The following is a 72,089-nucleotide window of genomic DNA, read 5'->3' as shown; positions in this document are numbered from 1 at the left end:
GAAATAATGTGGCCTAAAACTATACCTTGCTCAACCATAAAATGACATTTTTCAAAATTTAGAACAAGGTTAGTTTCAATGCATCTATTCAAAACTTTTTCCAAACTATTCAAACAACCATCAAAAGAGGATCCATATACAGTGAAATCATCCATAAACACCTCTATGCAATTTTCTAAAAAATCACTGAAAATACTAATCATGCACCGCTGGAAGGTACCAGGGGCATTGCATAGGCCGAAAGGCATCCTCCTGTAGGCAAAAGTGCCAAAGGGGAAGGTGAATGTGGTCTTTTCCTGATCCTCAGGAGCAATAGTAATTTGCATATAACCAGAAAAACCATCAAGGAAACAATAGTGGGATTTACCTGCCAGGCGTTCAAGCATCTGGTCAATGAATGGCAGGGGAAAATGGTCCTTTTTGGTAACTTGGTTCAACCTCCTATAGTCAATGCAGACTCTCCAACTGTTCTGCACCCGAGTAGGAATCAGCTCCTCCTTCTCATTTCTGATCACTGTGAGGCCAGTCTTTTTCGGGACTACCTGGACGGGACTCACCCATTGGCTGTCGGAGATAGGATAAATGATTCCAGCTTGCAAAAGCTTGGTTATCTCCTTCTTCACTACATCAAGAATCACCGGGTTGAGTCTTCTCTGTGGCTGTCTTACTGGTTTAGCTCCATCCTCTAAATTTATTCGATGCATACATGTGGATGGGCTAATACCAGGAATGTCCGCCAGGGTCCAGCCTATAGCCTTCTTATGCTTCTTGAGAACTGACAACAACTTCTCCTCTTGCTCATCAGCAAGGGAGGCAGATATAATCACTGGAAAACTCTTGCTATCATCCAAGTAAGCATATTTTAAATTTGATGGCAGAGGCTTCAATTCTGGTGTGGTCGGCTGGACAGTGGTAGAAGGAGATGGTTTCTCAGCCTTTACCTCATAAAGAAAGTCAGAGGTATGTGTACTTCCTGAAACATGGTTAGTCCTATCTGACTCTATAAAATCAATCTCGAGAGGTAAAACACCACCACCAGACATGCAATCAATATCACTCTCAGATTCACTCTCAGCATCAAATTCAGACATATGATCAAGTACAATTTCAGACTCAATGCATAAAGAGTGAGAAGCATGCAGATTAGAATAAAGATCAGTCATGTATTCATCAACAACATGGTCAATTATTTCAGCACGAAATACAGAAAGATCTTCAGATGGGTATTTCATAGCATCCAAAATATTAAAATGAACAGTTATATCACCAAATTCCATGGATAGTGTGCCTGCATATACATCTATCTTAGTTCTAGCAGTTTTCATAAACGGTCTGCCTAGAATGATGGGAACTGATCCTTGAGAAAATCCATCTTCCATATTCAAGATATAAAAATCAACAGGGAAAATCAGTTCACCAACTCTAACTAAGACATCTTCTATGAAACCAACAGGATAGGCAACACTTCTATTAGCTAAATGAATTACCACATCAGTTGACTGCAAGGGACCTAGAGATAAAGAATTAAAAATCGACAGAGGCATAACACTAACAGAGGCTCCTAAATCTAGCATGGCATTGTCAAACTTACTATTCCCTATAATACAAGGTATGCTGAATGTACCTGGATCTTTGCATTTTTTAGGAATTTGAGGAACAGATTTACCAATCAATGCGGAGACATTTCTGCCCATGCTAATTCGTTCACTTCCTTTAAGCTTCCGCTTATTAGTGCACAGCTCCTTCAAGAATTTGGCATATCTTGGAATTTGCTTTATTGCATCCAACAGAGGTATGTTTACCTCTACTTTTCTAAACGTTTCCAAGATCTCTTTCTCTGCCTCTTCCATTTTTTTGTTGGAAACTGCTCTTGGAGGGAATGGAAGAAGGGGAATGTGCTGTTTCTGCAAATCAGAATTACCTGTGGAAGAAGATTCACCTGCACAGAAATTGTTAGGTAAATTTTTGTCATCACCTTTTTCTGGAATAGAGTGAAGTTTGGCAGGTTCATTTGCAGATGAGGAAGGTGCTACGGGTTGAGGTCCTTGACATTGCTTTCCCGACCTCAATGAAATGGCACTGACATTTTTGGGATTTTGGACAGCTTGAGAAGGCAGCTTGTCAGAATTCTGGGACTGTTGTTGATTCAATTGGGTAGCCAATTGTCCCATCTGATTGGTTAAGCTCTGAATGGAGGCTCTGGTCTCTTGCTGAAACTGCATGTTCTGCATAGTCATTTGCCTCACAAGTTCTTCGAGGGAAGGTTGTGGAGGGGCCTCAACTATTGGCTGTTTTTGGGGTTGTTGTTGTTGTTGGATTGGTGGAGGAATGTATGGTCTGCTTGGGCCAGCAGCATTTTGGAAGGAAGGAGCAGGCTGCTGTTGTTGTTGCTGAGGGCTGGACCATCTGAGGTTAGGGTGATTCCTCCATCCAGGGTTGTATATGTTGCTGGAGAGGTCATAATTGCTTTGCTGTGGTTGATTTTGCTGCTGAGGTTGAGGAGGTCTATTGTAAATATTTGCAGCATAAGCTTCAGGTTGCTCAATCGCTCCAGGTTGCTGCATGGAAGGGCAAAGGTCTGTATGGTGGTCAGCAGAGGAGCACAAACCACAAACCCTTGTGACAGGTACAGATTTCTGATTCAAGGCCAGCTGGGTTACCAAGTTGACCAATGCATCTAGTTTGCCTTCAAGCTTCTTAGTTTCAGATGATGCAGATGGGTTTGTAGCTACCTCATGCACTCCTCTAATGACTATGGCATCATTTCTGGCGCTAAACTGCTGGGAGTTGGAGGCCATCTTCTCAATTAAATTTCTGGCTTCAGCAGGAGTCATGTCTCCAAGGGCTCCACCACTGGCAGCATTTATCATACTTCTCTCCATATTACTGAGTCCTTCATAAAAATATTGGAGAAGAAGCTGTTCTGAAATCTGATGGTGGGGGCAACTGGCACATAGTTTCTTAAATTTCTCCCAGTACTCATACAGGCTCTCTCCACTGAGTTGTCTAATACCTGAGATATCCTTCCTGATGGCTGTGGTCCTGGAAGCAGGGAAAATTTTTTCCAAGAATACTCTCTTAAGGTCATCCCAGCTCGTGATGGACCTTGGAGCAAGGTAATACAGCCAGTCCTTTGCCACCCCCTCTAATGAATGAGGAAAAGCCTTCAGAAATATGTGATCCTCTTGGACATCTGGGGGTTTCATGGTGGAGCAGACAATGTGAAATTCTTTCAAATGTTTGTGCGGGTCTTCACTTGCAAGGCCATGAAACTTTGGAAGCAAATGAATCAGTCCAGTTTTAAGAACATATGGGACATCCTCATCAGGTATTGGATGCACAAGCTTTCATAGGTGAAGTCAGGTGCAACCATTTCCCTTAGAGTCCTCTCACGAGGTGGAGGTTGTGCCATGTTCTCAGAATGTGCAAAGTCAGAATGCTCAGAATCAGAATGCTCAAAATTATAATGCTCAAGATCAGGATGTTCAAAATCACCAATAACAGAATGCACAGATTCACCAGTTATGGAATGCTCAGAATGATCAAAAGGTATAAAATGATGCCTAACTAATCTATGAAATGTCCTATCTATCTCAGGATCAAAGGGTTGTAAGTCAGATGGATTGCCTCTAGTCATACACTACATTCAGCATGCACACAACTAGTTGCCTTGTCATGTAAATAAAGGTGTAGGTTTGAACTACAACTACCCTCAAATGATATCCAAATGACTTGAAATTTTGTGAGCAACCTTATAAAATGATGAGAAGATAGCACAAAAAATCACAGCGAAACACCCAAGACTGAAACAGGGGAAACGCTTAATGGGAAAACTGAAACAGAACACACATTAAACAAAATAACAGGACACTAAACAACACTAACACACATACTAACACAATACTAATAATTTAAACATAAAACACGAAAGGATTAAACACACAACACTAGCTAGCTATTATGAACCTTTGGACACTGCTCCCCGGCAACGGCGCCAAATTTGATCGAGGCCGTACCCGAATCAAATAAACATGAAAATGCAGTAACTAGGAAGTGATCCTAGGTCGTTTCCCAACGAGCAGTGACAAACCAAATGTTCATAATATACTTGCAGTAACAGTAGCAGTAACGATTGGGGGGGGGGGTTTGTTTGTTTTGTGATTAAAGAGCAGAACAAGTAAACTAGAATACGAAACTACTAATATTAAAAACGGGTTGTTTCCTCTGATTCAGAAGCCATTCTCTTATCCTGGGTTATGGAGAATTCGTCCCTAACAGTCAACCACTTAATCCAACCCTACTTCAATTTACTAAGCGAAAATCAACTTAGGGTTTTCAATACGTGATTAGGCACCACATACACCAGTTAGCCCTTCGTCCATTAAGCATGAACGCAAGTTAGGCTCAGAGGCAATTAATCGAACACGAAGCGTGCACTGATTAATATTCACGAATTTGGGATACTGGTGAAGGGAGAACTGCCAGGAAACCACATTACAAGCGAAACCTCAAAGAGAGTTGGGCTTCGTCCTCAAAAGGAAACAACACCAGAAAATCTAGCCTTCCATGGATTCAAACAGAAAACGCAATTGAAGCATGAAGCAAAAACGTAAATGAACGGAAACGTAAATGAATAGAAACGTAAACGAACAGAAATGTAAAATGGAACAGAAACGTAAATGAGAGTAGAAGAAGAAGCAAGAACGAAATTGTAATTAGAAGCAGAAAACGTAAAATTGCATTACGAACTCAGAAGCATCAAAACAGAAAAACGAAAACCCTAAAACAAAGCTCTGAATAATGAATAGCATAACAGAATGCCCTGCACGAATCCCAAGGTAGCTATTTAAAAAGAGTCACTCAAAGTCACTGGGCCCTATTACAATACTCTGGCCCAAAACGAAATAAACACTGAACAACATAATAAAATTGCGAAATTTCCTAATTAGAAATTAACAAAGGTAAGCGCTGCTTTATTTGCCCTCTTCAAGTCCATAACCAAAATCCGGATTAAGCCCAATGTTTCATTAATTCCTGAAATTAGATTAAAAATATCAAATTAACTAAATGAGCCCAAATAATAAAACTGCCTGATTAATTGACAATTAAGATCAATCAGTAATTAAAATGGTGCAAAAAGGGTTTAGAAAATAGAAGAAAATGATGGCACATCAAACCCAGAGAGAAACTCTCACCAAATTTTATGAAAATGCCCAAAAGTCTTTTTATTGAAAACAAAAACCAATACTTATAGTGTATCTGAACAAAAAGATAAAAAATAGACATGGGTCTTCTAAACAGTTTGGGCCAAAATTACAATAAATAAAAATTATTAATAAAAATAAAACATATTTGGTATGGGCCTTCAAATTAACCTAGGCCTTCAGCAACGATTAATAGTCTTGGTAGTGTCTTTGCCTCTAGGCCTTCATCCTTCTCCACTCGGGGGCTTTGTCCTTCTCCACTTGGGCCTTTAGCCTGTATTTGACCAGTTTCAGGATTCTCATCATTCCCTCCTTCTTGGAAAGCATTTGCCCTCAAATGTCTAGGATCATCATCGAGTCAAGTGCCACTTTCTTCCTTTTCTTGCTGGCTTGCTTGGCATAGCTTTAATTCTTCTTTGCAATTTTCATCGTCACTTGGTCATACAATCTTTTCACATACTCAACTTTGGCCTGTGCATCCTTATGCTGAGTCTCTTGGGGCTTGCTGTTGTAAGTTGGCTTGTTAGGCAATGAAGCTTCTGGAAGGAGATCAACTTGATGTTCTATGCTTCTTGAAGGTGGTAGTCCATGAGGAATCTCCTTGGGAAAGACATCTTTAAATTCCTGCAATAAGGGTTGAATACTAGGAGAAACATAAATAGTTAACTGATTAGAATTATCACTCTCTCTCTCTTTTGTATCACTCCATCTCTCAAGTGTATCATTATTCCTTTTTCTATTCCTCTATAGTGCCTTACTATTGTCTCTCTCTTGTTCTCTCTTTTCTCTCCTTATGATTTGGTCATCACACACTTCTCTGAGGGATAGAGGTTTAAGAATAATTTTCTAGTCATGGTGCTGGAAAGAAATCTTGTTGGTGAAGCCATCATGCACTGCTTTGGTGTCCTCTTCAATGTTGGCCCTCACTAGTGCCATCTCCATCTCCTTGTCCTCAACAATCAAACTTCCCTGGGATAACCTCTGGATTTTCTGTCGCATGGTTCTACTGTAGCTAGTTGGAACATACCTCTTTCGCATAACCCTTCTCATCTCAGTCCATGTATCTATCTCCCGTCCTTCTTCTTTTTCATCTCTCTTTGATTTTTCTTCCACCAAACAAGGGCATAGTCTAAGAATGTAGCTACTGCTAACTTCACCTTCTGCTCTTCAGGATAATCATTGTAGGAGAATGCATGTTGAATCTTCATCTCCCAGTCAAGGTAGGTGTCTGGGTCACTCCTGCCTTTAAAAGATGATACATTGAGTTTTACTCCCTCAATTCTGTCTTGCCCCTCTATTCGGTTCGATCCATCATTGACCCTTCTGTTGCCACCATAAGGTTTCCCAGCATTTAGATTCATTTGGTGCTCTAGTCCTTCTATTCGCATGTAGAGCTCTTCGTTGTTACAGTTCAACAAACGTTGCATTTGTGTAGTCATCGCGTCCAGTAATAAGCGCTGAGATCCATCCAGTTGATGATATACACCATCATTGTCACCAGCTCCTGCCATGATTAAGGAACAAAGAATTTTGCAGTAATTTAAAAAAAAGATTCAGGACCTCACCACACTCTACTGACGTGTTTCTCTCTTTGATGGTAGTTCACTCGTGTTTGATGCTCTCAATATAGGCTTTTGTGTGATGTTTTCACTCTTGCCTTTTACCACTCACTCCCTCTTAAGTTCATGGATGAATCAAATTAGACACACAAGGTATATAACAGGAAAGACAATTTAATTATCACAGATTGTGTAGCAGATTTAATTTGGATAACAAATCAGATTTGATTTTGGTTAACAGATTAGACTTGATTTGGATTTAGATTTGATTTGGATAACATATTAGACTTGATTTGGATAGCAGATTTGATTTGATTTGGATAACAGATTAGACTTGATTTGGATAGCAGATTGGATTTGATTTGGATAACAGATTAGATTTGATTTGGATAGCAGATTTGATTTGATTTGATTTGGATAACAGATTTGATTTGGATAACAGATCAAATTTGGATAACAAATAAAATAAACAAGGAAGATAACAAATAAGATAATTGATAAGATAACAGATAGAATAAAAAAGATTTGAATAACAGACTTGCCAAACAAAAAAAAACGCCTCTAACCGCCTCAATTTCGTGTTCAAAGATCAAACACCCACTTTTTTTTTTTCAAAATTTCTGCAACTTTTTTTTTTAACTTGAAACAAAAACTCAAACAGATTTTTTTTTACACGAAGCCTGAAAGAAACAAGAAACAAGAACAAGAACAAGAACAAGAACAAAAACGTGATAAGAACAAGAACAAGAACGAAACAAAGACACAAACAAGAACGCAACAAGATGCGAACAAGAAAACAAATAACAGAACAAGGACAAAACACGAACTTGGAAAAATTACAAAGAAAGAAAAAAAGAATTGGATAGGATAGAACCTGTATCAAGAGCCGAAGCTCTGATACCAGATGATGTGATCCTGACTAGGAGCGGATCGCTTGATACAGGCTACGGAGATTTGGATGACGCCATGATGGAAGCTTGCTTGTGGGGCTTCTATGGAGGCTAGATCTTTGAGCTTCAATGAGGTCCTTTAATGGTGATTTTCCACCATGGAGATGCAGCGGAAGACAAAGTAGAAGAGGTGAGAGGAGGCGCCATCCACTAGGGAATAAGCCATGGAAGAAGGAGCTTCACCACCAAGATGAGCCTTGAATAAGAAGCTTGGAAGATGCTTCAATGGACGAAAAGAAAGAGGGAGAGAAAGAGAGAGGGGGGAGCACGAAATTGAAGGAATAAAAGAGGGAGAGAAGTGGAACTTTGAAGTATGTCTCACAAGACTCTCATTCATCAAATTTACAACAAGTGTTGCACATGCTTCTATTTATAGACTAGGTAGCTTCCTTGAGAAGCTTTCTTGAGAAAACTTCCTTGAGAAGCTTCTTTGAGAAAACTTCCTTGAGATGCTAGAGCTTAGCTACACACGCCCCTCTCATAACTAAGCTCACCTCCTTGAGAAGCTTCTTTAAGAAGATTCCTAAAGAAGCTAGAGCTTAGCTACACATACCTCTCTAATAACTAAACTCACCTCCTTGAGATGAGAAGCTAGAGCTTAGCTACACACCCCTATAATAGCTAAGCTCACCCCCATGACAAAATACATGAAAATACAAAAAAAAAATCCCTACTACAAAGACTACTCAAAATGCCTCGAAATACAAGGCTAAAACCCTATACTACTAGAATGGCCAAAATACAAGGCCCAAAAGAAGGAAAAACCTATTCTAATATTTACAAAGATAAGCGGGCTCATACTTAGCCCATGAGCTCGAAATCTACCCTAAGGCTCATGAGAACCCTAGGGCCTTCCCTTGGATCTCTGGCCAAATCTACTTGGAGTCTTCTATCCAATGCCCTTGCGGGGTAGGATTACATCATTCCCTCCACCTTGGAAAGGATTTGACCTTAAATCTTGAGGTTCTTAATACTTTGGGCTCCTTCCCTCAACACCTGTAAAAAGAACAAAAACATATGTATTAGTGGTGTTTGGTATGTTGAAGTAAGGTAAGGTTTGAAAACCCATTTCCTGGGTATCTTCCCATGAAGGAACATGGTTTCTCACCAACTCAATGAGTGGTGCTACAAGTATAGAAAAATATGGGACAAACCTTTTGTAAAAGTTTGTTAAGTCATGGAAGCCCCAAATTTTTCTTACACTTGGTGGAGTGAGCCACTCAGGAATTACCTTTATTCTCTTAGGGTTCATGGGAACCCCTTGATCACTATTAAAAAAATTAAAAAAAGTAATGCAATAGAACATACCTTTTTCTATATTTTCATGTTGATTATTCCTACCAAAAAGTATGACAAACCTAAGGTGTCCCATATGAGTACCTAAGTTTGTATTGAAACTAAAAATAAGAACAAACCTACCTAATGGGTCCCTATGTACAGACACCATGAAGATGTTAGGTGCACGAGTGATTTTACAAAAGAGGGTTGCACCACTCAAAAAATTCATCATACCACCTATTTTAGGGACTTGGTGCCTAGTAATACCTATTTTGGGCACCAACAAAGCACAAGGATTTAAGCTCTTGCGAACCAAACCCTCATCCAACAACTTCTTTACTTGAGGAATAAACTCAAGCCCAAGAGGTGTGGCAATGCTAGCAAGTGTCTTTTTACAAAAGAAAAAATGTGGAGGTTGTCTAAGAGGGAAATTTTCTTTAATGTTTGTCTTTATTGTAAAATTACTTTCCTTCTTAGCTAACCTCTTAGAGGAGACACTTACCTCTTTACGCTTCTCTTTAACCACTAATGGTTGTCCTTCTTCTTGGGGGTAGATTTCTTCACTAGATTCTTCCCCTTTTGCTTTTTCACTTTCACTAGAGGAAGGTGAAGTAGTAGCCTTATCTTGGCAACTATAAATGTCTTGGCCCCTCGTAATCATGGTTTTTGTGGTGGGGCATTGAGAAGTAATGTGTTCTCTTCCAAGACATTTAAAGCACTTTATAGAGCTAGTTTTCTCTTGCATACTATCCTTAGGGGCTTGCTTTTCTATTGTCTTCCCCTTATCATCTTTGGGCTTAGAAGGTGTCACCCGTAAGATGCCTTGACCTTGGTATTTCTTTGGATAAGAGTGAGAGCCATAAGATTTTGACGTAGACTTCTCTTTAAGTTGTTGCTCTACCCTTATTTTCCAAACTAAGTTAGCCTCTACATTGTCATTCCCATGGAAGTATGGGAGGTTAATGTTAGCCTCTTGAGGCTTTCTTTCCTTTTCTCTTCTATGGGAGTGAGGTCAAAGATGTGACCTATGCCTTCCTTCATAATAGTCACGAAGTTCTTCACTTAGGCTCTTGCAAGAGTTATGACTACTATAGGAGGCATGTTTTTCTCTTTTCATTTCTTTCATTATTTTTCTTCTTTCTTCCTCTCTTATTTTCTTTCTTTCATCTTGACTTATTTCTTCCTCTTTTTTTTTTCCTTTTTCTTTTCTCTCTTGTTTTTATTTCCATAACTTGAGGGAACTCAACTCATCTAAGATTCTAGATAAAAGGGTCTTTATGACTAGTACCCTTGCCATTAACACTAGATGAATGATGACTCATGTTGGTTCCTAAGTTGTGGTTCTTTCTTGTTGGAGGTTTGTAAACAAAAGGTAAAAGAAACTATGGTTGAAACTAGCCAAAATAAACACTAAAAGAGGTGAGAAAGATAAGGTAAAAACTAATTGGTAAAAGGAAAGCTATCTAGGCGGTTTGACAATGGAAGGTAAAGGAAATAAGCTATGAAAGTAAGCAAGAAATGTAAACTAGGCGAATCCTAAGAGTGTTTGGATGACCACATTCAAGGTTCCCAACAAAACACTCACTATCCTAAGGAAAAATTGCCTAAAATTGTTACACACAAATGGAAGTTTGGTAACCTATTGGAGGCTCCCAACACACTTCCAATGAAAGGCCTTTTTGTTACAAAACTTGAAAGCAATGAAGGTAAGTAAATTGCAAATTACAAAATTACAAAACGGTCCTCAATTTTGGTGGTTGTTCTCTCTTTGGTGATTCACTCAATTTGGAGTACTTCTTAGTCCAATAGCTCTTAAGGTGGTTGGCCCCTTTCTTCTTGACTCAAATTCTTCAAGGGATGGCATCAATCCTCCTTCCAATTCCCTATATGGCAACCCACAAACAAGGAAACAAAGAGACAAGCAATAACCAAAGACCAAAAAAAATGAAATGAAAGCTAAACCAATGGAGTTTTAACAAGACAATTTTTCAAGGATTACTCAACAATTAAAGCAATGAAAAGGACATAGATGCAAGCTAGGGCTCAAAGAGAAACTTAGAATGGCTCTAGAGTAGAGTAAAAAAACTATAAAAAAAAGACTCAACAAACCTCTAGCTTTGACACCTGTTTTCACAGTAATTTTCAATTGAAATTTCGGAACTAAGATTGGTATAACATAGGAACCAATTATAGAATAAATTTTGAGCCAAAAGAACAAGTACACTTCCATTTCACTTTTATTTTCCTGGATACTGATTTTTCTGCCAACTTGTGTGATTTTTAGTATTTTTCCTTTTATCCAAATCACTTGGTTCTTTTTGTATAACTTTTTTCCAGATGTCTAGAAAATTCATTAAAAATTTCAGCTCAAAATTCGAAGTAACCAATTCTCAGTAATTTTTACAAGTTTGTATGTCCAAGCTGTCAGCACCAGCGAATTTTTTTAAGCATGGTATATTGATTTCCTTGGGCTTACTTTCAACCTTCCTATGTATGTTGAACTCACTAGGATTGTTTACCACAGTTTTAGGAGTTCAATATTCACTTAGGATCAACATTTCAGCCAGCAATTCAATCACCAAAACTCAAATTCACAATAGACACAATCATAAGGAAACCTAAAAGTTCAAGAAAAGGTTCACAATCAAAGACTCTCTAAGAATTTTGCATGAACATGTTAAGGACTAATTAACATGAAAGATTTGACTCAAATAAAATAATAGGCTAAAATAATTTAATACACTCATGAACAAATGAGTTAGACAAAGAAACAAGAAAATAAAATTCAGCACAACATAAGAAATCTTATGTGACAAGTTTCATGACTAGACATGACTTTTATGACAAAACTACAATAGGTGAACAAGTCACTCTAGATTTTTGAGGTTTTCTTCTACTTTAATATTTTTTAAATAATTTTATGGTTTAGGTTTCAGCCACAAAAAATAACAAGACAAAACTCAAAAGAACCTAAACTCAACACAATTTATGGTTCAAGAACAAGAATAAGAAATTTGAACCATAGAAAATCAAATATAGCTTCTATAGAAGGTTTAATCGGTGGAAACTCTAAAGAATCATGTTAAAAACATTTAGCACAAGACCTGTGAGGAGATACATGGAGAAAAATGAAGAAACAACAATAGAAGAGAAGGTAAAGCAAAAAATTAATGGAGGTTTAAGGAGCACTTACTTGAAGCTCTTGTGCTCTGATTACCACTTGATGGAAGCTTGCTTGTGGGGCTTCTATGGAGGATGGATCTTTGAGCTTCAATGAGGTCCTTTAATGGTGATTTTCCACCATGGAGATGCAGCGGAAGACAAAGTAGAAGAGGTGAGAGGAGGCGCCATCCACTAGGGAATAAACCATGGAAGAAGGAGCTTCACCACCAAGATGAGCCTTGGATAAGAAGCTTGGAAGGATGCTTCAATGGAGGAAAAGAAAGAGGGAGAGAAAGAGAGGGGGGAGCACGAAATTGAAGGAATAAAAGAGGGAGAGAAGTGGAACTTTGAAGTATGTCTCACAAGACTCTCATTCATCAAAGTTACAACAAGTATTACACATGCTTCTATTTATAGACTAGGTAGCTTCCTTGAGAAGCTTTCTTGAGAAAACTTCCTTGAGAAGCTTCTTTGAGAAAACTTCCTTGAGATGCTAGAGCTTAGTTACACACACCCCTCTCATAACTAAGCTCACCTCCTTGAGAAGCTTCCTTAAGAAGATTTCTAAAGAAGCTAGAGCTTAGCTACACTTACCTTTCTAATAGCTAAGCTCACCTCCTTGAGATGAGAAGCTAGAACTTAGCTACACACCCCCTATAATAGCTAAGCTCACCCCCATGACAAAATACATGAAAATACAAAAAAAAATCCCTACTACAAAGACTACTCAAAATGCCTTGAAATACAAGGCTAAAACCCTATACTACTAGAATGGCCAAAATACAAGGCCCAAAGGAAGGAAAAACCTATTCTAATATTTACAAAGATAAGCGGGCTCATACTTAGCCCATGGGCTCGAAATCTACCCTAAGGCTCATGAGAACCCTAGGGCCTTCCCTTGGATCTCTGGCCAAATCTACTTGGAGTCTTCTATCCAATGCCCTTGCGGGGTTGGATTGCATCACGCCACTTCCAGTGAAGGAAGATAAGTCAGGGTAGATGCTACAAGGATTACCTTGATAAGTCTGATAATTGGTTCAACAAGGAACCCAGAGAGAAACTCTCACCAAATTTTATGAAAATGCCAAAAGTTTTTTTTTTATTGAAAACAAAAACCAATACTTATAGTGTATCTGAACAAAAAGATAAAAAATAGACATGGACCTTCTAAACAGTTTGGGCCAAAATTACAATAAATAAAAATTATTAATAAAAATAAAACATATTTGGTATGTGCCTTCAAATTAATCTGGGCCTTCAGCAACAATTAATAGTCTTGGTAGTGTCTCTGCCTCTGGGCCTTCATCCTTCTCCACTCGGGGACTTTATCCTTCTCCACTTGGGCCTTCGTCCTTCTCCACTTGGGCCTTTAGCCTGTATTTGGCCAGTTTCAGGAGAAAATTATTTTTAAACCTCTATCCCTCAGAGAAGTGTGTGATGACCAAATCATAAGGAGAGAAAAGAGAGAACAAGAGAGAGACAATAGTGAGGCACCATAGAGGAATAGAAAAAGGAAGAGTGATACACTTGAGAGATGGAGTGATACACAAGAGAGAGAGAGTGATAATTCTAATCAATTAACTATTTATGTTTCTCCGAGTGTTCAACCTTTATTGCAGGAATTTAAAGATGTCTTTCCCAAGGAGATTCCTCATGGACTGCCACCTTCAAGAAGCATAGAACATTAAGTTGATCTCCTTCCAGAAGCTTCATTGCCTAACAGGCCAACTTACAACAGCAAGCCCCAAGAGACTTAGCATAAGGATGCACAAGCCAAAGTTGAGTATGTGAAAAGATTGTATGACCAAGTGACGATGCAAATTGCAAAGAAGAATGAAAGCTATGCCAAGCAAGCCAACAAGAAAAGGAAGGAAGTGGTACTTGAACCCGGTGATGATCCTGGACATTTGAGGGCAAATGCTTTCCAAGAAGGAGGGAATGATGAGAATCTTGAAACTGACCAAATATAGGCTAAAGGCCCAAGTGGAGAAGGACAAAGGCCCCGAGTGGAGAAGGATGAAGGCCCAGAGGTAGAGATACTAGCAAGACTATTAATCGTTGCTGAAGGCCCAGATTAATTTGAAGGCCCATACCAAATATGTTCTATTTTTATTAATAATTTTTATTTATTGTAATTTTTGCCCAAACTGTTTAGAAGGCCCATGTCTATTTTTTATCTTTTTGTTCAGATACATTATAAGTATTGGTTTTTGTTTTCAATAAAGAGACTTTTGGCATTTTCATAAAATTTGGTGAGAGCTTCTCTCTGGGTTCCTTGTTGAACCAATCTCAGACTTATCAAGGTAGTCCTTGTGGCGTCTACCCTGACTTATCTTTCTTCACCGGAAGTGGCATCATCCAATTCTCCGTAGCCTGTATCAAGCAATCCACTCCTAGTCAGGATTACATCACAGTGACCAATGCCTTTTTTGCGTCGCAACTTACGTGACAAGGAATTTTCCTACATTCCTATTTGCCTTCACAACAACACCAACTTGTTGTCTCCTAGATTCCAGAATTGCATCATCCACTTGCCAACTTGAGTAGCAAGGAAGAATGCTCCTATAAGACAACAATCCTATAGAAAGTGAAGAGAATTGAGTGGGAGAAAAAAAGAGTGTTTGAGGGAAGAGAGTTTAATACCAAAGAGAAGAGAGAGAAGGAAATTAGAATGCTATTGAGAGTAAAAGGGTTACCCAATTAGAGGATTTGAAAAGGAATAGCTCTAGGATTAAAGTAAAAAGATCAACAAATAAGAGGCAAACACTTCATTAGGTATATTCTTTTGGCCTCAATCCATGTATGATGTTAGCAATGTAAATTCTTTATTCTTCCTCCCCTCCTGATGTACTTATGTTTTCATTGCATCTTCCTTTCTTGCAATACTTGTGTTGTAATATTTGCTCACTTTTTGTTGTAACAACCCATTTCTTTTCTTCTTCGTTTTTTCAAAAAATAATAAATAAATAATAAAAATAAGAATTAAGTCATCATATTTCTCACTATATAAAGAAAATTTTAATCCAGAGCAGTTTTACAGAACATTTGATGTTCCTTTTTCTCTTACGCTCAAGAACCCTAACAGAGCAACCAGAGGACAAGCTCTAGAGAGCACCAGAAACGTCATCATTGCTAACGAAGAATGCTTGAGTGACTACATCAAGGTAAGGGATGAGTTACTCACACTTAAGGATTAGAATGAATATGTGTAGGGATCCCTAGAGGATCAATTTTTGGGTTATTTTGGGTTGTTTTATAAAATTCAATTTTGTTCTTATGTTTTTAATCATGGATGGATTGTGTTTGACAAATCAATTAGTGTCCTAATGCGAAATTATTGTGAAATTGATATGTTCTTGTGTTGAGTGTGAACCCTAGAAATTGGGTTTTTCTTAATTAGCATAATTTCTAAAATGGCTTAAGTATTTTATTATGTGAGATATTTGAGTGTTGCAACAATTTGTTTCTAATCATTCGTAAATTCACGAGACTGCATATTTGTTTTCCTTGTGAGTAAATCAGATATGCCAAAGGTAGACATTGATTGGATATTGTTTCGTTAATTTTATAGATATTAATAAGGAAAATGAATGAGTCATGGATTAGTTGTCTATATGCTATATAATATCTAAATGTGGGTGCGTGTATATATTTTCCCACGTGTATGATGTGAGTGAACATTCACCAGCCTTCATTGGTAGTGGATGGTCACTTAATTAGAAAAAAATGTAAGAGATGAGTTCATGAATTGATCAAGCTGCTTGTTAAAAACCAGTAAAGATAAAATAAGAGTTTAAGCATTGTAGTTTGTAAATTAATGAAACAATGGTGAATAAAATCTATGTTCATATGGATACAGGGAATATATGCAGCTAGGATTCCTAATTAGCAAATGTTTAGATGTTAAGTATTATACTAAAACATGTTTTGAGGTCCAAAGGATGGGGAATTCATTTAGTGGTAAGAATGGAATTAAAACTCTTAGATAATTGCTATCAAGTTTTGACAGCATAGGTGTTGTCTTTTAGTTCTAGGATTCCTTTTTCTAACCTCACTAATCTCATAATTTTTAAGGTTCCACAAAATATTTGCGAAATATATTTTTCAGACATGTGAAAATGAATTTTATGCAGAATTGTGTTAAGTTAATGAAGAGAAACATATCCTATAGTCTAAAAGGATGTGGGAGGACTGAACTTCTAATTTACCAAACCTTTATAGTCATTTAAGCATAACAAGAATTAGGTAGTTAAAAAATCATTGTTTGGTTGTCCCTAACTTCACGATAACAACCTAAATGAACCATAGCTTATGCTTTCACAGAATAATAGTTTTAAGTGTACTCTAATAACTAACCAAATTGATCCCTTAATATTTAGAGGTTCATAGAATATTTGACAAATATTTTGATAAAAGATGTAGGGATAGTTTGGGTACAGGACAAATTTAAGTTCAACTACTATTTTTGTTAATTTGAGATGCTCAATGTTAAAGCTATTGATTTGAGACACTTCCCCTAATTTTATAAGTCTTACAGAAGTCCAAATTAATTATTTGGAATTGGTGCATTAAAAGCTTGTTTTGAAATTCATGATCCAGTATGATGTGTGCTAGTTATATATATATATATATATATATATATATATATATATATATATATATATATATTTGATGTTTATAATATTGTAGTGTTGTTATAGTATGATTTCGAAAATTATTCAAGTGTTGGAGTTTGAGAATATTATGGTTAGATTTGAGATATATGTATATTGAGTTGTGAGCTATGTACTGTGCAATCACACAATTGTAAGACCCTTTGTGAAGTGATGTTGTTTATGTAAATTCAGCTCTAAGGATTATATGTTTCGCATGCTCTAGTGTTTTATTATATACGAATGTGATAACTCATTCTTGGTATGTGTTTGTGTTTGGGCTGAATCCCATTTTATTTTAGGTGAGCTAGCATATGATGAGTTCCATGCTGGAGATGGAGAGGCTTAGCCTTTGCCAGGGAAATGCTCTGATAAATGTGACATTGGGGCATGGGTTTTATTTCATATGTTACAATTCCATGAATAGTATAGTTGTTTTATGTTTTTCGCTATTAGTTTGACTTCCTTACATTCATAATGAACAACCTTGTTTTGAGCCGAGATGATTTTATTATTATTTGGAAAAGTTCTATTATGACATTAGAAAAGTGAAAGTGAACGTGTTTTAAAAATTTTAATTCTGTATTTTTATTCCTTTTATTATTAGTACATATATGTGTGGGGTAGAGGGTGTCACATTTAGTGGTATCAGAGTAGGTCGAACCTTTCGCCCATGTGTGTTATAAGTTTTCTATGTTTCCTTGTGTACTTTGATGTGTTGTTGTGTGCCTTGTTTTGTTATGTTCTGAGACTTAATCTTTTGTGTTGGTACATTTCTCAAAGTTTTGCTTCTTGCCTGACACAGAAAGTGATGGCTGCGAGAAATGAATGTGGGCGACTTCTTACCAAGGCTCTGAACAACCTAGCACAAGTCATGGCTAATCAGGGAGGCGGTGGAGGAGCAGCTGCGTACCATGGTTTAGATTGCTTTTAGATGAATGATCAACCTACCTTCATAGGGTGCTGAGGCTTGGCTGAGGGAGATTGAGAAGATATTTCGGGTGATGGAGTGTCAAGACCAACAGAAGGTGTTGTTTGCTATTCACATGTTGGCAGATGAGGCAGAGTACTTGTGGGAGAACACTCGCCCACGTCTGGAGGGAGCAGGTGCTGCTGCTATCCCATGGGGGACTTTTAGATAAACTTTTATGGAGAAGTATTTTCCAAAAGATGTGAAGAACAAGAAGGAGATGGACTTCCTCGACCTGGAACAAGGGAGCATGATGGTTGCAAAGTATGCAACTAGGTTTGAGAACCTAGTAAGGTATTTTCCTCATTATCAGTGGGAAGCTGAGGAGAGGTCCAAATGTGTGAAAATTATCAATGGCCTCCAACCAAAAGTGAAGATGATGGTGAACTGCCACAACATCCACAACTTGGCACATCTGACCAACATGTGTACGATCTTTGACAAGGAACAGCGGGAGAAGGTTGCATTCTACAGGAATGCCAATGCCATTCATGGGAAAGAGAAGAAACCTATGACTCATAACCGTGCTAAGCTATATTATGTCCCTCCTAGGCAATATGGCAACCGTTTTTAGGGATAGAGGACTGGTGGATTCCAACCCACCAGTGGAGGACTTCACCCAGCTGGTGGGAGTTTTCAGCCAGTTAACAGGGTGTCTCAGGCTGTTGGTAGAGGTAGTGGTGCTCCTGCTGCACTTTCTATGTCATCCTGGTGTGCTAAGTGTGGTAAGATTGGTCATTTTTCTCGTGAGTGCCCAGATAGTGATGTGACTTGTTTCAATTGTCGAGGTAAAGGCCACATCAGTACTAGTTGCTCACATTCTAGGAGGGAGAAGAGTAGTGGGAGTCTAAATAACCAAAGCAGACGATCGAGGACTATGGGGAAAGTGTTTGCTCTTAGTGGGGCTGATGCCGCATAGTTTAATGATCTCATCCAAGGTATGTGTTTCGTAAGTCAAGTTCCCTTGGTTGTATTGTATGATTCAGGTGTGACACATTTATTTATTTCTCATGTTTGTGTTGAAAAGCTTGCTTTGCCTGTGTCTTCTTTGAAATTTGACTTAATTGTGGATACACCTGCTAGTGGGTCTGTTTTAACTTCTGATGTGTGCTTGCAATGTTGTATCTTAATTTCTGATAGATAGTTTTTGTTTGATTTGGTTGTTTTACCTTTGAGTCAGATTGATGTTATTCTTGGTATGGACCGGTTATCTTCCAACCACGCCTTATTAAACTATTTTGAGAAATCTGTTGTCTTTTGGTGTGAGTGAAAGTGATATGTTTTTGTCTGCTAACCAGGTTGAGGCATCTTTGAGGGAGGATGCACAAGTATACATGATCTTAGCTAGTATGAGTGTTGAGGCAAAACCCCTCTGAGTGATATACCTTTGGTGAGGGAGTTTCCAAAGGTGTTTAAGGTGTCCGGATTACCACCTGAGAGAGAGGTTGAGTTCTCCCTAGACTTAGTGCCTGGTAATGGACCTATATCTATAGCACCTTATAGGTTGTCCCCTGTATAGCTGAGAAAGCTTAAGAAACAATTAGAGGAGCTCTTAGAGAAACAGTTTGTGAGGCCTAGTGTGTCACCCTGGGGAGCGCCAATGTTGTTAGTTAAGAAGAAGGATGAGACCATGAGGCTATGTGTAGACTATTGTCAGTCGAACAAGGTGACGATTAAGAATAGGTACCCTTTGCCTAGGATAGATGACCTGATGGACCAATTAGTGAGGGCTTGTGTGTTCAATAAGATATATCTCAGGTCAAGTTACCACTAGATTAGAGTGAAGTCTGAGGATATTTTGAAGACTTCTTTTAGGACTCGTTACGACCATTATGAGTACTTGGTTATGCCTTTTGGTATGACCAACGCCCCTGGTGTGTTCATGGACTACATGAATAGGATCTTTCATCCCTATCTAGATAGTTTTGTAGTGGTCTTCATAGATGATATCTTGGTGTATTCCAAGACAAGGGAGGAACATGAGGAGCGTCTGAGGGTTGTGTTGCAAACCCTCAAGGACAACAGACTACATGCTAAGTTGTACGAGTATGAGTTTTGGCTAGAGAAGGTGAGCTTCCTAGGGCATGTTATATCTAGGGGAGGGATAGCAGTAGATCCTTCCAAGGTAGAGGTGGTGATGAGTTGGGAGAGTCATAAGTCAGTGTTTGAGATTAGGAGTTTCCTTGGTTTAGCAGGTTACTGTCGTAGGTTCATAGAGGGTTTTTCTAAGCTAACCTTACCTTTGACCAAGCTTACTCGTAAGGGCCAAGCTTTTGTGTGGGATGCCCAGTGTGAGAGTAGTTTCCTTTAAGGAAAGGTTGACCACTGCACCAGTTTTAGTGTTACCCGACCCGAGTGAACCCTTTGTGGTGTACTGTGATGCGTCTAAGATGGGTTTGAGTGGAGTGCTTATGTAGCGGGGCTAGGTAGTGGTCTATGCTTCCTGAAAGCTCAAGATTCATGAGAGAAATTATCCCACGCACGATCTCGAGTTACCAACCGTAGTATGCCAAAGGCATCTTAGTATATTCCTTGAGAAGCTAAAGGGGGGAAACTACACACCCCTCCAATAGCTAAGCTTACCCTTATGCCAAAATACATGAAAATTCAAAAAAGTCCCTACTACAAAGATTACTCAAAATGTCCTAAAATACAAGGCTAAAACCCTATACTACTAGGGTACCCTTAACTTGTAGGGTAGGGTGTCCTTAATTTAGAGGGTACCCTAAAAACCTAAAATGACCAAAATACAAGTTCCAAAAGAAGGAAAACCTATTCTAATACTTACAAAGAAAAGTGGACCCAACCTTAGCCCATAGGCTCAGAAATCTACCCTGAGGTTCATGAGAATCCTAGGGCCTTCTTCAGTAGCTCTAGCCAATCCTCTTGGAGCCTCTTGCTCATGACTCTAGTGATTGGTCCCTTCCTAAGGAGGATTGAATCATCCCCTCCCCCTTGAAGAGGATTTGACCTCAAATATGTTGGTTCCCCCTCCTCAGTATCAACTCCACTTGCAAAAGGAATTAAATCAGAAACGTTAAAAGTGGTGTTGACTCCATACTCTTATGGGAGGTCCAACCTATAGGCGTTGTTATTGATCCTCTCCAAGACCTTAAAAGGTCCATCACCTCTAGGGCTAAGCTTGGATTTCCTCTTAGTAGGGAATCTATCCTTCCTAAGATGGAGCCAAACCCTGTCCCTCTCATTAAGAACTAGCTCTTTTCTTCATCTATTGCCTTTAGTTGCATACACCTTTGTTTGGTTCTCTATTTGGTTCCTAACCCTCTCATGCAACTTCTTTACAAAATATGACCTAGATTCCCCTTCTTTATCTATAAAAGAAGTGTCAAGTGGGAGGGGAATTAGGTCTAAGGGTGTTAGAGGATTGAACCCATAGACAACCTGAAAAGGGGATTGTTTGGTGGTTCTATAAACTCCCCTGTTGTAGGTAAATTCTTTTGAGCTAAAATTTTTACTGAATTTTCTAGATATTTGGAAAAAAATTAGAAAAAAAGAACCAAGTGATTTGGATAAAAGGAAAAAATACGAAAAATCACACAAGTTGACAAGAAAATCAGTGTCCAGGAAAAAAAAGTGAAAAGGAAGTGTGCTTGTTTTTTTGGCTCGAAATTTGTTCTATAATTGGTGCCTATTTTATACCAATCTTAATTATGAAATTTCAATTGAAAATTAGTGTGAAAATAAGTGCCAAAACTAGAGGTTTCTTGAGTCTTTTTTTTTTGTTTTTTTACTCTACTCTAGAGCCATTCTACGTTTCTCTTTGAGTCCTAGCTTGCTTTTATGTTCTTTTCATTGCTTTAATTGTTGAATAATCCTTGAAAATTTGTCTTGTTAAAACTCTATTGGTTTAGCTTTCATTTCATTTTTTTGTTCTTTGGTTATTGCTTGTCTCTTTGTTTCCTTGTTTGTGAGTTGCCATATAGGGAATTGGAAATGAGGATTGGTGCCATCCCCTGAAGAATTTGAGTCAAGAAGCAAGGGGCCAACCGCCTTAAGAGCTATTGGACTAAGAAGCACTCCAAATTGAGTGAATCACCAAAGAGAGAATAACCACCAAAATTGAGGACCGTTTTGTAATTTTGTAATTTTGTAATTGGCAATTTACTTACCTTCATTGCTTTCAAATTTTGTAACAAAAAGGCCTTTCATTGGAAGTGTGTTGGGAGCCTCCAATAGGTTGCCAAACTTCCATTTGTGTGTAATAAATTTACGCAATTTTCCCTTAGGATAGTGAGTGTTTTGTTGGGAACTTTAAATATGGTCATCCAAACACTCCTAGGATCCGCCTAGTTTATATTTCTTGCACTTTAATTTCTTGCTTACTTTCATAGCTTATTTTCTTTACTAGTCACGCCTAGTTTATCTTGTAATTACATAATACTTTCTTCTTTCTTATCACGCTTTTCTTGATTTCTTTTGAACCCTAGCTTTTACCTTTCACAAACCCCTAACAAGAAAGAACCACAACTTAGAAACCAATATGAGTCATCATTCATCTAGTGTTAGAGGTGATGGTACTAGTCATAAGGATCCTCTATCTAGAATCTTAGATGAGTTGAGTTCCCTCAAGTTATGGAAAGAAAAACTTGAAAGTAAAGAAAAAGGAAAAGAGAGGGTAGAAATAAATCAAGATGAGAGAGAACAAATAAGAGAGGAAGAAAGAAGAAAAATAATGAAAGAAATGAAAAGGGAAAAACATGGCTCCTATAGTAGTCATGACTCTTGCAAGAGTTTAAGTGAAGAAATTAGCGACTATTATAGAGGGCGCCATAGTTCACATACTAAACATCATTCCCAAAGAAGAGAAAAGGATAGAAGGCCTCAAGAGGTTAACATTAGCCTCCCATATTTCCATGAAAAAGATAATGTTGAGGCCTACTTAGATTGGGAAATGAAAGTTGAACAACTATTTGCTTACCATCATATTAGCGAAGAGAGAAAAGTTTCATTGGCCACCCTTAGCTTTCAAGGGTATGCCCTCTATTGGTGGACTTCCCTTGTTAGGGAACGAAGGATTCATGGGGATCCTCCAGTAGAGTATTGGAATGATCTTAAGAGTGCCCTTAGGAAGAGGCACATTCCTTCCTACTATGAAAGGGAGCTTATGGACAAGCTCCAAAGGTTTAGACAAGGGAGTATGAGTGTTGAAGAATATAGACAACAAATGGAACTACTCCTTTTAAGAGCTGGACTTAGGGAGGAGGAAAGAACAAGCATAGCTAGGTTCTTTAGTGGGCTTAATATGGAAGTGAGGGACAAGGTTGAACTCCTTCCATATAGGAACCTAGATGAGCTAGTCCAACTTTGTATAAGAGTGGAGCAACAACTTAAAAGAAAGCCTTCTTCAAAATCTTATGGCTTTCACTATTATACAAGGAAGGACCAAGCCCAAGGAATTTTGGGGGCTGCACCTTTAAAACCCATGGAAGATAAGGGTAAGACCATAGAGAAATCCACCCCTAAGACTAGTTGCCAAGAAAGGACTAGCAACATTAAATGCTTCAAATGTCTTGGGAGAGGTGACATTGCCTCTAAATGCCCCACAAAGAAAACCATGATTATGAGGGGTCAAGACATTTATAGTAGTCAAGAGGAGACTACTTCTTCCCCTTACTCTAGTGGAAGTGAAGAGTCTAGTGAGGAAGTCTACCCCCATGAAGAAGGCGACCTCCTAATGGTTAGAAGGCTCCTTGGAGGTCAATCTCGTGATCTATCTCAATCCCAAAGAGAGAACATTTTTCATACAAGATGCAAAATTTTAGATAAAACTTGCTCTCTCATTGTGGATAGTGGATCTTGTTGCAATTGTTGTAGCACAAGATTAGTTTCCAAGTTGAACCCCACTATCATTACCCACCCAAAATCTTATAAACTTCAATGGCTCGATGAGCAAGGGGAAATGATATTTAACCAACAAGTGAAGGTACCTTTCTCCATTGGGACATATAAAGATGAAGTTAATTGTGACATAGTTCCCATGGAGGCAGGACATATTCTTTTAGGAAGGCCATGGCAATTTGATAGGAAGATCATTTACAATGGTCTAACTAATGAGACTACCCTCACCCATCTTGACACTAAATTTGTGTTGCATCCTCAAAAACCTTCACAGGTGGCCAAAGATCAACTAACTATGAAATATAAGAGGGATAAGGAATAAAAACTAGAATAACAAAAGAAAAAGAAGGATAGTAAGGCCTTGTCTTCAAAGGCCAAGGGGAAGGAAAAAGAGGAAAAGGATTCCTCCAAGAAGATTGTTAAGAAGGAAAATCATTTTGCAACAAAAGGTGATATCAAAAGAGCACTCCTTCTTAAACAATCTTTCTACCTTCTCCTATCAAGGGAAACATCCCTTAGAACTGCCATACCTCTTGAGCTTGAGGTTATTCCTCAAGTAAAGGAGTTGTTGGATGAGGGTTTGGTCTGTAAGAGCTTAACTCCTTGTGCTTTGTTGGGGCCCAAAATAGGTATTAAGAGGCACTGAATCCCTATGATAGGTGGTATGATGAATGTGTTAAGTGGTGCAACCCTCTTTTGTAAAATCACCCTTGCATACAACATCTTCATGATTCATATACATAAGGACTCATTAGATAGGTTTAGAAGTATCAATCGTTGTCGTCGATCATGCGATGTAGAAAGAAGAAATAAAAGAATAGAATGAAAAAGAAAATTGTGTGGGTTCTCAAAAGAGAATTTTCAAGGACGAGAAAAGTTTAAAATATTTTCAATCAGCTAATTAAAATCCAAACGACTCTTCCATTGTCCTCCTAGGGCCAAGGCTAGTCAAGGCCCGAACTACTCCAGATGCTTCACTAGCTCCACCTCCAGTAATCCCTGCTCCAACCACCTCTACAGCCAGCAAGCCTTTTTACTCCTCTTCCCAGCAGGAGCATCTAGTCTAGATGATGAAGAGCCTCCATCATGGACATTGCCTCGTCATCCAGAACCTGCACCAGCTATCCATTCACCTTTCTATGGAGCCTCCACCAATGTTGCCAGAGGCTTTTCTACAGCAGGTTGCCTGGCCAGGAGTCCAACCCTTTTCTGTAGAAGGGGGTGACACCTCTTGCATGGGTAACAATGGAGCTGATGATGATTACATTGTGGGCATCACTGCTACACAGAAGATTGGGATCCAAGACCCACATAGGATTGAGGCCTATTTTGATCAGGATTTTTCTTTAATTCTCTTTATTTGTCTTTATTTATTTTGTTTGGGTTTCATTTTCTTTTATTCTCATTTTAAATTCTTGCATTTAGGATAATTTAATTTCGGTAGTTTAAATTCAGTCATTTAATAGTTTTTTTTTTAATTTAGTTTAATGCATGATAGAGAAGTAGATACTTATTGATTGGTTGCAACATATTTTGAGTGAACCGATTGCATGAGTGAGACTAACTGTGTACTAATGAGTATTTTTGTGAATGGTTGATTCTCGTGATAGCAAGCATCAGTGTAAGTGATGGAGTGTGAACTAACAGTGCAAAAGTGAAAAGGTTAATATTTCTAATAGAAAAGCATGGAATGAGAACCTTCATACTTTAATGAAAACCGGTAAGTTGTGTGAACTTTAAACTGTGAGAGAACGATTGGTTTTAATTTCCTGATTTTGCATGATTCTTGGATTGCTTGAAATGCATGTATGATATAGAGATGATCAAGGCCTTGTTTTTTATTTTATTCATCTACTTTGCCAAAAAGTCATCCCGTGAATGAATGCATCCCTTGCACCTTTTTTTAGCCTAATGTAAAATTTGACATTGGAACCCAAGCCCAAAATGTGATATTTACTAACTACCCTTTCTTAGGTTGTAGGAGAGTACTCATAGATTCAGACAAATTTGTTCCAAATTTGGGGGAACCTTTTTGCGTTATTTTCTATTGTAAGAAAATAAATATACAACACAAGTTAAATTGAGTTACAAAATATGGTATTACTCCAACTTAGTATGAATGTTAAAAAAAAGAGAGAAAAAAAAGAAGAAAAAAAAGAGAGAAGATTTAAAGAATAAAAGGTGGGGTAAACCATCATCAAAGAAAATAATGGTGTTCAAAAGAGTAGCAAAGCAATAAGGTTGGTGTTGTGAAAAATTCTAAGTTGTGGTTTGTAAATTGGGAGAATCAATGCTCTTCTAGATCCTAAGCTTTGATTCCTAGAAAAACCATGATTTCTTTGTTAGCCCAACCCCGTTACAAGCCTAATAAAGTCGTTAGTGATCCACATTATGCATGTATGATAGCATTGACTGAGATGATGTGCAAAGCTAGGAATTTTACTATTCAGTTGTTGTAATTCAAACACTTTTACCGAGACACTTGTGGGACTGAGAGAAACACTAGCCTTGTAAGGGCTGAAGTTGGTGATTATTCCTTGTGATCTATCATTCTTGTTAACCATTTCATTTGAAGTGCATCTTGTTCTGCTCCTTTCATGAACTTATGACAATTGTGAACTTGAGAATTGGCCAATGAAGCTTTTTTGGAATGTATGTAGTTATCTCATGAACTGTGATTGGTAAAGTTTGAACTTTTTCCTTTTGCTTGAGGACAAACAAAGATTTAAATTTAGGGGAGTTTGATAACTGCTAATTATGAGTATAATTTGGTTGTTAAATTATAGAGGAATTTGTAATTTTTCTCTCTTAATTTTTCCCAAGCAGTAAAGTTAAAACGAAAGTCTGAGTGTCGAATTCATAGGGACTTTGTTTGTACTTAGGTAGATGAATATTTAATTAAGAAAAAGATTTGGAAAGGTTGTAGAAAACAATAAATTAAATTGATGAAAATTAAATCAAACAAGAAAAAGAATTTAGCATGAATTTAAATTTATTAATTAAAGACATAAAAGATGAGAAAATCCAATAATATTATAGAAGGAAATTCTGAAGATGAGAATGTTGAGAACTTAGCCTACCAGAGCTACTCCTTGATGTAATGTTAATGATTTTTTTTTCTATTTATAATTATTTCAATTTACACCTGCATCTACTAATATACTCTAACTTTGGTCCCTCACACGAAAAAGCCTAATTTATCTATTTTCTCTCCCAAATCCCTTTGCAGAGCTAAAGTAGTAAATTGCATTAAGAATAGAGATGTATACCAGGATAAACCAATATAAACCTATCCCTAGTGATCACTTTATTTAGATACCCTTTCCCAATTCTATTAGAAAATAAAGTTTTCCAACGCTACCCCTAAAACTTACCATGCAAATGGGTGATCAAGTCATAAGCAATAATATTAAGCACAAGAAAGGATAATGCAAATGTAATATTATAAATAGATAGCAAGATAAATTACATCAAGATTAGTTGGCTGCAAGAGGAGAATATTTAGTAAAGGGGGAAAAGATAAGAAAGGGAATGGAGGGAAGGAATGACTCCCATTGCTTGCTTCTCCTTCTTCTAGCCTTTTCCTTCTATAAAGAATTGTATTCTGTTGGAATTTGTGTGTGTCTTTTCCTTCTTCTCTATTCTTCTTTTATAGGTGCAGATTAGTGGGCTTCTTGCACTAAGCCCGCCTTTACTTTCCTTAATTAATCATGTTTTCCTTAATTATTCTTCTTTTCTTAATTAGTTTGCTTTCCTTAATTAGCTATGTTTTCCTCAATTAGCTTGTTTTTCTTAATTAGCTCTGATTTCCTCAATTAGTCATTCTTTCCTCAATTAGCTTGCTTTCCTTAATTAGCTCTTATTTCCTTAATTATTCCTATTTTTTTGGGTTTTTTTTACTCAATAAGCTTTATAAATCCATCACTTTTAATATTCTCTGCACAAAAATTTAAACGATGTTAATTTAACAATTATTTGCTCAAAAAGGGAAAATTAGGAGAGAAAATTTACAATTTCCTCTATATTTTAACCCTCAAAATATACTCATAATTAGCAGTTATCACTTCACAGAGGAATCTGACATTTCAAGCTCAATTCCAACAAGCTACATTGAAAAAACAATAAAATTATATTCGAAATTGTAATGTTACAAACCATAAAGATATAAATTATATTGACCTCATATGTAGGAAGTCTCTTCAATAATAACATAATTAGATCTTCATCCTTTGATATTTGTGACACAGAATACCAGGTACTGTTCGACATAGTCTTAAATCTAAAAGCTATTTTTTTGTCGAGTATCCTATCAATAGCCTCTGGAATGTCCTTTGGATCAAATTCACCTTCCTGCCAAGGATTAACATCAAGTTCAAATTCAAATATATAAAACCGCAAGCTGACTATGATGATTAACTAAAGCTATTAGATTATAGTTTAGACCTGATCAATCATCTATTCTTTAATCTCACTTGCATTTTCTTTAATGAGTGCATTGCACTCATGATCCCATAAAGTAAAGTTAGTCGTTTCATTTGGTTGGCCAACTCTCACTTCCAACCGAAACCTATATAATATAGCATGATTTAACTTAAGTTATCGTAAATCATTTAATGACACATCAATTGGAAACATATACATAACATATCTAACATAAGAAACACAAGGTTTAAACAGATAACCTGACCACAGTTGTTGCACTTTCATTTCCACAACCTTAACAGGTGTATGGAAATTTCTCACATTCCACTCTCTTATTACATTTTGGACAACTCTCATACATCCAACCATTGCCCACTAAGAACTTGGTTAATGTGACAACAGTCGCACAAACACAACATATAAAACTTTTAGCATCACATTATTCTTAATCGTGAAAGATAATGAGTCTTCAAAATCAATCCTAGCAACCTTTAACATGTACCGTTTTCAACTCACAAAGTTCACTCAATGATTTAACTTGAGCATTATAAAGAAATCTATCCTCTGAAGTAGTTTGGGAAGAATAAGAGATTTGACTCAACCTTTAACTACAAGTCACAAGGCTTAGCTAACTCGAATCGAATCTGCAATAGAAAAAGAAAAATGATATATTAATATTCAACAAAGAAAGAGGAAACATAATCACTACCCATTTTTATAATCTTCAATGTCCTTCAAATCTTCATTGATAAATAGTCTAGAACCATACATTGAGTTTTGAATGGACACTCCATAAGCCTCTACATATGTATTATGAGTATTAAGGCAATCACAACATAATCACAATATTATCTATATAAATCATAAGTGAAATAATGGCCTCGTGCTTCCTTAATTTTTTTCCAAATGAAGCAAAAGTATAATTGGTCCATTTTGATGTTTGTCCAAATAATCTTTCAACAGGAATGCAAAATCCTCCCATAGAGTACAATTGACAATGGTGCCACTATTAAATTAGAAAACAAAACATAACTATAGTCAATTATATGGATAATTATAAATATTTATATTTAAGACTAAAATAACAATGATAGAAAGTACCACTTATCCTTCATAGTGAAGATCACCTTTTTGGGTCCAGGCTCTATTGTAATACATTAACTAACTCCTCAATAACATCTTCCCATAAGCTTAGTTTTATTAACTTTTGAATACATGACAATGGGTGAACTGAATAACAAGTAAGTAATAAACATACCCATTAAGTAGTCAGGATTGACATTGCCAGTAAGAACATCATCAAGTAGTATAAAATCATACACCATTTCTGGTATCATTGGAAAATCCTGCTTTTTTACTTTTGTGAAATTGACAAAGTTCAGTTTAAAGGTGTGCTTTGTTGGGCTGTCCAAATTCTTTTCAACTTCAAAATTTTGTATCATATATGTCTTACCCACTTTAACAACATCATTCCACTTACCAGGATCAACATTTTTAATTGGAGCAAAAATCTTATTAGCCTATGCAAATATTAAAAATTGTGATATCAGATGACAATTATTTGACTATAAACATGAATAATATATATTATACCTTCTCATCCATCAAGATGATTTCAATGTTAATCCTTGCAACCCTTCAAATAACCCACATATTAATCACACGCCCACTAATTTTCCAAGTCTCCTTTTGAGCAATAATGTACATAATGGAGTTAAGCTTACATGCCATGATGAACTACTAACATAGATAACCATTAAAACATCGACTATGCAAATAAAAGGAACTTTTTAAAAGGAACGAAGACATGAAGATGAACACTAAGATAGTGGATAGTCTACTACAAATAAAAAGGTAGCAACACAGAAAAAAGACAGAAACTAAAAAAGAAGGTTGTGCATAGAGCATGAGCAAATATATACAAAGAACCTTACCAAATGAAGTCAGTTTCTTCAACCAACCTAGGTGGACAACCTTTGTACACCAAAGAATGAAAATGTAGGATTTTGGTTAGGTTGCGGAACATGCAACTGAAATGTAGAAATGAGAAAGAACCTTACCAAGTAAAGTTAGTTTCTTCAACCAACACAGGTGGACAACCTCTGTAAACCGGAGAATGAAAATGCAGGATTTTGGTTAGGTTGCGGAACATGCAACTAGAATGCAGAAATGAGAAAGAACCTTACCAAGTGAAGTGAGCTTCTTCAACCAACACAGATGGAAGTGAGATGAAATCAGAAGCTTAGGGTTTATGCAACTGGAATGCAGAAATGAGGTGAAATCGGAAGCTACTCACATTTGTCGAAAATCGGAAGCTATTGCACAATGTTTCATAGGTTGGTGTTTGTGGCAATAGCTCAGCGACATGAATCAATCAACTCAAACTACAGAATCAACTGAAAAAGATACATTATCGTGGTGCTCTATTGTCATGTTTATCTTAACCATCATTTATACAAATTTTTTTAAAAATAATTATATATAAACATAGGATTAAATACATTTTATTTTTTGGGTTTAATTTTGTTTTCTAAATTTAAAAAAAAATACTTTTATTTGTTTTCATGTTTTTATTAAATCATTTATTATATGACATTGCCAAGCTGATGCACCAAATTAGTCTTGCAATTGTTCTTCAATATATTTATCATGAATGCATTTTAATATGTTAGCAGTTTTATATTTTTTCTTCATAGTGTAGTCTTTTCTAAATAATATACTAACAACATATTTAATAACAATAACCTCAATAAAATTAAATATGTATTTCATTGTTTATAAGATTTTAAAACATGAATAACTATACATATCATCGAAGCTAAATAGACCCTGTTAGTTTATAAAATATGTTATATATTTCGATCATATTAGTTTTGATTATCATTTAATAAGTTTTACATATTTATCATTAAATGTATACAATTATACTATACATTTAATTTTATAGTTTACCCATTGGTAATAGTGACTGTTCAAGGGAAAGAAAAAAAAATGCAATTTTAGAAAGAAAGTATAAGCATATCTGACTTACCAACCTATTGGATATGTGTACCATCATTCTGTTTTTTTTCCTACTTTCTATACATGCAATATTTCTATAGTTGCTTTCAACATAATTGGCTTTATTAATGTTTAGGACACATAAAAAGGCATAACAACATACTTTGCATCAATTTCATGTAAAGACAATTATTTTATTTTGAAAATAATTAATCTTGCCTCATTGAGCTGAAAATTCTAATGTTGGTTTATACTATGAAATTGTAATATAAGAGAACCTTATGATTGATAGGGAACCTAAGATTTGGAATGACGTGTTTGATAAAATTGAGAAAGTAGCAGGCATTGAGAGAGGAAGCATAAGGGTAAATGTTTTGAAACAAACACTTCCTATGTAGTGTTTCAAATGGATGAAATTCTGTATGAACTATTAGACCTGCTCGGTGGGTCTGAATTGCATGTAGGCATTGAGATTACATTTTCAGTCATGTTAAGATCTTCCATTTATTATATAAGTGTTATTATTGTAAGTTTACAAACAAAGATTCTCTTAATGAATATCTACATAGTAGAGTCAACATCAGCTGTGTAAAAAATAATTTAAATTTATTGGTGTTAAGATATTTAAATTAAAATGTAATTGTTTTTTTATCATATCTATAACATGATATATAAAAAATTTATTAAATAATGTGCAGTTGTGTTAAAAAAAATGATAATTAGAAATAATATTTGTATTTAAATTAATTAAAATTATATTATGTTATTTGATCAAATAAATTAACCTATTTTATTTTTTCTTTAGTTTAATTTCTTAAATCAATTTTTATAATGAATAACTGCGCCCAAAAAAAGTATCAATTATAATCTTAAATCAATTTTATTTCTTAAATAAGTTATACACAGTTACAATTATACGGTACAAATATCTATGATAACTATTATTGTTATTAGTATTAATTTTCTCTCTTCTATATGTTAGGAAACAAGAATAAGGAGTAACACGGTCTCATGGTACTCCATTGTCATACTTATCTTAACCATTATTTATATATTTTTTTAAAAATAATTATATATAAACATAAGATTAAATACTTTTTTTATTTTTTGGATTTAATTTTGTTTTCTAAATCTTAAAAAATACTTTAATTTGTTCTCATGTTTTTATTAAATCATTTATCATATTACATTGTCAAGCTGATACTCCAAATTAGTCTTACAATTGTTCTTCAATGTATTTATCATGAATACATTTCAACATCTGACCAGTTTTAGATTTTTATTCCATAATTTAGTCATTTGTAAATAATATACTAACAGCACATCCATCCTGTCAGATGTTGTTGGTGGCATGGACAGCAATTCCACACTCAAAAATGAAATCCTCCCCAAAAACAGAAAAACTACCAGATAATCCAATCAGATAGAATTCTTAAGATCATTTTTCAAAGGGTTGTCATTAAGCATAAATTTGTCCAAATCTAATTTCTTAGATCACAATAGTTACATGGCATAGAAGGGAAATGACATCTAATTTCCATGGATATAGCTCATCAGTCTGTGCTGTCGAGATGCTGGGATTGGAACAGGAATCTTAGCAGGCGGGTGATTACCTTTAAAGAAAAAACAATTTCAAAAGTTCAATCAATGAATAATTAATTAATTTGCTCCAATCAATATCACAGTTGAATGAACCTTTTAGGTAAAAGCTTGTTACTAGAAAAGTACAGATATTGAAAATTGTCCATGTAATAAAATTGATTGATAAAAACAACTAGAGAAAATTACCAACCATTAGCAGCAACGGGCCAATAAGGAGCTTTAGTTGGAGCATCTAATCGTTGAAGAATAACTGGATCAGCCTTCATAATAGAAATTGAGAAACCTAACAGAAAATGAAATAATGCTAATCAGAACTGCATAATGAATCACAAAAGAAAAAGGCTGATTGCTAATAGCTGTGGCAACAAACCTGCCATATCAAGAGAAGTCATAAATGACCCTGTATAAACTCTATCAACAGCCAATCCATGTTCTAGTTGTAATATTGGAACTGTTTTTTCAGCTGTAATCATTAGTTCCATTGTAGGAGTGCCACCTAACCTGCATATGAAGAATCATTTAAGTAAACATTCTAAAGGAAAAATATTGTCAAAAGGAATCTTGAACATCAATAAAATAATTGAAAGCATTTTCAGATGCAATATTTGAAAGTCTAGATTATGGGGTTTGAGTTAGGAATGTCAAAATATTTTAAAAGTAAAATGTATGCCTGAAAAACATGCAAAGTTAAAAACCTTCAAAGAATGCATATGAAAAAGCTAAAAGGATGGATGGGTTGTTAATGGTACCTAAATGAAACGCAATATATTTTCAATAAAAAAGTAGATCAGATGAGACAACTTTTTTTAATGAAAGTTAAAGAACTGTTATCTTCTCAATATTCTATAATGAGAAGATCTATGAAACACATTCATGAACCTACCCATTGACCATAAGGACCACTCTTTCTCCTCGAGTTATCGGAACATAGTTTGTTTCCTGCAAACATTACCAAAAAAAGATTGTGACCACATCCACTAGAATGATAATTGCACTACCTACATACTTAAAGTACTCCTATTGACGAAAGGAATGAATAGATTGATAAGAAGATGCAATTTTGGGATCAATCTGTGCACATTATTCCCACCCAATCCCAAAGTCCTTTCTAATAAGATGTTGTAGTCAAATTTAACTGCTACAAATTTTAGCAGACAGAATAGTCCATTTGGCATTTTTATGCTACTTAGAGAGAGAATGGCTCCTTCATAAGTTTTCTTTGTCCAATTTATGCTAATTGGAGAAAATGGCTCCTTCATAAGTTTTCTTTATCCAATATTTGTAGGGTCATAGGGTTCTATCATTTGAATATATTTTCCAATTATAATTTTAATTGGTCATTATTTATATTTGACTCAATTCAGAGAATTTTTTTTATTTAGTGTATTATCCTGCTCACTTTCCTATTTATATTAATTTGTGCTAACATAAGTTCACAAAACATTGTTTGGTCTCTACAGTGTCTCCAATATATAAATAAACTTTACACTAAAACTTAGGTGCTAACAGGTAGCTTATTCAAATAGAATATTAGTAAAATAGAATAGGACACCTTCTATATGAAATACAGAGGGGTAAAAATGAACTTTATATGCTAAATTTCTTCAGACTCGGTTGAGTATCTTAAACAGAATGCTCCTAGTACAGTCAAAGGCTGAACATCAAAGTTCATTTGTCACACATGCCAATGATTGTGAATTTGCGATGTGCTTGTAAAGTATATGTTAGAAGAGCATTTCATTCCCAATCAATTAGTATACACCCATCAAGAACTTTCCATGCACTATTGCGGCATACCGTGGACAAAATTTGCTGCTGAACATGAGAAGCCACCACATTTACGGGCTGAATATCAGCCACAGCTGCCCCAGGTTCTCCATGCTGTAAAATAATACCACGTAATGAGCATAATTTGGAACATGAACTAGAAAAGATTGCAGCAAAGACAGACTTCAATTAGGGGGAAAAATAGCAAATAACTATTGAGTAGTTTTTATAAAAGAATAATTTATTAATAAAGAGAAGAACAAAGAGCAAAGAAAATCACACTATCTCCACTGCTGTGAGCTGAAAATCACAAGAAAAATAACAACACGAGCTTATTTCAGGCTATAAAACATAAACTGACAGATCTGCACTACTGTAGAAAATTTGAGTTATATACTTTTTCTTGTTAAGGGGGCATTGAACTAATAAAAGACACTTACAATTCCAAGACCAAGTTCCATCTTTCCTGGCCCCAAACGATCTGATGCAACTTGACCAGGAATTTTGTATAGTCAAAGCAACACCCATTGTTCCTACTATTTCAGATGCATGTTTAGCTTCTGCAGCAACATCATCAAGAGAAAGACCACCAGCAGCAGCAGCTCCTGCAACCTGGCTCATACAAAAAAAAAGTATCAATAAACGTGTAAAATACATAACAACTAGGAACTATAACTAAAATACATAATATTTCGTCATAATTATATTTACAATTTATAATGCTGATGTCAAGAAATGAAATTTACATTAATGCATAGGGCACGCAGTCCCTTCATATGTTCTAATGAAAATGTGTGGTTACAGCATTTATATGCATTGGTAGCAAAAGAAAAGAAGTGACTTCATGAATGTACCTTGTGAACCAGAATAGTTCCTGCCAAACCTCTTCTTCCAGCAATCCCTCGAGGTGGAGGTAGTGCACAATCGTCACCAATAATAACAGTCTGCATAGGCAAAATACATGTCATACTTTACCTACATACTGAATATTTAATTATTTAAAGTACAATAAGAAAACACTAGCCAGCTAGACATACCTTTACTTTATACCCTTCAGATTTTGCTATCTTGGCAGCCAAACCAAAGTTCAAACGATCACCAGTATAGTTCTATCAACACCCAAATTCGAACACTATGAATCCAGAAACAAAAGCAAATCCTAATGACTCATTATGAACTGACCGTACTAGTGCAAAAGCCACACATTCTTATATGCTACTCACAGCTTCAAGTTCATTTCACAAGATGTTAAGTTTTTTTAATTTTTTTGGCACATGATATTATATATTATTATAATAAAAAATAAGCTTATAAATCTTTTCACTGTTTATGATCCTGACCACGGCAGATAACATGTTGCATGTGTAGGACATCTAATATGCATACTTATATCGACCAGGTTTCAGCCTTTTCGATCACGAGTTGGGTAGTGCTTCAGACTTTATCGACCAGGTTTCAGCCTTATCTCCTAATGCAGCTTTGAAGGACCAGTGGGTATGGGGTGCTGATCCAAAAGGAACCTTTACTACATCCAGTGCTTATCATTATATTAGAGATGCCCAATCAACAGCATATCAGAATCATGCCTTCAGTCAGTTATGGGATATAAACGCTCCTCCGAAAGCTCTATCCTTTGCTTGGAGACTCCTTTGGGATAGACTTCCGACTAAGGAAAACTTATCTAGATGGCAAGTCGCTCTTGATAGTGACCTCTGCACCTTTTGCCAAAGCCAAGTGGAATCTGCCTCTCATCTTTTCTTTTCTTGCAAAAAGATTATGCCACTGGTGGGAATTTACCTCTTGGGTCAAGGAAGCTAGAGTCATGCATTGCAGGCCGGTGGACCACTTCACTCAGCACCTCTCTTTGGCTGCTTCGCAAGCTATTAATAGAAAGTGGAAGGTTTGGTGGGTAGCAGCTACAGTTTCTATTTGGAACTATAGGAATGCCATGATTTTTAAAAATCAACAGTTCGTTATTTCTAAGTTGGTGGATGATGCAATTTTTCTCACCTGGTCTTGGTTGAGGGGGTGGGAAAAGGACTTTGCCATTCCGTTTCAACAATGGTCATCATCTATGTCCTTCGCCTTTTCCTAATCTGGGAAGGATGGGTGGTTTTTGTAAGGTTCTAGTTGGGGAAGCTTTTGTAGCTTTTACTTTCCAACCTCAGCCTATGGCTTTCTATCTGTATTTTTGTAGTACCTCTGGTACTATCCTTTTATAATATATGATACTTTTGGCCGTTCAAAAAAAAAAATATGCATACTTATATGAAAGAGCAATGCAAAAAGCTGTACTTAGGATGGCAAAATGCTAAAGAAAGAAAGAAAAATACCTTTACAACCAAAAGACATCCCTTAGGACCAGTCACAGCTCGTATCCCCTAAATTTCCAAATATATAGGTGGTATCAGAAGAAAAAGAGAGAGCATTGTGTTTATAAATGAAAAGGTGACATGAATATCAATTCTAATAACATGAAGCATACAGCTAGAATTGTGTCAACAGGTGGAGAAGAAAATATATCACCACAAATTGCTGCAGTAAGCATTCCTTCTCCCACAAATCCAGCATGGGCAGGCTCATGGCCAATTCCTCCCCCTGTAACATAAAATATGAATGTACACAATTTGTCAATAAACCTATGTACGCAATTAAATTGAACAAATAAAGTTGCAAAATCATTCTAAGAAATTTCATTTTATACAAGTTTCATAGGGTGAAATATCATATTTCCACACACCATTTTCATATCCTATTCCTTCCTCTTACAACTTTTTTTTAAAAAAAATATTTTCTAGGCATCACAATTCTTACAAACTTTGAACAGAATCCTAATGGCACAACTCCTGAAAAAATGAACTGTAAAGCAATATTAAAGTATCCTATGCATGGTCGCACACCTGATATGATTGCAACTTCATCATATGTTGCAGCTGAAACATCTGCACGTAAGACAACCTTCACCTACATTCAAGCAAAAAAACTGCCTTCATCAACTCTCACAAATATTGCACAAGTTATGCATGTGTCTGTGTAATCACCTGAGGAAAGCCATCTAAATACTGTAGTCCAGGATATGTCTCCACAAGACCTTCAATGAATTCAGTCACAACATCTGCAATCAAATTTTTTTTTAAAAAAAAAAATCAACTTTCGATTGGTAGAGTAAAGAAGTCTATAAAAATGGGACCAACATCTCAAAAGTATAATTGAAATCAAAACTAAAGTAACTAACCTTGTTCTATCACCTTACAAGAATTCTATCTAGTGACCACTTCATGAAGAGTTTCTCATCTTATCAATCTTGTGTTGTTTTCCAGAAGAGTTAGAAATTTTGCAGCTTTTAAAGCAAGCTCATTGTTCATCAATCAATCTATCTTCTCACAAAGTCCATTGATCATAGTGGTATATTTTTGGGCATGCTGACAACATCCTTTAATTAAAAGATGCTTGGAAAATACAGTGCAGTATTAATTGTTCCAACTTCATACAAACCATCGGTAAGTATAGTTAAGCGTGAACATATTAATAGACTCTTGTCAACAATACGCTGAAGCAAGGCACTTGCTGTCAAGATGCTGGTTTCTGCAAAGTGCATCAATGTAATTGATAACATCCAGGGGTGGAGCATTGCCATGCATCTCATTAACAAGCTGCCACACGTAAGAGAATCTCCCAGATCTGCACAAGGCATCAACAAGAGAAATGTAAGTTATGGTATCAGGAACCAAATTTTTTAGATGCATGTCTTTAAAGAGATTAACGGCCTCGTCTATCCTTTCACTCTTGCACAGTCCATTAATCAAGATGGTATAACTCCAAACATCAGGTGCCAAACCCCTCCTGATCATTTGGTTAAACAATAAAATTGCTTGGTCGAAATGTTCACTTTTGCATAAAGCATGCAACAGGGTACTGTAAGCAACAACATCGGGGGGTGGACCATTATTGTGCATCTCATTGAGAAGCCTCCACGCAGACGACAGCCTCCCAGATTTGCACAAGCCATCAATAAGAGAAGTGTAAGTCACAATATGAGGAACCAAATTCCTTAAATGCATTTCTTTCAAGAAATTCATGGCCTCACCTATCCTCTGATTCTTGCAACACCCATCAATCAATATACTATAACTCCAAACATCAAGCGCCACGCCCCTCTTAATCAGCTGGTTAAACAACACAACCGCCAGGTCAAGATGTTGCTCTTTACACAAACCATCCAATAAGATACTATAAGTAACAACGTCTGGCGCCACACCACTCTCACACATCGCCTTAACAACCTTCCAAGCAATCGCCACCCTCCCGCATTTACAAACACAATCAACCAACAAATTGTAAGTCACAAGATTCGGAACCACATTCTTCCCCCACATTTCATAGAACAACTTCATGGCATCATCCAATCTCCTAACCTTGCAATACCCGTTAATCAAAACATTATAACTCCAAACGTCCGGTCGTCCCACAACCGCGTCAAACAACCTCCTCGCCTCGTCCACTTCGTTCTTCAAACAATACCCCACCATCAAGGACGAGCATGCAACAACACTAACCCCACAGCCTCTCTTAATCATTTCATCAAACACCTCCCGTGCCTCCCCCACCATCCCCTTCTTACACAACCCATCAATCAAAACACTAAACACATAAAGATCAACATAAATACCCTTCGAAATCATCTCCTCCACCATCCAAACCGCCTCGTTCAACCATCCCGCGACACACAACGCTCTCACGAGAGGCCTAAAAGTGAAAACAGTAGGCTCAACATTGTTACCAACCATTTCATAGTACCACTCACAAGCTTCATTCACTAATCCTTCCTTACACAAAGCTTCAATAATTCTACTATACATAACCACATTGGGTTTAACATTAAAAACACAATGTTGTATCATCCTCAACAATCTAACAGCGACTTTTGTTTTTCCTGCATCACAGAGTCCGTTAATTAAAGTCCCGTAGGTGATTTCGTTGAATTCGAATCCATCCGCGAGCATTTCGTCGTGAAATTTGAGCGCGGTGGAAACGGCGCCGTTGAGGCAGATGCCGTTGATGAGGGTGTTGACCGTGACGACGTCGTACGGGAGACCGCGCTTGAGAAGCTTCCCGAAGACGGAGAAGGCGAGAGCGACCTTGCCGACGTGGCAGAAGCAGTTGATGAGGATGGTGAGGGTGACGTGGCAGGGGGCGACGCTCCTGGCGCGAGACTCCGTTTGGGCGCAAAGGAAAATCGCGGCGGGGAAGCGCTTCGCCTTCGCGAGGGAGGCGAGGATTCTGTTGAGGGCGAGGGGGGCGCGTGGGGGAGGGCGCGAGTGGAGAAGGCGCGTGAAGGAAGATAGCCGCCGGAACGCTCTCTTCATCTTTCGCTCAGACGCGGCTTCCTCGCGTGACTCCGTCGGCGTCGGCTAGCTTTTTCAGTAGGGAAACTTGGCCTGGGCAAAGCGGAAATCCTCCGGTTTATGGAATCAGTTGGGTTTGGTCCTAACGTATATAAGAGAGAGGTTTCCATGCATCGGCGTGCAGCTTCAATTTTCAGCAAGTTAGAAACTAGGGAGGAAGGGTTAACGGATAAACCCGTACAACGACGTCGTTTGGCTTCTGCTGCTAAGGGTATATTTGCAAACTTAATTCAAACATGCCCTAATTCTTAAAAATTAAAATGTTTAAATGTGATTATCATCCCTTATTTTGATTGCTTAATTTTCTATTTAGTTTCGATAAAATTTAATATTTTTTATTTCAGTTATTGCTTTTAAGTAATTAATAATTTGTGACTTACACATCATTAAAAAAATATGATTTAAACGTACAAATTTAAAATACAACTTACTAAAAATAATATTGAAAGTTTTTATTTAAAATTAAACCTTTTTAAAAATAATTGTTGATTTTTCATGTAAGGATGACGTGTCATTATATTTCTAATACAATGATTATTTTTAATTTTGGGACAATTTTAAATTTTTTATCGATTTGAAAAATAAACTTATTCAATAAATTGACTTACATGAAAAATAAAAAACCTTAATTATGTGGAAACATAAAAGGATTATAAATATGATAAATGTTACGTGAAAAATAAATTCAACGAACGATGAAAAAATTAAAAAATCTTATATTAAATTTATTTTCTAAATGCTCCTGGGTTTCATGTCTTTTTTTAATATTGGTTGAATTTTATAATCTGTATGTAAGTAAATTTAAGAAAATAAGATTCATTTCCTGAGCTAGTAAAAAAAATTCAAAATCACGAGCAAAAAAATTGAAGACCATAATTGTTTTGGAAGTACCAGTTTGAGTAACTTACAAACATAACAAAGAAAGTGAAGAGGAGGTATATATGACTAATGACTAATCAGGGATAAAAATGTCCAAAGAAAGTGAATACGAGGTATCCCTTCCTGTCGCTCTCTCTTCGTTCTTCAATGCAAGAAGTGCTTTGGTTCTTCAGCGCTCTATTCCCACAGCCAATCACTTTCTTCTTCAACTCTGTTGGGTAACATGTTCAAAAAGGGAATCATGCCAGATGTGGAAATTTATACTGTTATATTTGACAGATATTGCAAAGAGGGTATGGTTTCTAGGTCTAAAAGCATAATAGCTTCCATGGTTCAATTATTAGTGCTCATTGTTTGCAAAATCAAATGGAAGACGCCATGAAAGTGTTTGATTTGATGATTTGCAAGGGCTGCTTACCAAACGTTGTAACTTATACTTCATTAATTCATGGATGGTGTAATATGGCTATCTAAGGTAACTTATATAATAATGTCTTTGTCGAGGGAGTGCTGCGAAGACTTGATATTTCAAGATCGATAAAATACCTTCGACTAATGAAAGACAAAAGGTTTTCGTGCCAATCATACCACCATAGAATTTTTTATCAGTTGCTTTTCAGCTAAAAAAAGAAGTAGTGAATTTAAAAAGTTATTGTTGAAGTTTGTTTGAGTATAGCATTGCATATTCAAAATCTTGAGGTCAACATGTTTGTAAAGTCTGACTCTAACCTATAAACCAAGTTTAGATATATGTTTTTCTACATTTTTCTGCTTGATATAATATTCCAGTCGACAATGTTTGCATGTAAAAATTAGTATTATTGATATAACATATATTTCTTCCAAAAACTTTCTCTTGATTGCTAGGTTTTTTTTAGAGCTAGGTTTGTGAGTGACTCTTCCACCATGCTTTAATTTGTATTTTATTGAAAATGGTTACTGCTTTAGTTTCAGATTTATTACCAGCGATATTTTGTACTCTTTGTATGTTTGATATAAGTCGTACTCATATACGAGATACATTAACAAACAAGAATAAATTTATGGCTTAATTATTAATTTAGTCCCCAAATTATTTTAAGTTGTGAAATTATTTTAAATGTTTCAATTTGATCTTCAAATTTTTAAAAATAAATCAATTTGATTCATAATTTTTAAAAGTTTCAATTTATTCTTCAAATTCTTAAAAAAAATTAATCATTTTGATTCCAAAATTTTAAAAACTTAAAAGATTAAATTAAACCATTTAAAATAATATGAGGACAAAATTAATTAATTTTTAAAAATTTGAAGAGATCCTTCTAAAAATTTAAAAATCAAATTGAATAATTTAAAATAATTTAGAAACTGAATTAATAATTAAAACCAAATTAAAGAATTTAAAATAATTTAGAAACCAAATTAATAATTAAGTCTAAATTTTTTATTAACTGAAAAGATGCACTAGAGCATTTGGTTAACGATTTTCATTTCATTAGTGGAGCATCCAATATAATATATAGTGCATCTTAGCTTGCATGGAATGGTCTGACACATTAAAGGACTCCTGAGAGCTGAGCTTTGCTATGAAATGTAAAAGGCACAAACAAAGGAGAAACAAAGTCTTTTTTATTTTCGCGAAGAATGGATTTTGTTGTGTTACATTCTCGATAATCTGCCACATATAACTCAATTCTAAAAGGGAGGTAAGATTATTAAAATAACATTATCCTAAAGAATCAATTTTTTCGCTATTACATAGCACGTAGGCCGCAACCCTGTCAAGCACCATTGGCTTTTATTTAGCAATAAAATTCTAGTTTGCAGTCTGCACATGCCCTCACTTTAATTTTAGACAAACTTAGAATGATAAATATTTGTGTTACACACCATCCTTATATTCATAATTAACATTTGGACATGGATGAGTTAGACCCAATTTGTCTTGAACAGCTGGCGTCTACAATGTGACAAAATAGAATCGTTCTAAATGGATAGAGAAGCGAAGAAAGAAACAAAAAAAGAACCCAATAAAGAATGGCATTGTTACAAACAGCTATTCTACTCTATACTACTGCTAAGAAACTAAGGAAAACTAATTGAGATAATTGGTCTCATCTGATTATTCATTCCACTTCTTTTACATATTTATACTACTATAGCTAACAGAAATTCAAATTGTTGTAGCCGAATTATCACTACCAACAAACTAGTGGAATGCTGTAACAAACTTAGGAAGATTCTACAAGCACTTGGAGCCTTCGCGCTATTGGAACTCAAACGAAGTCCTGCAAGTAGGTGGACTTCTTACTCACTCTTCTTGGCCAGTTAGTAGCTTCTGCAATGTGGCCTGTGTGGTGTTTTGCTGCTAAATTGCTATCAACACCCACCGCTCGAAAAACAACCTTGTCCTCAAGGTTGGATAGTAAAAAACAAGCGAAAACAAGGGTGAGTTTAGGAAATAAAAGGTACGTAAGTGAAGTGGCTTTGTTTGTGGGTTGGTTTGGGCCTAACAATAATAATGTTTGAAGCAGTGTGTGTGACATGTGTTGTGGAGCAGTCAAGGAAGGTGTTAAACACGGTTGCGGAGATGATGGTGGAGGCGGTGGCTTCGGAGGTGGTGGTGGATGTGGCGACGGTCGTTGACGCCGATGACGAACGGAGCAAAACGGAGTCTCAGTAGCGAAGAGAATCCAAATCCAACGTGAACGAATCTGGTGCGCGACAACAACATCCCCGAGCAGGAAGATGTCGTTGTCGTAGGGGATCTTGTGGTACCAGCGAGGGTTGGTGCGGAAGTGGCAGTTGATGTCGGCACGGTGGTGCTGCCACACGCTGACGGGAAAGTCGATGGTGCTGGAATCGATTCCAATAGCATGACTATCTCGTTGTCCAGCCATGGGAGGAGGCACGTGAAAACGAGGCTGATGAGGGTACTGGCTGGGGTGGTAAGAAGAAGCGTTCGACGGAGGAGCTGGCGGTGGCAGTGGTGGTTGCGCTAAAGGAGGGAACAGTGGTGACAGCGGTGGTGGTAGCTGTACCGAAGAACGAAACGGGGAGCGTTGGTGGGAGATCATGGTATCTAGTCTGAGGATAATGAGATCAAGTTTGGAGAGCATGGAAGCTTGGAGCGCTTCTAAATGAAAATGAGATGCATGGAGATTGGAATCCATGGAAACTTGGGCTATGGCGAGGTTGGCCATGGCGGCGTTGAGGCGAGCCAGGCTGGTAGCGAGAGAAGGGGCAGGTTCGGCATCTGCCATTGGAGAGCGGTAGAAAAGGGCAGGTCAGACCAATTTGTTACGAACAACTATTCTACTCTATACTACTGCTAAGAAACTAAGGAAAACTGATTGAGATAATTGTTCTGATCTGATTATTCATTCCACTTCTTTTACATATTTATACTACTATAACTAATAGAAATTCAAATTGTTGTAATAGAATTATCACTACCAACAAACTAGTGGAATGCTATAACAAACTCAAGAAGATTCTACAAGCACTTGGAGCCTTCGCGCAATTGGAACTCAAACGAAGTCCTGCAATTAGGTGGGCTTCTTACTCACTCTTCTTGGCCTGTTAGTAGCTTCTGCAATGTGGCCTGTGTGGTGTTTTGTTGCTGAATTGCTATCAGGCACTCGATTGGTAGAGTAAAGAAGTCTATAAAAGTAGGACTAATAACTTGAGCCGTCTTTGTCCAACTGGTCCAACTCATCCTCTCTATCCTACAAACAACAAACCAATGTTAAAAAAAGCATAGTTCTCTTCTGAGATGATGATTCAAGTGTAGAATGTGAAGGATAAATGATAAAAACATTAAAACATGACCGATCTAGACATTCAGAAAACCAATCTAACAAAGCCCAAGGTTGGTGCTTTACCTCCAGAATAGTTTTAGATTCATCATTAAATGCTTTACAAAGTATTTCATAACTCTTCTCCAACTGCATTTAAGAAAAAATAAAAATAGCACAACATTTTCACAAGATAACAGGAAAAAGGAAAAGGAAAATCCATATACCATCATTGGATTGACTCTTGAAGGTGACATAGCTGATATGATGTATCTGTAACATAAATATTTCATCATTCAAAAAAAATATCAAAAGGAAGCTAGAAAGGTCATATATTAGTAAAATCTAGAAAGCAGTTTATCTAGCTTGATAATATAGGATTAACAATAAATAAATTAATGTCATATATAAGAAAGCTAAAAAAGAATAAAATAGAGACAATCACATGACTTGCAAAAATCCACAAGTTTTGAGATCTAGAGAAAGATGTAACAACCATATTGTTCTTTATTTTATGTTTAATCATCGTAAATAACAAATAAGATTATAATAACTAAATTATAAATTAGAATCACACAAGGAATTAACATGTCAATAAGCATGTGATTGCATGAGATAACATAACTTTAAACAGTTCTTCTCAACAAGTATTTATAAGAGAAGAAAATAAAATGAACTAAGGAGCTAAAATAATCAAATTTCTTTGAGAAGTTAAAATTAGTGAGGTAGAAGTTAATTTTACCCAAATGAATCCTTAGTTCATTTTAAACAAGGAATTAATGTTTTCTTACTAATCATGGTCATTTGATTTTTGTGTTGATTTCTTTTATAATAAACTCACCCTTGTAATTTTTGTACTGTGTGATTGGTATTTATGATGAGCGGGAACCTTCGTTCTTGGAGCAGATGGACAATAATAGAGTACGTGAAGTGAGATTCTTTTGTGGAGCCATCAAGCCGACGTGATGACGTTGAAATTATTTTGGGAGAGAGTTGTGTTTTGTTAATCAACTCCTCCATAGTTGGTCCTATAATTCATTTTGAATTGAGGATGTAAATCATAAATTTAATTATATGTATGCACTAATTTGCTTTCCGTCGTGTGGATGATGTGCACTGAGTTTATATATATATATATATATATATATATATTCATTGAAGTATTTGTGTGTTTGCTTGGTGAATGCATTTCGTGAAACACAATCAATATTAGGCAAGTAGGTGTTACCAGTCTGGTTGCCAACAAACTCAATTTGATTGGTGATTGGATTAGAAATAGAGAAACAATCTTTATTAAAAGCAATTTTATAACTTTTTTCACACAATTGGCTAATGCTTGGAAGGTTATGCTTCAATCCATCCACAAACAAAACATTCTCTATCAAGGTAGTTAATGGGTTTCTTATATTACCTATACCAAGAATTTTGTCTTTGTTGTTATCCTCATAGGTTACATAGCCTTCCTCCTTTGCTTTCAAATAGACAAATTTGTTCTTGTCTCTCGTCATATGCCTTGAAGAACCACTACCCATATACCACATAAGCTCCTTGGCTTCAAGACATACCTACAAAACAATTTAGAAGATAGATTTAGGTACCCAAGAGATTTTGGATCCTTTTTGGTTAGTAACCTTTGTTGTTCCTTTGGGAACCCATCTATATCTCCCATTTGGAATTCCATATCTCCTAATCACACAATTTTTAGAGGAATGACCCTTATGCATGAATAGTGACGTGTTGTGAAAGGGGTGTTAGACGCTTTGACAAAGTTGTAGAAAATTTTACAAGACTTTCATTTCTTGTCAAATGTATAGTCAATTCTCGCTTTGTTAAATATGCACTTTTGTTGTGCAAGAAGTGCATCTAGATTATCTCCTCCCATTATGAAATTGGATAAGGTTTTAGTAAATACTCATTTTTTTTATTTAAGTGCTTGCAGATTTCACATTGGGATGGAGAAAACATGGAGATAGTTTTGTCATTGCAAAAAGAGTTTTCTAGGGCCTTTTCAAGTTATTCATTTTTCAATTTCAAACTAGATAACTCTTTTTGACAACTCACTATCTTATCCACATGCCATATCAACTTTCCCTTGAGAGAGTTGTTGGCTTGAGATAATTTTTGAGCCTCTTCATGCATCTCATTGAAGACATCTAACAGTTGATAATAGTTTTCATCAAGTTCAATTTTGGAATTGGAAGAACTTACAACGCTTTCAAATTCATGATCTGCCATAAGACAGAGATTTGCTTCTTCTTTATTGCTTGAATCACTTAAAGTGTTGGAAGCATTCTCTTCCCATGCTATGTAAGCCTTTCTGGAAGCGTTTTCTTCCCATGCCTCTTCTTCTTCTTTCTATGTTGAAAGCATCTTCTTTTGGGATTGTTGTTCTTCAAAAACTTCTTAAACTTTCTAACAATCAATTATAGATTCTCGCTCTTAGAATCTTCTGCACTTTCTTTAGCATTCTCATCACTAAATCATATGGAGGGTTTTAATGCTAAGTCTCTAATTTTCTTCTCCTTAGCCTCCTCTCCGACCATCCTAGTCATGTCTATTTCATATCCTATTAATTTTCCAAATAACTCAACATGTGCGATGGAGGTAAGATCTTTGGACTCAGAAAAGCTTGAAGAAGTTTTTGAAGATGTTTTGACTTTTACATGCCTAACTCCCTTGAGTGACATTTATATTGGTTGTCATTTTGTGTGTTACATCATATTATCATTCATCATCTTGGTTTGTGTGAAGGAAAGTTTATAAGTTAGAAAAGTTTCTCTAGAGGCAAAAACTCTCTATTTTAATCAATTACAGTCTCATCGTAATCGATTACAACAAGTTGTTTAAAGCTTAAAGATTTGAGTCTCGTATCGGTTTAATTGATTACAGTAGTCTCATAATCAATTACTTTGTTGTTTGAGACAATGATTGATTTATTCACGAGTCTCTGCTTTAATAGATTACCAAGTTGATTAATCAATTACTTCTCTCTAGTCTAGTTGTTTAGAAGTGAATAAGAACACTTTAATCAATTACTTAAAGCATCTAACCAATTATATTGTTCTTGAGTTGTTTCCAGATGTTGGGAAGAACTCTTTAATCGATTACTTAAATAATCTAATTGATTACTTCATTGAATTAATCAATTACCTTGTAGATTTAATCGATTACAGGCGATTATAACTGTTTTCTCTATAAATAATCAGCTTGTGTTCACTCCAAAACATATGAAGAAAATACTCAATATCTCGAAAACAACCCATTAGTCTCTAAACGAGAAAGATCTCGTGTTATTCTTAGTAGAAAATAGAAGAGAAGAAAAAATCTTTATAGTAACTCACAACTTCTTAATCGTTTGGTTATGAAGATCTTTTCTTGGAAGTGAGTTGTGTCTTTTGAGTTGAATAAGAACACCTTCTTAATCCAGCTAGGTTTTTGTGGAAAGATTGGTCAGGTTGTATCTCTCTTTACTCATTTTTTGTGTGTATGGTTTTACACAATCTTTTTGGTTATGCATGAATTGCTTAGGGCATGCTAGAACAAGATATTCTAGTTTGGGCTAAGAGTAAGGTTCTCTTAGGCTAATATTCACAAAGGACCCTAGTGTTGGGTGCCTTATTCTCTTTTTCCAGTGTGGGAATTGTAGATTGACTGTGATTGCTTGTAAGGATTCTTGATGCATAGTGAAAATCTAATTCTTGTTTTGGATTAGATAACTATATTAGCTTCTCTAGAAATAGAGAGTGAACTATTGAGAGAAAAAAAAACCCAAGTCCCACATTGGCTAGAGATAGTGTCAAGATAGAGTATATAAGGTGAGGGCAACCCTCATCCTTTGAGATAGCTTTTAGGGTTGATTTAGGCCCCAGTTTTCTACTTGGTATCAAAGCCTATCCTAGATCCATTCAAAGGGCCATGCACCAAGCCCACAAAGTGATGGGCGTGAGGGGGTGTATTGAGAAAAAAAACCCAAGTCCCACATTGGCTAGAGATAGTGTCAAGATAGAGTACATAAGGTGAGGGCAACCCTCACCCTTTGAGCTAGCTTTTAGGGTTGAGTTAGGCCCCAGTTTTCTACTTGAACCAGTATAAAAGATTGTCTTTCTTCTCTTGATCTGATTTTTTTTCTTTCATTCAAGTATTAATAAAGTTTTTCATAAAGATTCAAGTTTTATAATTGTGAAAGAAAGGATGTTAATGAAGGATCATGTTTAAGGATAGATTGATTAAGTATTGATTACATTCTATTCGTATATGTGTTTGTGATACAATCTATACAAAAGTTTTTTTTAACTCTGTTTTTTAAAAGGTACATTTTGTTTTGAAAACCAATTCACTCCCCTCTTGGTTTATTAACTTCCATTATCTTTTTTCATGATTGCCATGTTGTATTGAGGAACTTTAGTATCTTTACATTCAGCTCTTCTTCCTGAAACATTTTTCCAAAGCCCTTGAGATGATTCACTATGTGAGTGATCCTCTTTTGAACATCTCCAATTATTTATCCTTGTAGCACCCAAAATGTCTTATACTCTTGAATGAGAGAGTTCTTCCTTGCTATTCTAACTTCCGAAGTACCTTCATGAGTCACTTGTATGAGATCCCACATCTCCATGGCAGTTGTACACCCTGAAAAATTGATCATAATTCGAGGACGAGTGAATTATATTCATATCTTTAGCATCATATTCAGCTTTTCTAATTGCTTCTTGAGACCATGTGATCGAGGCCGTACCCGAATCAAATAAACATGAAAATGCAGTAACTAGGAAGTGATCCTAGGTCGTTTCCCAACAAGCAGTGACAAACCAAATGTTCATAATATACTTGCAGTAACAGTAACGATTGGGGGGGGGGGTTTGTTTGTTTTGTGATTAAAGAGCAGAACAAGTAAACTGGAATACGAAATTACTAATATTAAAAACAGGTTGTTTCCTTTGATTCAGAAGCCATTCTCTTATCCTGGGTTATGGAGAATTCGTCCCTAACAGTCAACCACTTAATCCAACCCTATTTCAATTTACTAAGCGAAAATCAACTTAGGGTTGTCAATACGTGATTAGGCACCACATACACCAGTTAGCCCTTCGTCCATTAAGCATGAATGCAAGTTAGGCTTAGAGGCAATTAATCGAACACGAAGCGTGCACTGATTAATATTCACGAATTTGGGATAATTGGTGAAGGGAAAACTGCCAGGGAACCACATTACAAGCGAAACCTCAAAGAGAGTTGGGCTTCGTCCTCAAAAGGAAACAACACCAGAAAATCTAGCCTTCCATGGATTCAAACAGAAAACGCAAATGAAACATGAAGCAGAAACGTAAATGAACAGAAACGTAAATGAACAAAAATGTAAATGAACAGAAACGTAGATGAAACAGAAACGTAAATGAGAGTAGAAGAAGAAGCAAGAACGAAATTGTAATTAGAAACAGAAAACGTAAAATTGCATTACGTGAACAGTAGCATTAAGCAGAAAAACGAAAACCCTAAAACAAAAGCTCTGAATAATGAATAGCATAACAGAATGCCTTGCACGAATCCCAAGGCTGCTATTTAAAAAGAGTCACTCAAAGTCATTGGGCCCTATTACAATATTCTGGCCCAAAACGAAATAAACACTGAACAACATAAAATTGCGAAATTTCCTAATTAGAAATTAACTAAGGTAAGCGCTGCTTTATTTGCCCTCTTCAAGTCCATAACCAAAATCCGGATTAAGCCCAATGTTTCATTAATTCCTGAAATTAGATTAAAAACATCAAATTAGCTAAATGAGCCCAAATAATAAAACTGCCTGATTAATTGACAATTAAGACCAATCAGTAATTAAAATGGTGCAAAAAGGGTTTAGAAAATAGAAGAAAATGATGGCACATCAAAACCCCCCATACTTAGCCTTTTGCACTCCTGGGCAAAATGAAACAAAGAACAAAATCCAAGGATATCAAAGAGAGACAAACAAAAACATTCACATATTTCTCAATGAACATCAAGGAATGAAAGGAATGAGTAACATCTAACATAAGGAGATCCAAAAAAAAGTCAAGACATTCATGAAAATCGTCCAAGCAACCCAATCATGGTAAAATAGTTAATCAGCTCAAGAATGAAAAGTGATAAAGCCTCACAAGATATACACTCTATCTCTCAAGTGTCTAGGCTACTATTTACCCTCAAAGCACACATGAAAGCAAACACCACATAAACTTGGCAACATTCTAAAATTGGCAATCAACCCACAAACACAAGCACATGAGGATCAAAAGGTCTTTTGAGGTTGTAATGGGGCCAAGGACAAGGTATGGAGAAATATGGAATAAGTGGCTAAATCCCAAAGGAATAGAGGAGCAATGGGAAATAAGTGCATATTAAAAAAAAATAAGAAAATAAAAAGAAGTAAAGATAAAATTTAAACATAAAGAGTAGAACCAAGAGTTTCATCATTCTTGTGCCATTTAAGATCTTATTCACTCAACTTTATTGCTTTTCTTTTTCTATTTTCGAATTTTTCTTTTTTTTTTTTTTTTTTTAGCTCTATAGCCTTTGAGAAACAACATTTCATTCAGCATGTCCAACATTTAACCAATATACAATGTACATCAAGTATGGCCCAAAATACATCATGAAGCATAGCCAACAAAACAAGTTATCCAATGAAACAAAAAACCCCCCACACTTATTCCCAAAACAATTCCAAAGCTCCAAAATTCCTTAAGGATATGGTGATATCATGGTTTTTCATTTAAGGCTTGTAGTGAGCTTCAAAACAAGGAAAGGGAAACAAGGCTCAAAAGGGCTATCAAAGGAATTAATTCAAGGTAAGTCCATTTGGCTAGAAGCTTATAAGAACAAAATTGCCTTAATCATTTCTAAATATGCATGTGAATTGGGAAGCATCAACAAGAATCAAGCCAAGGCTATTGTGCAAGCAATCAATGGGGCAAAACACACCAAATGATTATGATGATGGATGGCTCAAATTCTCACAAAGGTAAATTCATCACTTTCAAATTGAGCTTTCAAAACTATCATGACATGTAGAGGAGAATCAAGGATTTCAAGTCACAAAATGTCAAGAACTTTTATTTTCAAGATAATTACCCATTTCTTGAACATATCCTATAATTCAAAGAAAAACATGCAAAGTCGTACATGCACAAAAAATTGACCCAAAATATTAAACTAAAAATCCGACGAAACTAACAACATTAACAAATTAACACAACTAACAAATTAACAAAACCAACAAAACTAGCAAAACCAAAGAACACTCCCCCCCCCCCCCCCCATACTTAAACAACACATTGTCCTCAATGTAGCACAATTAAAAGATTAAAAACAATTAAATCATCAAATAGAATCAGACAAGTGTAGTTGTCATACCCTAATTTCGTCCGGGGACCTTTGCTCGATGACGTGCGACCATTCTTTGGTCCTCGTGAGGTGCTTGGCACCCATCATTAGGCAATTTGTGAAATTCCAGGACATGCCGAAAAACCAAAAAAATATTGATGCACAATCCGTAAGTTTCCGTGACACACCGGAAATCAAATGGAAGCATCGTTGCATAATTAAGTGAGGTTCCGTAACATTCCGTAAGTCAAAAAGGGGATGATTATGTAATCCGCAAGGTTCCGTAACATTACGGAAAGAAAACAAGTATTGTTACGAAATTCGTAAGTTTCTGTAACTTTACGAAAAAAGAATCACCAAAAAACAGCAGAGGGGGGTGTACTTAGTAAAAATGGGGGTGCAAATAGCACCCAGGCCCACTTGGGCCCTCCAGAATATTCCTCCAGAAGGCGGTTGCTTCTGGAGGAAGCAACCCTGCTCGCCTGGGCGAGCTGGGCGGCAACCACCTCCCCTATTTTGCTATAAATAGGGGAGGAAGGCAAGAAGGAAGGGGTTCAGCCCCTGAGGCACTTTTCTCTCTTTCGAATTTGCTTGGAAAAATCGTTTCCGTGAAGAAAATCTAAGCCGAGGCGCTTCCGAAACGTTTCCGTAACGTTTTCCGTGAGGAATTTCGCAAAGGTTTCAACCGTTCTTCGACGTTCTTCATTCGTTCTTCATCGTTCTTCGATCTTCAACGGGTAAGTACCTCGAACCAAGCTTTTCGATTCATTCTATGTACCCGTAGTGGTCCACATTGTGTTTCGTGCATTTTTATTCTCGTTTTGTTTACTTTTTATACCCCCTGTTGACGTGCTTAAGCCATTTTACTTAAGTCATTTCTCGCTTAACTTAAAAATAAAATAAATTTCCACCGAATGTTTGAATTGTATTATCCATTAACTTCGGTTAAAATAAATTCCGACCGTTCGGTCGTGCCGTAACCACGTTGGAAATCAAAAAGAGGTAAAAAATAATATAATAATCAAAAAGACATCTTTTAGTAAAATAAAGCGGAAAATCAATCGGACGTTTTCTCTTTGGGATTTCTCATTCTTAATCGAATTGATTAATAACTAAAGTGAAACTAAAGGCTAAAATCAATTCGCCTAGTCAAGCTCGTCCATAAAAATAGGCTTTTGAAGTTTGTCATTTCATTTTCTCACTAAGTAAAATGGATCATTTTTAAGGTCCAACGCCTTAAAATGATCACCTCTTAAAGTAAAAAAGAATCACTTGATAAGCAAGAACTACGTAGGTCTGATTTCCTCATCGCAATTGAGGATACGTAGGAGCAAGAGCCTTGCTTTTGTCGACCACCCCAAGAGATCGTTAATGGTCCAAATGCCTTAACGTTTCTTTCCTTTCAAAAACAAGAGATCGTTAATGGTCCAATGCCTTAACGTTTCTCTCCTTTCAAAATCAAAAGACCGTTTAATGGTCCAACACCTTAAATGACCTTTTGTTCAAATAAAAAACATATTTTGCAAAAAAGACAAAAAACAAACTTAAACCAAACACTTTGTTCCGAAAGAACTACGTAGGTCTGATTTTCTCATCCCAAATTGAGGAATACGTAGGAGCAAAGGGAAACACCCTTGTCGACCACAAAAAAGAAAAAATATAAAAAGGGTATAAAGGATATAAGGACATAAAAGGGAACGTAAAAATCAAAGTCATGTTTGCACATTCGATTAAAGGCTGCCGTCCCTTGGGGCGGACGTGTGGGGTGCTAATACCTTCCCCGTGCGTAAATACGACTCCCGAACCTTTTCACTAAAAAGTTCGTAGATCGCGTCTTTTCCGGTTTTTCCGACGTTTTCCTCAAATAAACGTTGGTGGCGACTCCGCGCGTATTCCTTTCGTGGAACACGCATCCCGCGAGTCACGCGTCGCCCTCCCGCCGAAGGGTAGGTTGCGACAGTTGGCGACTCCACTGGGGACCGTTTTTTAGAGAGTTAGGCCATTTAATCTTGTGCAATGTTTTATCATGACTTTCTCCTTTGTTGGTTTCCCTTTATTTGTTTTATGTTCTTTTGTATATAAACTATTTGTTGCTTTTAGTGTGTTTTAGAATGTATGCATGAGGTAAATATTTATTCATTTGATGCACACAAACACTAACACTATTTGCACACACTGTGGGTGAAAAAGGGCCCTATACCCGGGTTCATGGGAACATAAGGAGTGGAGGTGAATCTGTGATCATGCTAGGTCTCCGACTTGCTTGATTACAGTGAACCCTCATCTAGAGCTTTTCTCTTTGAAAACTTATTGTTGCTAGTAGTCCCTACTGCTGCAATATGTTCTTCGAAGGGGATGATACCTCTAGAAACCATCAAGAGAGATATGACTACCTTGGGGATTATTGCTAAAAGCCTAGTTAGTTCTCTCCCTTATAGGTCCCTTAAATAGGGGCACGGAGCAAACACGCTGCGTGCCATTTTTCACACTGCCATGCATAAGTATCATATACCCGTTTGCTTATGTTCAGTGAATATTATCATACTATGTACATCCCCGTATTGTACCTTTCGCATGTGCATCATGTGTGGGTTCCATCTTAATCCCCTATCTTGGGCAAACCAACAGAGGGTCCGTGTCACCTTCTTGAATACATACGTTGGGCACTTTGCTACCCCAAGACGTTGTATCTAAGAAGGAGACAATTTCCCGAGCTCCCGTATTCATAAATTGCATCTGTGTCATATGCATTCCTTCATGCATTCATCCATTCCACCCATGATAGATGTCGGAGTTTTGATTCGCACTAGATTTTATTTCACTTTAGTAATACATGGGATCAAGTCAAAAGCCTTCGCTTAAAAAGAGGTTTTATCAAGTCAAAATCAAGAGCTTAGAGGTCACCAGTTTACGAAAGTTGGGGCAATTAATGGGTCAACTTCAACGGCAAGCCTTCCGCAAAGCCTATGGTAAGCATTTGGGACCTAGCTAGGGTAGAAGTCTCCATGGAACCAATTGCCTCCCTCGCCCAGTATTATGGTCAGCCGTTGAGGTGCTTCATCTTTGGGGACTTCCAGCTATCACCAATGGTGGAAGAATTTGAAGAGATCCTAGGATGTCCTCTAGGGGGAAGGAAACCATACCTCTTCTCAGGGTTCTACCCCTCATTGGCCAGAATTTCTAAAAAAGTCCAAATCTCGGCGCAGAAATTAGACCGCCAAAGGCAAGTCGAAAATGGGGTGGTCGGAATACCGAGAAAATGTTTGGAGGTAAAAGCAAGAATCTTGGCAGATAAAGGCGAGTGGACCCCATTCATAGATATTCTCACACTGTTGATTTTCGAGGGAGTCCTCTTTCCAAATGTGGATGGGTTGGTGGACCTGGCAGCGATCGACGTTTTTCTCGCCTATCATAACCACAAGGAAAGTCCGGTTGTCGCTATGCTAGCCGACCTATATGACACCTTCGACCGACGATGTGAAGAAAGCAATGCAAGGATTGTTTGCTGTACTCCAGCTCTCTATGTGGGGCTGGTTTCACACCTTTTTCTCCAAGAAGGTAGGCCCGTCTATCCGCTACAAGGTTACCGCTCGTGCGTCGAAAAAGGAAAGGCGAATTGGGACCAACTCTTGGCTAGCATGGGGGGGCGTCTGTTAATTGGTTCCCTCGCTAGAAGGAAGGAAGAATCAAGATTCTATCTTCATGCGAAGGATGTCCAAATGTTCCCTTGATGGGAACAAGGGGTTGTATTAATTATAATCCCGTCCTCGCCATAAGACAGCTTGGCTACCCCATGAGAGGAGCGCCATTAGACGAAAGCATCACGCCTTTCATCGCACGGGGTTTTAGTGACCACAACGCGAGGGTACTCCAAGGAGTTCGCAAGGCATGGGATGCAGCGTGAAGAAAGGACAAAGAGCTTAGGGGAAGCAGTAATGGGAGCATCGGCGGCTATCATAAGTGGCTGAGAGTCCGGACACAAGGATTGGATTGGCTCCCAAATCTAAAGACTGTGAGAGACGATGAGGTTAAAGCTTCGGAAGAAAGTGATGAGGTACAAGCCCTAAAGGCAGAGCTTGAAAGAGCCCGGGTAGTCGAAGAGAAGTTCAAGTCCATAGCCATCAAAGTCTGAAAAGAGTATGATGAACTAAGGGACGTCAATATGGCCACCGCTGAAGCCTTGGAACGAGAAACCAAGAAGGCCCGAAAGGAAGAACACGACCAAAGCAAAGTTTTGAGGGGCTTTATAGGGCAGCAATAGTGAGCTCAAGCTCCAAAGAGGTGAAAGGAATCATCACGGGTCAAAGGCATGATCTTGAAGGACGAGCTAAAGGCTTGCCTTAGGTCGAAAAGAAATTTGTCCCAACAGTTAAGCAAGACTGAAGGGAATATGTGGGCCATCATCGATGAGTGCAAAGAGAAGTTAAATCTAGCGGCGACTCATGAGCAAAGGCTAGAGGATGAGTACGCCAAGATATCAGCAGAAAGGGAAGCAAGGGAAAGGGTAATTGATTCATTGCACCAAGAGGCAACAATGTGGACGGACCGATTTGCTCTTACTTTGAACAGGAGTCAAGAACTTCCCCCATTGCTAGCCAAGGCCAAAGCAGTGGCGGACACCTACTCCGCCCCCGAGGAGATCCACGGACTTCTCAGCTATTGTCAGCATATGATAGACTTAATGGACCATATGATTAGAAACCGCTAGGAAGTTTGTATTGTCGCTCAGATCTTGACTAGTTATAACTTTTTGAATAAAATGAGTTTATCCCACGTTTTTACTCCAAAAATCAGTGCGAATCAAGTCACTCCCACATTTTATCTCTAGCATGCATTGTATGTTGGTCTCGTCCTTTGTCACGGGAAGCCGGAAGGTCCATATCACCTTCTTAATTGTACACATGGGGCACTGCGCCCCCAAATGCGCAAGTAAGAAGAGATAATTTTCCGGGCTCTCGTGTCCGTAAAATGCATTCATATCATGCATCGCATAAGCATCTCTTCATAACATCATAATGAACATATCGTTCCTGCATTTGTTCGTTATCATATTCTAGCCTCACATTTTGCATGAGTCATGGCATCATCATGCATATGCGTTCAACAAACTTTTTGATCTGCAAAATTGCATACCATTTGTTTTCATGTTTGCTCATCCTTGTGTTTTCCTCTACAAAAACAAAAAAGGGGAAGCGTGAAACTTCACACTACATTCTTAGTTGCATGTGTTAGGCACCATGAGCCAACCATGTTAGGATCATAAACCCATTTCTAAAAAAAAAAAAAACACACAACAACAAAACAAAATAATTGAACATGGTACCTAATGCATGGTTAACTAGGAAATGGTGTTTCTTCGGGCATCTCAATTTCATAATTACATTTTCCATGCATAGCTTAAAGTATGCCCGAGTCATTCATCCCTATGAGATGTTGTTGAAGTATTGGCGATCAGAATTGCCATTCCTTGGATTATAGGGTTGAACCAAGCTCATGCTTTTATAAAAAGGTTCATCAAGTCAAGTTGAAATATGGAAGTAACCGTCTTGCAAAATTGGGGCAAAAGATGAATCGAGTCACATCACTGCTTCGTCTACTGCCAAACATATTTAGGATTGTTGATGTCCTTGTTACTTCCAGTTTCACCTTGACAAAGATGTCATGGACCATGTTGAAAATCTAAATTGATTCAACCCCATATCCTGCGTAAAAATTCGCAATCTTCAACTGTACATCATTCGCATACATCCATGCTTTTCATTGGTTGCATTGCTCATTGCATTCTTTCCTTGAAAAATAAAATAAAATAAAATAAAATGAACTTAATCATTGTTATCAAAAAAAAAAAACATGCTTTACGGCGTCCTCACCGAACTTGTGCTAGAGCTAGAGTAATGGGTGAAGTAGAGGAGATACAAGAGAAGATGAAGGCCGACATGGAGGCCATTAAAGAGAAAATGGCCACAATGATGGAGGCCATGATGAGCGTGAAGAAGATAATGGAAGCCAATGCGGTTGCAATTGCCGCTACCAGCGTTGTTGCTAAGGTGAACTTGATGTCCCCATCCGGCATCAACCAAATGAATCATCCAACCTCAGATATGGTAGGCAAAGATTTGGGAAGTACGGGCAGCCCCCATAATGTACAAATTCAAAACGAGCACGCCTTCCCGCCATATGGCTTGCCTCTCAACTATACGCCACCCAAAGTGGCGTACACTCCCAATAAGAATGTCAATAACTCCACTCCTATACCCATTGAGAGCCAACAACCCCAAACTGATCATGCACATGTCTCTTAAACCGTGGGGGGACACATGAAATTCCCCACCACAATCTAGCCGACTTCGAGCCTTGCCTCGGATATGCCACGGAAGGGCAAGCAGTTGGTGGTATACCCCTACAAAACCCTTTGGAAGGCCCTCAGTATCACCCACAACTACACCTCTTGCATTCCACGACAAGTAAAAACCCTCATGCTATGGCAGAAATGGGAAAGTTGGATCATCTAGAGGAAAGGCTCAGGGCCATTGAAGGAGGTGAAGATTATGCCTTTGCTAACCTAAAAGAGTTGTTCCTAGAACCCAATATCATCACCCCTCCCAAGTTCAAGGTGCTGGACCTTGACAAGTACAAGGGGACTACTTGTCCTAAGAACCATCTAAAGATGTATTGTCAGAAGATGGGGGAATACGCAAAAGATGAGGAATTGCTAATACATTCCTTCCAAGAAAGTCTTACTGGGGTAGCTGTTACCTGGTACACTAACTTGGAATCTTCCCGAGTCCATTCTTGGAAGGACCTAATGGTTGCCTTTGTTAGGCAATATCAGTACAATTTTGATATGGTTCCGGATAGGATGCAACTACAGAACATTTGCAAAAAGGGGGACGGATCTTTCAAAGAACACGCCCAAAAGGTGGAGGGATCTGGCGGCCCAGGTGGTACCCCCAATGATGGAAAGGGAGACGATGATCGTGATGGTAGACACATTATCGATACTCTACTATGAAAAGATGGTGGGCTACGCACCTTCAAAGCTTTGCGGATTTGGTCTTCACCAGTGAAAGGATCGATGTGGGTCCGAAAAGAGGCAAATTTGATCATCCTACTAGGACGAATGAGAAAACTGGGGCAAATAAAGAGGGTGAGGATGAGGGAGAAACCCATGCTGTGACTGCCATTCCTGTACGGCCAAGTTTCCCACCAACCCAACAATATCTTTACTCAGCCAATAACAAACTTTCTCCTTACCCACCACCCAGTTATCCACAAAGGTCATCCCTAAATCTACCACAAAGTCTGTCTACCGCACTTCCAATGACGAACACCACCTTTAGCACAAACCAAAAAAAACACCAACCAATAAATGAATTTTGCAGTGAAAAGCCTGTAGGATTCACCCCAAGTTCCGGTGTCATATGCTAACTTGCTCCCATATCTACTTGATAACGCAATGGCAGCCATAACCCCTGCTAGGTTCCCTCAAACCCCCATTTTTCTGAGGATATGACTCGAACGCAACATGTGTATATCGTGGGGGATCCCTGGGGCATTCCATTGAGCACTGTATGACCCTCAGGCGTAAGGTGCAAGGTCTAATTGATGCGGGCTGGCTGAAATTTGAGGAGAATCGCGTGTAAATCCTGACATTGACAAGAGATGCCACACATGGGGCAATTTTGAAAACTGTTGTTAGATGTCTCTAATGACTCATCAGGATTTTCAAGTGCAAGCCATTGGTCAGTTTGCTCAAGCGACCTGTGCTCCTGAGTTTGGACTTCCAAGATCGTTCAATCAGAGATTACTCGTCTTGCACGTTGGTGGGGTTGCCGTAAAACAATGAGTAAAGTTCAAAACAAATAAGTTTCAAAATAAAAAATAAGTTTCAAAATAAAAAAAAAAATAAAAAATAAAAAAAAAATAAAAAGGCATTTGATTGACTGTGTTTTCAAGTAAAAATATAGACGTTCATGTGACCTCATTTTGTCTTTTTAGAGAGAAGTGAGTTATCAAGAATAGGATGTTGGACAAATGGCCTCAGTTACCTTAAGAAAAAAGGGGGTTGAATTAAGATGCAAAGACTATTCCCCAATTGAACTATCACTCTCTCTTTTCGGATTAACAATGCACACAGAGATAACCCTTCCCTTGTGTTCAGGAATCCTCTACAACAAGAGACCCACGGTCTCTTAATCCCTTTTCAGAAATAAGAAGAAGAGAAGAAGAGGTCTCTCGTAAAAGAGGTAGATTGTAAAATGAAGATCAATCAAAAATTCCTTATTGAATAAGCAAGTGGTTGACCAAGGAATCTTTTTGAGAGGATAAGACATTTCAGTTCAGAAAAACTCTTGATCTTTCGAGAGGATAAAACTGTTTGGGCAATGAAAACTCTCTATAAAACATTTGAATGGCCATTCATAAAACATTTGAATAGATATGTCTCTTGGAAATTATTTTCTGAAAATCCCCTCTGGTAATCAATTACAAGACTTATGTAATCGATTACAGGTTTTAAAAATTTGAATTAAAACATTTTCAAACTGCTGGTAATCAATTACCAGAGAGCAAATCTCAATTTGAAAGGATAGAATTCCTTGGTCAAACCTTTTGCTTCTTCAATTTGGAAACTTCTCCCTAAGGTTCTAGAGATCAACTTGATCATATATCTTGATTTTCTTGGATTCTTGGATTCTTGCCTTGAATAAAACTTGGAAGCACTTGATCCTTTGGCATCATCAAAACATCAAAACATCTTGCTTCTACATAGGACTCATTTGACTTAATCCATCAAAAAATCCTTCAACTATTTCTCGTCCTTGGAAAATTGTTTTTGCAAGAATCAACTGCTTCTTTCATTCTTCCTCACTACAAGGCTATGAAAACAAGACAACGATTGGTACCTCAAAGCCTTACACTGGGGCAATGAGGGGCATCGTGCATGAGCCTCAAGTGAACCTAGGGGCAGATTAGAAGTTCTCACCCAATAGGTTCCCTCCTACAAGGTCATGACGAAAGACAACGATTGGTACCTCAAAGCCTTACACTGGGGCAATGAGGGGCACCGTGCATGAGCCTCAAGTGAACATAGGGGCCGATCAAAAGTTCTCACCCATCGATGTTTTCAACAAAAAAAAAGGGGGGGACAAAATAGATTGATTAAACGACAAACAACTCTATTGCCATCACTCCAAAATGGTCAAGTGACTAGATCAAACAGAACACACACTCTGAGGGAGTTCCCGGGGAGATTTGCAAAAAAGGATAGGATGAGGTTGCATGAATTATCACCTCTTTCAAAAGGACAGTCAATCTGTGTTTTCCAAAAAAAAAAAAAAAAAAAAAAAAAAATTAAATCAAAATCAAAATCACAAAATAGGGAAAGAATGTTATGAACATTGTACAACTTTCCATTACATTGCATTGTTTCATATGAAGTTCGCATTTACCAAATTTCACGACAAAGGTTGCATGCATCTGCATCCCTAAAAATCATGTTAACTGCATAGATTTCCTACATCTAATCTTGTGGATTTGGGATGACCGGCCCTCTCGATGAGTCGATCTCTTGCTTTCTCATAAGGGTGGACCCTTGGGTACTTGTACCTATCACTTTTAGAGGACTACACGTCCTCGCCAACAGAGGGCTGCACGCCCTCACCTTCAGAGGACTACATGTCCTCGCCTTGAGAGGACTACACGTCCTCACCATCAGAGGGCTGCACGCCCTCACCTCCAAAGGACTACATGTCCTCGCCTTGAGAGGGCTACACGCCCTCATCTTGGGTACTAGTTACCCTCACCGTTGAGAGGACTACACGTCCTCGCCAGTAGAGGGCTGCACACCCTCACCTCTAGAGGACTACACGTCCTCGCCTTGAGAGGGCTACCCGCCCTCGCCTTGGGTACTAGGTACCCTCACCTTCAGAGGACTACATGTCCTCACCTTCGTAGGGCTACATGCCCTCACCTTTAGAGGACTGCACGCCCTCACCTCCAGAGGACTACATGTCCTCGCCTTGAGAGGGCTACACGTCCTCACCTTGGGTACTAATTACCCTCACCGTTGAGAGGACTACACGTCCTCGCCTTTAGAGGACTACACATCCTCGCCAACAGAGGGCTGTACGCCCTCACCTTCAGAGGACCACATATCCTCGCCTTGAGAGGGCTACACGCCCTCACCTTGGGTACTAGTTACCCTCACCGTTGAGAGGACTACACGTCCTCGCCTTGAGAGGACTACACGTCCTCACCATCAGAGGGCTGCACGCCCTCACCTCCAGAGGACTACATGTCCTCGCCTTGAGAGGGCTACACGCCCTCACCTTGGGTACTAGTTACCCTCACCGTTGAGAGGACTACACGCCCTCGCCTTGAGAGGACTACACGTCCTCACCATCAGAGGGCTGCACGCCCTTACCTCCAGAGGACTACATGTCCTCGCCTTGAGAGGGCTACACGCCCTCACCTTGGGTACTAGTTACCCTCACCGTCAGAGGACTACACGTCCTCGCCTTGAGAGGACTACACGTCCTCACCACCAGAGGGCTGCACGCCCTCACCTCCAGAGGACTATAAGTCCTCGCCTTGAGAGGGCTACACGCCCTCACCTTGGGTACTAGTTACCTTCACCTTCAGAGGACTACACGTCCTCGCCTTCAAAGGGTCATGTACCTTCAACTTCAGAGGACTACACGTCCTCGCCGTCAAAGGGTCATGTGCCTTCACCTTTGTAGGGCTACATGCCCTCACCTTCAGAGGACTACACGTCCTCACCTTTAGAGGACTACACGTCCTCGCCATCAGAGGACTACATGTTCCCCATTTTCAAAGGGGGGCATGCCCTCACCTTCAGAGGATTGCACGTCCTTGCCATCATAGGACTACACTCCCTCGCCTTCGAAAGGCGACACGTCCTGAACTTCAGAGGGCTACACGCCCTCGCCTTTAGAGGACTACGCGTCCTCACTTTCAGTGGGCTCCATATCCACACCTTAAGATAATTTAAGGTCCTCTGTCCTTAAATGCTTAACCGAGACTTGCACTCCCGGTTAAGGGACCAGTAGTTTCCTTTTAACGGTTCCTGGGCCACCCCCTGATATTGGAGGAGGGCCAACTGTGCGAGCACAACTAGAGAGGGAGGCTATCACACTGCTACTATGCATACTGGGGCAAGATTTCACCCGTGCCGCTGCAAAGAGACGAGTGCGGATCATGCGCACCAACATGACCACTCTTACACAGATATAGATGACATTGCTACTTAGCAACATTCTGCCCAGCGACCGCAACGCCAATCTCCCCCTGCAAAAGTATCAGTTGGTCTGTGTCGTCCCGACATGGGTAAGTATGCATATAGTTCAACTGATTTCTGATACCATCTATTGTTTGCAGGGATCGCACCCACAAGACACCCAGTGGACCCGGAAAAGTCCAACAGGGCCCTGGGGCCTCTATCAGTCCTACAGGGTGCCCGTACCCCCCCGGCAAGGTTATGTCATCATAGTTCTACAGAGTACCTGTAACCTCCAGCAAGGGCATCAGGCCCCCTACTGATCGAGCTTTCATCAAGAAGTACTGCGTCCCTAGGCAGGCGCAGGGCGAAACACCACAGCAGCATTGGGATGGCCGGTAGCGGGCAATAGACACATCGCCACCACCTCTAGAGTTCACCTCAGCTCATCCGCAAAAAGGTTAGAGCGTTGCCTACGACACATGGCCGACCAGCAGGCTACCAAGTCCAAAGCCAAAGGTAAGCAAAGTACTAGGTCAGTGACTGACAAGTCATAACGCGTCCAGCTCAAGACGTTAAAGAAGCGCTACTAGGAGGCAACCTAGTACCTTTTGAATCTATGCTTGTTATTTGATCACTTTTTATAGTAGGACGCACCTAGTTGCTCATGATCCTGGGAATTTAAATAAAACAAGCGCAAGCTCGGAAGGTAGTCATACCTCACAAAATATATATATGTATGTTTAGGTAGTGAAAATACCTTAGATATGCATGTATGTGACAAAAAAAATACTTCACAAAATATATATATGTATGTTTAGGTAGAAAGATACCTTAGATATGCATGTATGTAAACGAAAATACACTTCACAAAATATATATATGTATGTTTAGGTAGCAAGATACCTTAGATATGCATGTATGTAGCAAAAAGATACCTCACAAAATATATATATGTATGTTTAGCTGGCAAGATACCTTGGATATGCATGTATATAGCAAAAATACCTCACAAAAATATACACATGTTTAGGTAGCAAAATACCTCATGAAAAAAAAGAAGAAAAAAAAAAACAAACAAGAAAAAGAAATAAACAAATGATAATGATAAAAAAAAAAAGGAAAAAAGAAAAAAATAAGTTGTCAAGCTGAAAAACCAACATGCTGTTGAAAAGAGATGACTTCCAACTTTTCTTTGGAAAAATTCACTGATCATAACTAGTTTTTGAAAAAATGTGTATGCACCTGAAGGGTGAATGCTGTGAAGATTTTCCCAGACGCCCAAAATGGACTCAGATGAATGCACAAATTGATAAAAGAACATATTTTGGAAACATTGGGTTGATCTAAAAATAGAGGGAATAAATCCTGAGCCCTAGCATCACATGACCATAAAAATTTGACACTTGAGTGTCTGCATAGGTGCATGCATGACCAGTTTTGCATAAAATTTCCAAATCATCATTTTTGCATTTGTGTCATGGAAATAATGTGGGGCATCCCTTTTTATCCTTGAACCAAACCAAACCCTGACATGTATCATGTCTAGCCATTTTACAAGCCTTGAGCCAAAATCCTGACTCACCATAATCCTTACCCTCGGAAGCAAAAAAGAAAAGAAGGAAAATTTCCAATCAAAGAGAAAGTCAAAAAGAAAAGAAAGGAAATTCCCAATCAAAGAGTGGGAGAAAGCAAAAGGAAAAGAAAGAAAATTCCCAACCAAAGAATGGGAGAAAGTAAAAAAGGAAGGAAAGAAAGTTCTTGATCAAAGAAACTAGAAGAAATGTGCAGAAAGGTCTTTTAACCAGACAATATCTGAACAATACAGAATTGTCACCAAATGAACGAAAAAAGAAGGAAAGGGAACCACGACCTAAAATAGTCTTCTCCCTTTGATTACCAACCGAAATCCCGTGCGCTAGCGACCTTTTTTTCTCGCCCCGCACTAAACAAAAACAGAAAAAGAAAAAAAGCCAGAAAAATCAAAAGCCAAAAACACACAAAAGCCGAAAGAAGAAACCACCAAAAGAACCCATTCCCAAGGGAAGCCCTGTTGATCCATGATCGCGTGTAATTTTTGATTTGATAGGAAATAATTTGCAAAGTCAAGTCATGACATATCTATGGTTCGGAATTAGGATGAAACACTTACCTGTGCGAGATTGATACACTTTGAGTGGATTTCTTCTATTTTTGTCGAACCCAGTGTTTCCTCTAAATGATCATTTAGAAACGAAATGCTAACATCCAAAATCTCATTTATGGTTATGGGAGATTTCATCAGCAGACTCTCCTTCCCCGGTAGACGCATTGTTTTTCACTCAAAAAAAAAAGAGAGCATATGCTGCTCTAAATCAGTTGGAATATTTGTCTCTTTGCTAAAGCATGTTTGCATTTTAGCAAAGAAAACACTGAGACTCTTTCAAGTCTCACAAGTTATCCAGAACTACGTAGGTCTGAGTTCCTCATTGGAGGATACGTAGGAGCAAGAGCCTCGCTTTTGTCGACCACACCGCCTTTTGTTGCCATGACTCAAGAGCTGGTAGCCCGCGGAGACACCTTACGGTTATCCGCACCTCGTCATTCAGTGATCCCAAGTGTGATTGACGAGCAGAGACCAATATGGTCATCTGTGCCCTTTCCGGAGATGTCAGCATTTTCCGATGGAGACTTTTCAAGTCTCACAAGATATCCAGAACTACGTAGGTCTGAGTTCCTCATTGGAGGATACGTAGGAGCAAGAGCCTTGCTTTTGTCGGCCGCCCCATAATCTTTGTCATACTGACCCTGAGGTCATGTGACATGCACCCTTGTATCATCCAGAGGCGGCGGGCCCGATGATACGCGGAGATACCTTACGGTTATCCGCACCCTTTTGTCATCCAGAGGCGGCGGGCCCGATGACAAGCAGAGACCAAGTTTGGTCATTCTGCACCCTTGTATCATCCAGAGGCGGCGGGCCCGATGATACGCGGAGATACCTTACGGTTATTCGCACCCTTTTGTCATCCAGAGGCGGCGGGCCCGATGACAAGCAGAGACCAAGTTTGGTCATTCTGCACCCTTGTATCATCCAGAGGCGGCGGGCCCGATGATACGCGGAGATACCTTACGGTTATTCGCACCCTTTTGTCATCCAGAGGCGGCGGGCCCGATGACAAGCAGAGACCAAGTTTGGTCATTCTGCACCCTTGTATCATCCAGAGGCGGCGGGCCCGATGATACGCGAAGATACCTTACGGTTATTTGCACCCTTTTGTCATCCAGAGGCGGCGGGCCCGATGACAAGCAGAGACCAAGTTTGGTCATTCTGCACCCTTGTATCATCCAGAGGCGGCGGGCCCGATGATACGCGGAGATACCTTACGGTTATTCGCACCCTTTTGTCATCCAGAGGCGGCGGGCCCGATGACAAGCAGAGACCAAGTTTGGTCATTCTGCACCCTGGTATCATCCAGAGGCGGCGGGCCCGATGATACGCGGAGATACCTTACGGTTATTCGCACCCTTTTGTCATCCAGAGGCGACGGGCCCGATGACAAGCAGAGACCAAGTTTGGTCATTCTGCACCCTTGTATCATCCAGAGGCGGCGGGCCCGATGATACGCGGAGATACCTTACGGTTATTCGCACCCATTTGTCATCCAGAGGCGGCGGGCCCGATGACAAGCAGAGACCAAGTTTGGTCATTCTGCACCCTTGTATCATCCAGAGGCGGCGGGCCCGATGATACGCGGAAATACCCGAGTGGTTATCCGTATAAACATTCTTTTGCTATCTGTAAGACAGAACGCTTGATAGCATGCAGAGGCTGACATAGTCTTCTGCACCTTTTGTTCCTCCGGGAACAACAAGTCATTTACATGCGGAACTTTCATGGTCGCCCGCGACTCTCGTCAACCGAGAGGAGCGAAATTAGTGTCATACACTGATTTTCGGGGACCTTTGCTTGATGACATGCGACCATTCTTTGGTCCTTGTGAGGTGCTTGGCATCCATCATTAGGCAATTTGTGAAATTCTAGGAGCGACAAGTCATGGTCGCCCGCGACTCTCGTCAACCGAGAGGAGCGAAATTAGTGTCATACACTGATTTTCGGGGACCTTTGCTTGATGACATGCGACCATTCTTTGGTCCTTGTGAGGTGCTTGGCATCCATCATTAGGCAATTTGTGAAATTCTAGGAGCGACAAGTCATGGTCACCCGCGACTCTCGTCAACCGAGAGGAGCGAAATTAGTGTCATACACTGATTTTCGGGGACCTTTGCTTGATGACAAGCGACCATTCTTTGGTCCTTGTGAGGTGCTTGGCACCCATCATTAGGCAATTTGTGAAATTTTGGGAACAACAAGTCATTTGCATGTGGAGATTTTATGGTCACCTGCGACTCTCGTCAAATCAAGAGGAACGAAATTAGTGTCTTATCTTTACTTTCCTTTTATCTCCAATAAAAGACAAGTAAAGAGGGGCAACTGTCATACCCTAATTTCGTCCGGGGACCTTTGCTCGATGACGTGCGACCATTCTTTGGTCCTCGTGAGGTGCTTGGCACCCATCATTAGGCAATTTGTGAAATTCCAGGACATGCCGAAAAACCAAAAAAATATTGATGCACAATCCGTAAGTTTCCGTGACACACCGGAAATCAAATGGAAGCATCGTTGCATAATTAAGTGAGGTTCCGTAACATTCCGTAAGTCAAAAAGGGGATGATTATGTAATCCGCAAGGTTCCGTAACATTACGGAAAGAAAACAAGTATCGTTACGAAATTCGTAAGTTTCCGTAACTTTACGAAAAAAGAATCACCAACAAACAGCAGAGGGGGGTGTACTTAGTAAAAATGGGGGTGCAAATAGCACCCAGGCCCACTTGGGCCCTCCGGAATATTCCTCCAGAAGGCGGTTGCTTCTGGAGGAAGCAACCCTGCTCGCCTGGGCAAGCTGAGCTCGCCTGGGCGAGCTGGGCGGCAACCACCTCCCCTATTTTGCTATAAATAGGGGAGGAAGGCAAGAAGGAAGGGGTTCAGCCCCTGAGGCACTTTTCTCTCTTTCGAATTTGCTTGGAAAAATCGTTTCCGTGAAGAAAATCTAAGCCGAGGCGCTTCCGAAACGTTTCCGTAACGTTTTCCGTGAGGAATTTCGCAAAGGTTTCAACCGTTCTTCGACGTTCTTCATTCGTTCTTCATCGTTCTTCGATCTTCAACGGGTAAGTACCTCGAACCAAGCTTTTCGATTCATTCTATGTACCCGTAGTGGTCCACATTGTGTTTCGTGCATTTTTATTCTCGTTTTGTTTACTTTTTATACCCCCTGTTGACGTGCTTAAGCCATTTTACTTAAGTCATTTCTCGCTTAACTTAAAAATAAAATAAATTTCCACCGAACGTTTGAATTGTATTATCCATTAACTTCGGTTAAAATAAATTCCGACCGTTCGGTCGTGCCGTAACCACGTTGGAAATCAAAAAGAGGTAAAAAATAATATAATAATCAAAAAGACATCTTTTAGTAAAATAAAGCGGAAAATCAATCGGACGTTTTCTCTTTGGGATTTCTCATTCTTAATCGAATTGATTAATAACTAAAGTGAAACTAAAGGCTAAAATCAATTCGCCTAGTCAAGCTCGTCCATAAAAATAGGCTTTTGAAGTTTGTCATTTCATTTTCTCACTAAGTAAAATGGATCATTTTTAAGGTCCAACGCCTTAAAATGATCACCTCTTAAAGTAAAAAAGAATCACTTGATAAGCAAGAACTACGTAGGTCTGATTTCCTCATCGCAATTGAGGATACGTAGGAGCAAGAGCCTTGCTTTTGTCGACCACCCCAAGAGATCGTTAATGGTCCAAATGCCTTAACGTTTCTTTCCTTTCAAAAACAAGAGATCGTTAATGGTCCAATGCCTTAACGTTTCTCTCCTTTCAAAATCAAAAGACCGTTTAATGGTCCAACACCTTAAATGACCTTTTGTTCAAATAAAAAACATATTTTGCAAAAAAGACAAAAAACAAACTTAAACCAAACACTTTGTTCCGAAAGAACTACGTAGGTCTGATTTTCTCATCCCAAATTGAGGAATACGTAGGAGCAAAGGGAAACACCCTTGTCGACCACAAAAAAGAAAAAATATAAAAAGGGTATAAAGGATATAAGGACATAAAAGGGAACGTAAAAATCAAAGTCATGTTTGCACATTCGATTAAAGGCTGCCGTCCCTTGGGGCGGACGTGTGGGGTGCTAATACCTTCCCCGTGCGTAAATACGACTCCCGAACCTTTTCACTAAAAAGTTCGTAGATCGCGTCTTTTCCGGTTTTTCCGACGTTTTCCTCAAATAAACGTTGGTGGCGACTCCGCGCGTATTCCTTTCGTGGAACACGCATCCCGCGAGTCACGCGTCGCCCTCCCGCCGAAGGGTAGGTTGCGACAGTAGTAAAAGCAAAGAAGGAGATAGAAAAAGAAAAACTCCCTAAGTCATGGTGGAGGAAGAGTAGGGTGGAGTAAGGAAGTCTCTTCCACCACTACGTCCACTAGAGAAGGGTTCGTGAGGAATGGCTTAAGTCGATGTCCATTGACCTTGAAGCTCTTGTTTGTGGAGTCGCTTTTGATCTCAACTGTACCATAAGGAAAAACATTAGTAACAACAAAAGGACCAATCCACTTAGACCTCAACTTACCACTCATGAGTCCTAGCCTAGAATTATACAATAACACTTTTTGCCCAACCATGAAGTCCTTTTTAACTATCATGCTATCATGGAACTTCTTGGTCTTTTCTTTGTAGAACTTGGCATTCTCGTAGGCTTCTAGGCGGATTTCATCTAACTCACTCAGTTGCAACTTCCTTTCCTCACCAGCTTGATCCATAGAGAAGTTGCAAGTCTTCACTGCCTAGTATGCTTTGTGCTCAATTTCCACTGGAAGATGACATGCCTTTCCAAAGACAACCCGATAAGGAGACATTCCTATGGGTGCTTTGTAGGCAGTCCGATGTGCCCAGAGAGCATCATCAAGCCTGGTACTCCAATCTTTCCTGCTTGGCTGCACAATCTTCTCTAGAATTCTCTTGATTTCCCTGTTAGAAATTTCTGTCTGTCCATTGGTCTGGGGGTGGTATGGTGTGGATACCTTGTGTACCACCCCATACTTTTTAAGCAGGGCATGCATTGTTCTGTTGCAAAAATGGGTTCCTTGATCGCTAACAATTGCTTTAGGTACTCCAAACCTGCAGAACAGATTAGACCTGACAAAATCTGCAACAACTTTAGCATCATTAGTTCTAGTGGGTTTGGCTTCCACCCATTTTGAAACATAGTCAACTGCAAGGAGAATGTAAACATAACCAAAAGAGACAGGAAAAGGGCCCATGAAATCTATACCCCAGACATCAAACACCTCACAAAATAGCATAGGTTGCTGAGGCATTTGTTGTCGCCATGTAAGTGTATTTCCTGCTCTCTGACACTGCTCACAAGTGCTGCAGATCTTCCACTCATCTTTAAAGATGGTGGGCCAATAAAAACCACAATCAAGCACTTTGCGAGCTGTCCTTTGAACACCTAGATGACCTCCCGATGCGGAAGAATGACAGAACTGCAGGACTGAGTCAGTCTCATGATCTGGAATGCACCGTCTAATGACCTGGTCACTGCACAATTTCCACAAGTAGGGGTCATCCCAAATAAAATGCTTAGCATCACTTTTAATTTTATCTTTTTGGGCCTTAGATGCTAAGGGAGGAAAAACAGAAGCAACTAAATAATTGACAACGTTAGCAAACCAGGGAGTAGAAAGAGAGTTAGAAATACTATACAATATATACAAATGATCATCCGGGAAATCATCCCGAATAGGTGAATCTGCATCAGATACAAGTTCGATCCGACTCAAATGATCAGCAACTAGATTTTGTGCTCCACTCCTATCACGGATCTCCAAGTCAAACTCTTGGAGCCAGAGCATCCATCGGATCAACCTAGGCTTAGAATCAGCCTTCTTCAACAAGTACTTTAGAGCTGCATGGTCAGTATAAACAATAATGCGGGTACCAAGCAAATAAGATCGAAATTTTTCAAGAGCAAAAACTATGGCTAGAAGCTCTTTCTCAGTAGTAGTATAATTTGCTTGGGCAGCATCTAAAGTCCTAGAAGCATAATATATCACCCTGGGCAATTTATCAATTTTTTGAGCAAGGACAGCCCCCGATGCATAATTTGATGCATCACACATAAGCTCAAAAGGGGCTGTCCAATCGGGTGCCTGGATGATGGGGGTGGTAGTCAACGCTCTATTGAGGCAATCAAAAGCCTCTTTGCATCTGTCATTGAAGTCAAACTCCACCTCCTTTTGCAACAAGTTGGACAGTGGAAGGGCTACTTTGCTAAAATCTCTTATAAAGCGCCTGTAGAATCCTGCATGATCAAGAAAAGATCGCACCTCTCGCACACAAGAGGGGTAAGGCAATTGTGAAATAACAGAAATTTTTGCAGGATCTACTTCAATACCCTTATTGGAAATAATGTGCCCTAAAACTATACCTTACTCAACCATAAAATGACATTTTTCAAAATTTAGAACAAGGTTAGTTTCAATGCATCTATTCAAAACTTTTTCCAAACTATTCAAACAACCATCAAAAGAGGATCCATATACAGTGAAATCATCCATAAACACCTCTATGCAATTTTCAAAAAAATCACTAAAAATACTAATCATGCACCGCTGGAAGGTACCAGGGGCATTGCACAGGCCGAAAGGCATCCTCCTATAGGCAAAAGTGCCGAAGGGGCAGGTGAATGTGGTCTTTTCCTGATCCTCAAGAGCAATAGTAATTTGCATATAACCAGAAAAACCATCAAGGAAACAGTAGTGGGATTTACCTGCCAGGCGTTCAAGCATCTGGTCAATGAATGGCAGGGGAAAATGGTCCTTTTTGGTAACCTGGTTCAGCCTCCTATAGTCAATGCAGACTCTCCAACTGTTCTGCACCCGAGTAGGAATTAGCTTC

At 38.2% G+C, this 72,089-nt stretch overlaps 1 protein-coding gene, 1 non-coding gene and 1 pseudogene across 2 annotated transcripts; 1 reads left to right on the top strand and 2 right to left on the bottom strand.

Moving 5' to 3' along the window:
* The first annotated feature begins 2,928 nt into the window (after nt 1-2,928).
* LOC114388774 lies at nt 2,929-3,035 on the top strand. Its single transcript, XR_003661569.1, has one exon. It is a non-coding gene; the product is annotated as a small nucleolar RNA R71 (small nucleolar RNA).
* Nucleotides 3,036-32,433: 29,398 nt separating this feature from the next.
* Nucleotides 32,434-38,171, bottom strand: LOC114386009 (annotated as a pseudogene).
* LOC114387859 (putative pentatricopeptide repeat-containing protein At1g12700, mitochondrial) lies at nt 38,148-39,972 on the bottom strand. The gene is made up of 2 exons (XM_028348083.1): nt 38,513-39,972; nt 38,148-38,412 (listed from the first exon to the last, which is right to left on the bottom strand). The coding sequence occupies exons 1-2, from the start codon at nt 39,789-39,791 to the stop codon at nt 38,273-38,275; spliced, it is 1,419 nt and encodes a 472-aa protein (XP_028203884.1). The 5' UTR covers nt 39,792-39,972; the 3' UTR covers nt 38,148-38,272.
* Between the last annotated feature and the right edge of the window lie 32,117 nt (nt 39,973-72,089).

This window comes from Glycine soja, chromosome 15 (assembly GCF_004193775.1).
Source record: "Glycine soja cultivar W05 chromosome 15, ASM419377v2, whole genome shotgun sequence".
NCBI lineage: Eukaryota > Viridiplantae > Streptophyta > Magnoliopsida > Fabales > Fabaceae > Glycine > Glycine soja.
Note: the sequence above shows the minus strand (reverse complement) of the source record. Positions and strands in the feature narration are given on the sequence as shown.

Excerpts from the sequence above, each read along its gene's own strand:
- LOC114387859 (XM_028348083.1), bottom strand. The coding sequence starts at position 39,791 with ATGAAGAGAGCGTTCCGGCGGCTATCTTCCTTCACGCGCCTTCTCCAC. Across the intron at positions 38,413-38,512 it reads TTGCAAGAATCAGAGGATAG|GCTGTCGTCTGCGTGGAGGC; the intron begins GTGAGGCCATGA and ends CAAATCTGGGAG.